At 37.3% G+C, this 72,089-nt stretch overlaps 1 protein-coding gene across 1 annotated transcript; it reads right to left on the bottom strand.

Annotated features, from left to right (window-relative positions):
• Nucleotides 1–34,012: 34,012 nt before the first annotated feature.
• Nucleotides 34,013–63,980, bottom strand: LOC121412896 (RING finger protein 17-like). Its single transcript, XM_041605659.1, has 16 exons — nucleotides 63,759–63,980; nucleotides 61,466–61,575; nucleotides 60,701–60,810; nucleotides 59,386–59,447; nucleotides 57,510–57,660; nucleotides 56,477–56,612; nucleotides 55,652–55,732; nucleotides 55,128–55,228; nucleotides 52,758–52,873; nucleotides 43,980–44,181; nucleotides 43,083–43,204; nucleotides 41,893–42,060; nucleotides 40,808–40,969; nucleotides 39,729–39,921; nucleotides 38,247–38,331; nucleotides 34,013–34,105 (listed from the first exon to the last, which is right to left on the bottom strand). The coding sequence occupies exons 1-16, from the start codon at nucleotides 63,817–63,819 to the stop codon at nucleotides 34,013–34,015; spliced, it is 1,953 nt and encodes a 650-aa protein (XP_041461593.1). The 5' UTR covers nucleotides 63,820–63,980.
• Between the last annotated feature and the right edge of the window lie 8,109 nt (nucleotides 63,981–72,089).

Below are 72,089 nucleotides of genomic sequence, written 5' to 3'. Positions count from 1 at the left end.
TATGGCAGATACATGTAAGGGAAACTTAAAGTATACACACAAAGAAAATTCACGAAAGTGATGATTATAGACAAATTATATATGAATGGAAAGGTCTTGTCTTTTTATACACAAATATGTCACTAAAAAGTCTTACAGATGTCGTGGAAATGCAAGAAATGAAATTAATAGAGACCCTTCTCAGCCCCCCAGCCGCCCCCAGGCAGACATTCACGCGATCGAAAACAGTCGCGAATAATGACGTCACATGATCGACTTCACACTATCTCTCTGTGCATAATACACTGATACACCTTCCTGGTCTCTATTTTTCTTCGAATTTACCGTTTTCTTCATGTGTTGTGATATCCGATTTCGACATCTTCAGACTATAAGAGAACCAGAACTGTGTTACTTTGTCCATTTTTCATTGAATTGTGAACTGGAAAGACCGATTTTGTCCACTCGACAGTCTTCGTTGTGTTGCTCTGAATATTGAAAAACTCCAAGCTGTACGGTCCCATTCACTTGCTGCCGATGCAGGTTACGCTGTTTGATCCAGTCAAAAGTCAAGGTAAGCATGTTTGAAAACTGTAGTCTGTACTTGTTCTGACGATGCATTCAGGTCAGATGACAGATACAGATCTGATATAATTTTAGAATCATGCATTTTGGCATGACTACTACTAAAATTAAAAAGCCTTTATTTTAGAAATAATGTTTTTGCACAATTCCAGCAGATTTTTCTTCACAAAGACTTCACTGTCTTCAGTCAGATTTCTATTCACTGGTCAGGACTCAGGCGATTAAATTTATTTAGGAGCACTGGCATGGACCATGGCTGAAAATATGTTTCAGAGGAATGTTTGGCATTATCGTAGTTTTTGTCACCAGTCCATTCACTGCCGTTTATTTCGTCAACGGCGGTGATCCACTCCCATTGACTTTGTACACAACGAACGCACAAACACCAAATTTCACGATAAGGCCAAAGGCAAATGTTTAAGTTTTTATTATACACAGGTCTAGTACCCAATGCGTTTATGCTCAGGAGGGCCCTGTATCGTATACATCCAGAAACACAGAATTATATCACCATAATGCCGATGTCATGAAGCAAGACAAATTTTCAGCAGTGGTTACCCTGATCATGCTGATTCCTGGCCAAAACTAGAGTCTGGTGTTTCTTTGTGATTAGAGTGCTTCTACATATGAATGCGTAGTGCCTTCAACATAAAACAATGAAGATAAATGCACTCTTTGTAATGACACAGAGTACCGTACCTCAAGTGATTCACTACCGCTAAGCGGTAAGTAGAGTGGGGCCTATACACAAACATCACTGAGCGTTGAGGTAGAGCACCAGTGTTCTGAGTGGAATTTTTCAGATGTCTAAACCTACTATTATTTGTTGTTGACCGGGAATTACATGCCACCGCACGTCATCAATCATCAAGATAATGAAATTCATACTTTGATTTGATTATTTAAATTATTTCTTTATTTTTTCTCTCTTCTACACACAGATCTGCACACTTGCTGACTCTGGTGACTTCTGGTCTCTGCTCGCTACTTCAATCTGGGAGATTCCATCATGTCCTCTTACTGATTTGGATATAGCCATTTTTTTCATCACTCTTTCCAGGAGCTACGGTGCAAGTTTTGGACTGATAATGATGCAACAGAAAATTTATCTTTATCGATCTTGGAAACAATTTTGAGCACAGTTTTGGAGAGAACTAAAAAAATTGACTTGGACAGGAATACAGCTTGTCGAAAATAAGAACACACAACTTAAAACGAAAAAACAATTTTAATGTTATTAGGGCATTTTGCAAGAAATTTTCTAATCAATCACACGTCCCAAATCAAGGGTAAGTCCTTTGATTAAAGACAAACATGTGTAGTTGAACTGCTATTGCAACTCGACCTTATTACGCTTGAATTTGAATTTAAGACTTACGCTTGATTTGCAATGGAACATAAGTTTCTTGCAGTGCCCCATAATTGTGTTTTGTTATCAGATATCTAACGTGCTGATTTTTCTCGAAAGGTATAATATATTTGTCCTTTTAAACGGTATTTGAATATGGGTACGCCTTTTATTTGTTTTCCACAATATTTATTGCATGTACATGTATGAACAGAAGTGAAATATTTATTGTGAAGCACTGAATGTTGTGTGCTGTTGTGTGATGGTTCATCATTTTTTTTTGTTCTAAGACTGTAAGCCTGGTGGGTGTGAGGAAGTGGCCTGGATGAAAGAAAAGTGAACATGTGCCCAATTACAGATTTGCATATTCTAAGACAATTTTGTTTCTGGATAAATATTGCTATGCATTCCCTACATTAAGAGTAAAGGAGAAGTCCACACAATCAAAAATCCATTTGAATTTAAAGAAAAATAAGATATTGCAGGAAATTTCATAAAAACTTTGATTCAAATTTATATAATTACTATTCTAACATTGAGAAATTTTGCCTAATTTATAAAACGATGATATGCTCATCTGTGTCGATGTGCAAATTACACTAACCGATTATGTCACACGCACTAAGTTCTTTTGTATTTTGTTGTTTGATATATTTACATGACATGTAGATTAGATATTTAATTTTCTAATTATTTTCTGAAAAATTTTCGGAGGGATTTTAATTCCTCCAAACAACATTTAGAGTTACAGTTCCGTAAATGTAACCTATTGTGTTCGGATGAAGAAATTCCTATACTCAAATCTGCAAAGAATTAAAAAACAAAATGCCACAAAAAAATTAGAAACGAATGTGATGTGAGTGACAACACTAATTTGCATATCATTGTTTTGTGACTGTTTTGAGTAAAAACAGCAAGGGAAATTACTCTATTCAAATAATTTTTAGTTGATGTGGACTTGACTTTTAGTTTTAACTCATCCTGTACCCCTCCCATCCCAAATAAGAGTAGAATCTAATCAAGAACTTGAAAATCAAAAGCAGCAATTAAGTAAGATTTAATAAATACAGGTCTGAATAGGATTTCACAAGAAAAAAAGAGAAAAAAAGCTGGGTAGGGACGAGAAGGAATAAAAAAAAATACTCAAATTAATCCGAGTTTTGAACCAGGGTCCTCGCACACGACAAAACGATGGCCAACACGTTTGGCCACAGACCATTTCCTTCCATACGGTGGGCTTTTAAGATATATAAAACAAAGTCCGCTCGCCGCTGTGGGCTAATCATGTTTCGGCAATTCAACTGCAATTTCAATCATTTCGCGATGGATATTGCCGTGTTATTTTGTGGTTCCTGACTTTGTTACGTAATGAAATTTCATATTTTTTTTCAGTCGTGACGAAGAATGTCTATGCTTTATATTGATTATAATATTAATTTGTCGCAAGTGTGATTTCTAAGTGAAAATATGCTTTGTTTATTCAAATATATTTCTTGAAAAAAAAATAATTTTTTCTAAGCTAAATATCGGTTACCAAAATACGTTAAATGTGCACTTTATTTCACTGTTCAGTAAATTCAAACTTTTATCTAGATATAACAAGACCAATCTTGTGAGGAATAAACAATTCTAAGAGCAAAAAACGCTGATTGGAAAGATCGTCTTCAATGGGCTGCTGTCAGCTCAGCTGCTCACGCTCATTGTGTGACGTCACTCAGCTGGAGCTCGCAAGACGACCGATGGAAGGCAGAAATATGGCATGAAAATAAATCATTTTTGAGAGCTGATTTCTGCAAACTCTAATCACTATTTTGAAAAGTGAAGTTATATATCTGATTAGTAATACTTCCCCTTTACAATGATGACCACAAAAAGGCATTATAAAATACTTTGGATTCTTCGGGTGTCTACTTTAATGCTTAAAACTGTGACTTATGGGACATCAAACATACATACATTGAAATGTATTTTGTGATTCACTGTTTCACTGCAGCATGTAAAACAATACAGCTAATGGTAAATTATTGCTTGGAGGTCACATGGACAGTGGAATTTTTCATCAGCACCCTTTGCTTGCCAGGAGCCAGGGATGGGTGAAAGTTGTACACTTACTATGAAATCTTAGTACCAAAATGCAACAGAGTGCGCATTGTTTATTTTATGAATGAATGAGGGTATAGTACATATAAGTGTGCTTTTGTAAACCTTGAACTGTATACTTATAAACAGTATAAACAAAATTGCTTAGAGAAGAATTTTTTTAAAATGGAAAAATGCAACATTTGGCTGGAATTGACCATCTGGCAACATTGTGCATGTATTCACTCATAATATTTTACATATTATCATGTCCAAGAACCGTGGTTGTATTTGCTGCCCCACGGAAAGTCACAATTTTAGCGACCATCCCACAGTCTATATCCATGCATTGACCAACATGACATATGACAAGGCCTGTATATAAACTATAGTGTCATAGAAATAAGCTCCTTATTTTTAAGGTTTAAAATTAGATTGTGAGTTGTGAATTTGATTGCTTGTCAGCTGATGTACATGATGACACCAGCAACGTAAATTGCACATATGAAAATATCACATATACATCATATACGTATACGTATATATATTACATATATAGCCATATTTTCTTCATTTGGAGACTTTTTTACCTGGTTGTGGTGTTTAACTGGCCTATGTTTATGGGGTCAGGTAACTATCATGGTAATGTTGATCAACAGCCAAACAGAACCATGACGAAAACCTCCATTTGAGAACACTTTACCCCAATTTCCCTCAATCAGTTCTCTTCTCCAAGTACGACAAACCCACTGCCCAAAGCAAGCAATAATATTTAAGTATCAAAACACCTGTTTCTTGACCTCGGTCCGAAGATAACACAACACCCCGAGCCCGGTCCCTGCAAAGCATGCTGTCATTTTTTTACTTACTTTCCTTATTTTGAGGTTGATTTTCTTCATTCGAAATTGAAAATGGACTAACATAGGATTTCTGAATACAATATGCCTTTGAAAACGTGATTAAATATCGAATACAATAATTTGATTCCGAAGGTTGTACTACAGGCAGAGCAGTCTTACTTAATACTGTAAACGCTGTTATTTTCGCGGGATTAATTTTTCGCGCTTGGCGGCTTCAAACATATTCGCGAGTTTTTAAATTCGCGCTGCACACTCCATGATCACAAAGTCACTTCCTTCTTGCCATCCGTGAATGGTTTTAATTAAAATTTCAGCAACAAAATTGTATTTTCTGATCATAACTTTAGCTGTAGCAGGGATTCGATTTTAAGGCGCGCGAGAGCGATCGCGCGCTACATGCGCGCCTTAATCCATTTTTGGTAGCGCGATTAATAGCGCGCCTCGCGATCGTTGACCTGCGCGGAAATGCCTAAAGTCGCCCTCGAAATCACCCAAAATCATGCTTATTGCCGAGTGAATAACAACTCAATATGCTCGAGCTCCGCTAACCATTTAAAAATAATCCAAAAACCAACACTCAAAGTCATGAATAATCCTTAAAAATAGCGCGAGTAGCGCAGTTTCAAATGCCGACGTTGCGTTATTTTTTCTGTACCACGTATTTCCACACACATGGTACCAACTACGGAAAAAAAAAATCAATGCAATGGTCGGGAAACAGTTGCATGTATAGGGGTCCATTATGACTACCACCATGTGCAATTTCGAATGCACATGTTTCCCCTACAGATATCACGATTCTGTGATTAAATAATTCGAATTACACAGGAAATAAATCCCTGAGACTTGTAACCTAGCATTGGTGAGTTGTCATTCAGCTTTGCATTTCAAAACGGCTTAGGCCTATTAACTTCCAAAATAAGTTACCTTATTTATTAATTATGACTAAAATATCATTTATTTTCTTTTCTAGGGGATGAGGTATTATATCAGACAATAAATCATCAAACAAAGCTCCATCTATTTTTTTACAAGGCTGGCGGCAGGCTCACGCATTGGCGCTTTTACTAGCTAGCCAATTAGAGCTCTGTCTCTGCCAGAGCTCTGGGGGACAATTCACTCAGTAAAGGCCTCAATGATGGTGATTTTCTGTTTCAGACAGAGTTTACATTTCATGAATATTATTCAAAACTGCCAATAAAGTTTGATGATTTCTTCATTGTCATGTATATTTAAGTTCTTAATGAATACATTCTCACCGAATTTAGACTCCCCAATAGAGAAATGAAATTTTCATGGAGATCTGCGTTTTCAAAGAACTTCAGGAAAAGTTAGGGGATGTGGGCCTTTATTACATGTACATGGCTGAGTACAAGGTATTGTACTGGAATAGATGGAGTAGAAATTAGATATTGAATTCATTTATATCCAAGTCCAACTCACAGTCACACACACACGCACTCACCCACACACACACACACCCACATCCAAGATTCTAAGCATGAAAAATAACTTTAAAAATCATACAATATTGAACAAAAAGTAATAATTCATTAACAAGTGAACAGGTATATCCAAGTCACACACACACGCACTCAACCACACACATCCACCCACACACACCCACATCCAAGATTCTAAGCATGAAAAATAACTCTAAAAATCATACAATATTGAACAAAAAGTAATAATTCATTAATAAGTGAACAGGTATATCCAAGTCCAACTCACAGTCACACACACACGCACTCACCCACACACACCCACATCCAAGATTCTAAGCATGAAAAATAACTTTAAAAATCATACAATATTGAACAAAAAGTAATAATTCATTAATAAGTGAACAGGTATATCCAAGTCCAACTCACAGTCACACACACACGCACTCACCCACACACACCCACATCCAAGATTCTAAGCATGAAAAATAACTTTAAAAATCATACAATATTGAACAAAAAGTAATAATTCATTAATAAGTGAACAGGTATTCCTCAAAATACAAAAAAGTAGCATTTAAAAAGAGCCCCCCAAATGCAAAAGGAGCCCCCGAAATTTATCCAAAAAAATTAAAATGGAGCCCCTGAAAAAAAAATTGTTAGTTACTTAATTTTAAGCCAAAGTCAAACCTAACTCAAACTGGTTTTGATAACACACAATCTAATTACAAAACATTGTTAAACGATTACAAATACTTCCTTTGGTTGTTGATTGTAACTTTATAGTACATACATTTCCTCCATCTGTTAATTGATTGGACAAAAAGCTCCCCTTGTATGTTGAAGAAGAGCTTTTTGCAGTGCTCCTCTACCGCTCTCCTTAAAAGATCTAGGAGAGCTATTTATTGCTCCCCTCATAATTATAAAACTGAGTCCCTGCTGTAGGGTGGCATAATTCAGCATTGTTTTTATCTAATCATGAGCTTTTGTGACATTTAGTGCAACTTTTCTTTGCGGGGCGGACATCGGGAAAGACAAAACGGAGTTGCTGTTGGGCTGCTCGCCTGGTATGGACGGCCGAGCACCGGGTAAGGATCGGGGGATTACGGTTATTCAAAGTGCATGGGATCAATCAACAAACACGGGCGATCGACCCAACGTCTTCTCAAAAACTAAATAGATCTAAAAACTCACCAATCAAACAGCAAAAGCAATTTATACTTCAACCAAAATCATAATTTAAATACCGATCTGCGACTGTTAAAAAAAATGATCGCATTGCTTTTAGGCAGCTTGTCAAAGGTGTGCGTGCGTCTTTACCTTTATATTCCACGGCGAACCCGCTCAGCGTTCCATTTTTCTTTCCTACGGGTCAGTGCTCTTGCCATTCAAGACCCATCGTGCCCTTTTGCAGCGAAAACGGAAGCGTGCGCTTTTATCTTTTCTTTTGACAACCACCGGTTGGCTCTCCGATAAGATGTTTCTGCATGAGCGCCCTCTATGTCCACGATATCGACGTTTTAGGCAAACTATTAAACGCCCGATCTCTAGTCACTGATCTGAATATCGTTGTGTCCTTGCATGTGCGTAGTCCAGTGGGGTATATATTTTCAAAAGTTACGCTTTCACATTTTTTGGATAATTTTTCGTTTCGGGTTTCAGTATATGACTAAATTCAATTAGATTTAGATTTCATTTCATTAATAGAACAATGAAGCTTTAGCCCTTCAGCACGAGCATGTTGTTTTATTGTGAAGAACATACCGTTAAGATATTGAATTTCTGAAAGTATGTGTTCAGGCGAGGGTAAGATTCTTTTTTCATCACAATGAGTCGACACAGTCAGCATTGTCGGGTGAAAAGGAAAAATATGGAAATGTCCTTAACATCTTTGCAAACGAAATGCAAAAACCCACGCAAAAGATGCAATATAAATCATACCTGGGTCGAAAAATGATGGCATTTAAAGTAATACATTGAAACGCTACTGTGACAAAAAATAACAATAAATACATAAAATGCAAACTTTTTTGTGGAAAAAAGGCTGAAAACTAAGGGCAGCGTTGAAATTCAAATTTGAGCTTAACATAGGCCTATGTTTAATTTAGCCCTCTTACTATACGTATATGTTCACTAGCGTAACTACGGGGGGGGGGGGCAGACTCCCCCCTGATGAGTCACAACCCATGCAAGGGACCTATCCCTGCCCCCCCCCTTGACAAGAAGTTGAAGACCTTTTTGCTTGTCAATCTGTTTTTGCTGTGAAATGTCTTTTATATCCTGTTGAGGAATCTTTTTAGGCGATTTCCCCCCCCCCCCCTTGTCATGCTTGTGGAAAATCCTAGGTACACCACTGCATTTGTTTGAACATTTAAAATCTAGTAACTTATATATTCACACATAATACAGATGCCGTGTAAAACAAGTACAATGATTTTATGCATGATGACCCCACCCCTTCAAACCAGTCCGCGGGGGGGGCGTAATTATTTCTTTCAATTTTCCTGTTCTACTTACAATTTTTAATTTTGTCAACTTCATTCTGATGGTTCCTTTTTTCATCTAACTTCATTTCTTCCTTTGAATTTTTCTAAAACTTTTCTATACCTATTCTTTTTTTAACCTTCGAGTTTGACTTGAATAATACGTGCATATTGCCGTTGATTTCTTCTTCCTATCAAATATCTGAATTAATCTGCAATGTTTGTGTGTGTCAAATTCTTGCAAATTAGATTCCCAGTGTCTAAGGTAAACATAATTTACCGAGTAATAATAATTTGGCCTAGTTTCCCTTCCAACTTTGTTCTTCGCCTCTTAATCGTATAGCTGCATTCTGTATAGCTTGCATATTTAAATAAATTAACGTACAGAAAATGGTAATGCCTCGGTCACATTTGCTCTACGGCGGCCATACAGCGAGTCGAAAACAGCCGTTTTATTCATTTAATTCAAACCTCTTATATTTAGCTGGTACAAAAACTGTTAAAATGACTGTTTTCAACTCGCCTTAGAACAAATGTGACCGAGGTATTTAGCATACGAGATCAACAAGGATGGAGTGCATGCTGGTGCGGATCCAATAAGCGCTGTATTTATTTTGAACAATAGTTGAGCTCTCAAAAGTATTGTGGTCTATTTTGTGACCTCTAATAAAAGAAGTCAGTCTGTGGGTCTATACGGGGGTCTATATTCTGCACATGGAGGGTACAGTTATGTAGTGAATCCCCGGGGGGGTGGGAGCATTCTGCCCGTGTGCCCCCGCCCCCCCTTGAGCGCCATTATCAATTTTGTTAATGTAAATATGCCATTTTTACACAAGTGTGCCCCCAAATGAAACTCACAACATGTTTTTAATGAGAATATGTCGTTCATACACACATGAGGACATTCGCTTAAGCCTGGTAAACACCCCTTTTCAAAATATATTTGGTTATTAAAATGCACAGAGAGATGGTAGGCAATAAATTTAACTCGAATGTTCACATTAAGAGTAGACCTATAAAGAGGGAAGTTACATGGTTAATTGAAAATGTGTTGTTAAAATATCAGTCGAACGTAATGTTATAATCTGCTTCGCCAAACAGGTTTTATGTAATATTGCTCTTTATAAAGGCAAGCATAAAACTACATTAAATGTCGAAATGTTGAGAAATATAATGGAAACCATATCAAAATGCACATTACGAAAAGAAACAAAATCAAGGTTATAGTATGGGGACAAAACGAGAACAAGAAAAGTACTCATTTGATGCTCATTTTAATTCCCCGAAAGCCGGACGTTGAAAATGACATGGGCCAGCGCATTGCAAGCTGTATTTAACGGCTTACCCCATTGTCAAGGTAGATTTAAATTACCCCATTCTTGATTGGGGAGATTACCCTATATTCTTGAACATAGAGGTAGTCTGACTGGTGGCGGATTTCAATAGAAAGATACCTCTTGATTGGTAGGGGTATGTCAAGGGGAGATTATCACTTTATCAGTGCGGGTGACTCCCCGATGTGCCTTCTATTCGAAAACCTATTTGTACCTAATCCCAATTATCAGCCTATTTGTCATCAAAATGAAAGCCTAACTGCACCCTTTTCATAGATTTCGTTTGAAAATAAAATACTTACGTTTAAGGTAAAATTGGAATATGAGAAGGCGCTTTATAATATGTAAACCAAATATTGTCACTTTTAAGCTTTATTCTTTTAAATCAAATGTAAAAATAAATGTAAAATAATCTCACAAGCCTAATCTAAATGGCGCGAGCGCTAAGCGCGCGCTAATTTTAAATTTTCATTTCATGTATTTTGTCCTAAAATAGCATTCTGGCCATGCTTGTGATCCTAAACGAGATGAATGAATTTAGTACGCATTGATCGTTCTGGTAAAAAAGAATCAGTTAACGACTGCTTATAATTATCTGTAAATGAAAACGTTACATATTTCAACAATTAAATAATGCGAGCGCGATGCATGAGCTGAAAATATTTACTTTTCTACCTGAAGAATGGAAGTTCTAAGCAATTTTTGTAATCATGAAAAAGGTAAATACATAATTAAGCAATCGATGCGAGTGCGAAGCGCAAGCGGAAAATTTGAGATTTGTGAGTTGATATGGATCGCAGTTAAAAAGGAACATATATGATTCATTATTATTACTTGGGGTTTGGCATAGTTTTGGCATAGGGCCGGGAAATTCTAAGAACAATATTCCATCATATGAAAATTATGACCGTCTTCCTATTTCTCTTATCAAATTGCGAGATGAAACTTTTCGATATTCCATTCTGAAAAGGGACAATTTATCATTAAATTAATTATTAATCTAATAAGCCTAATCAGAGCGCGAAATCTGTCAATATTATATATTTAAAGCACTTTTGTAATCATGAATAAGATGCATGAGTTGATATATTTTCAACAATCAATGTGTGCCCAAATCGCCAGCCGAAAATTGTTGATAAACTGTCATAAAATGGAGATTTTAGTTTGTAATATAATTAATATTGAAATTTTCATAACTCACCAATCAAAATGCGAGCGTGCAATGCTAGCTAATATGTTTTTACAATCTGACATGAATAGGGATATTTTGATAACTAAAATGAAATACAGGAAAATAATAGGTACCTGACAAATCAAATTTTGTGAGTGAGCAGAAAATGTTAATATTCAGACAATAAAAAAGAAATTTTTACAGGACACTTTTTTAAAATGAAAGTTCGATTTCCGAGTTGAAATATGTTATGTATATTGACTTCAAAATTTGATATTTTAAGTTCCATATGTGTAAATCACCTAAAAGGCAATGCGAGCGCGAAGTATGAGCGAAAATTTTATATAATGACATGAAAGAATTTTTTAATTTTTTTCCCTCATCTTATTTATTCAATCGTTTTCCTCCTCTCTTTTCCTTTTTTTGGTCTTTCTTTCCCCCTTTTTTGCTCCGTCAATAGAGGGAGGAGGGAGGGGCAGGTCCCTTGCCCCCCCCCCCCAGATCCACCTCTGGAACAATCTAACAGAAAGTATTAAAGAAGCAGATTCAAGAGAGAAATTCAAATCCATGTTAAATCCATGTTTTTTTTTTTTTTTGGGGGGGGTTAACTAGCCTTTCCCGCCGCATGTGAATTCCCCCTATCATTTACAGCCTACTGTGAACTGTGCAACTACTTTAATTTTTGGTGAAATTCATTCTTTCTTTCTATTTGTTCCGTAGCATTTAGATACATATTTTGTGCTTCACTTGTAAGTGGTATACAAATAATGTAAATTACTATCAATGGCGTGCGTTTCCCGATCTCCTTATCGAAATCAATATTAATGAGAGAGCACAATATTGTTCTCGCTCTAATGGAGGGGGAGGGGGGGGTCAGTGTTCTATCAAGCAAAAGACGTAGGCCTATATGTGCACAAGTTCATATCATTGGTGTAATGATAAAGAACCTGAAGAATTCTGTTTTTGTATATCGACGTTATTATAAAGTTAATACAAATGACAATCAATATGATTCAGGCGTACACCGCTTTAACTGATATAACATGCATCCAGAAATCGAAATATCCGATGAATTCAAAACGTACGTAGCAGGAATGGCATGACGTTCGGATGTTACAGCACTCTAAAATTAAAATAATCTCGTATTACAAATGTCAATTTTGCTAAAAATGCACACAAACTCATAACTTGATAGACTCTGGGGATGATATCGTTGACATAAAAATCGCATCGACCTCGATATGCAATCATTTTTTATACTGCATCGGACTTGACATCCTGCAAAATCTTTTCCATAATTAGATGGCCATCCATTCTCTTTCTTTTTTAATCTAAATATAATCTATGTCTTTCAGGATCATGATATGAAAACCTTTTTATAACAAACAAGATAAAGGAAAAACGCGTCTGAAGTTATACATGGTTCGTTGCCGCAAATATACCAATCATCTTCGTTTGTTAATGTTAAATCATCAACATTATCACTGATAGTATTATTCGTATTATCATGTCCATTAATATCACTTCAAAGTTCTAATTATCACCATCATCAGCACTGTTATCATCATCATTCATTCATTATCTATTTCCAATCGTTCTCCAGTATCAATTTTATAGTTTATATAATCAAAAATATGAAAGATAATGGTAATGATTATGGTGATGTTGGTAATCATGAACATTAGATCCGTTATGTGAGATAATTTATGCGATTTTACACGCTAATCGCTACTCGATGATGGTGAAAGAAATCTTTTAAATAGCACAACAGAAGTCGGGACGGTAGTTACTGCATACACGTACTTTAATACACTATATTATTACAAAAGATTCCCCATCGGGCGGGCCAACGGTCTTTTGAAGTATGTTTATCTATTGAAATTACGACAATAATCACGACAGCGGATATGTGAAGCGTCTAGCTCTCCCATTGTTTTCTGTGGCGAACCCTCTGAGCATGCTCTTGTCAATGATTCTCTACTATACGGGTGGGTGATCTTGCTTTTCATGATCATAGGCCTGGGCAATGACTAAGAACAGTTCGATGAGTATCAATGCCAAGCAATCCTGAAAGGTCAATAATGTTCAATTCTCTTGATGGAGAAGCTTATATCATGGCCCTATTTGCTTTTGCTTTTTGGCCAGCAAATGTACGAACTAATATTAATAATAAATAATCACATTCCATCTATTTTAGAGTAATGATTTAATGCTAATATCACTCTACATATCTCCCTGCAGCTTACGGCCCCATATCTTCACCCGTGAAGTACTGAATTTTGAAGGTTAAATTATTGAACATAATGCCATCCTAGTATTGTAATGATGTAATCACTGCAATATACATATAGATAAAAACATTAATTTAATTCTACTCACATTGATTTTACTTTAGAACAAACTCACCCCCTCTTCTATTTCTTCTGTTTCTCCGTCGTTATTGTTCTTTTCCACCTTATTATTCTTCTTGTTCTCATCATTCGCCCCTTTCTTCATCTACTCTTCTTACTCCTCCTTTTCTTTATCTTTTTTTTTCCTTCTTTATATCCTTTGTCGTTTTTCATTATTCTTTTTTTCTCCACCTCATCCTTTTCTGCTGCTTCTTTCTTTTCCTTCCTCCCCCTTTTCTACGTCTCCTCTCTTCTTGTTCTTCTGCCCACCTGCCCTTCTTATACGTCTCCTACTGCTTTTCCTTCGTTCTTCTTCTTTTTCTTCTTGCATCTCTTTTTTTTCTCTATCTTCCTTTTTCCTCTCCGTATCCTTCCTCATCTCTCATATTCTCATCCCTTTTTACTGCTCCCCCATTCTACATGAACATCTGCTTCTCCTTGGTAATTCTTCTCCTCCTTCTCCCACCCCATCGACTTATGAAGATAAAATTATAATGAAATAATAATAGAAATGTTAACGAAGATAATACTTATAATAGAGAAATGAAGATGATTGCGATAGTAACAGCGGTGATGACGATATCGATAACTATGGGAGGTTATAGACCATGTACAGCACAACGTATCAGGCGCAATTTCAAATATGATTACATGACGATTTCGATACAAAATTTTCATCGTAAATCTAGATCTAGTACATTAATATACACTTATCTTTGTACAATAATGAAATCGCCGCTTAATATCGATAATTCTGATGATCACTAAAACAGAAAAGCATACATGGGACAGTGTATTATAATTTTGCCTCGAAAAATACCTGACATTTTATGGAATTCTGCGCTTATATCGCTAATTTCTCAGCACATTTACGATTTTCTTTCACAGGGCTATTTGGCAAATATTTTTCATTTATACAAACAAGCACTTCGTTGGTAAATTTCATTGGATTGTGATCGAACTAATTTTTAGATCGTTACCACAATTGGTATTTATCTTCAATTCCGAACATTACGTTTAATGCGTTCAACCAATTAAATGAAGTTATACTTTAGTCTGTTATATGTTGTTTTTTATGTTGTACTCTCATACCCCGAGAGGGGATCGATAGGGTGGATAAAATGTAAATCTAAATCAGGGGTGGATCCAGCCTCCACCAATAGGGGGGGGTGATTTTTTTTCACCCATATTTTCCCCGATCGGCCGCCCAAGGTTGATACATGTATTTGTTTATTTCTTTGAATTGGTTGTCCCAGTGGCGTAATGATTATTCAAGTTGTTTTCTAAGTCTTCGCCTCATCTTATTCCCTCGCCTTCCTCCTCTTATGTTTCCCGCTTCTTTTTTCTCCTCTCTTTCTTTCGTTTTTTTGCTCCGCCAATGGGGGGGGCCCTTTGTAAATGTAAATCCAACCAAGAATTGAGTCTATACAACATAATGTCTAAGAGTCAGGGGCGGATCCATGACAGGGGTAAAAGAGTTTCGCTTTCAAGGGGGGGGCACTCTTCTGTTTTGGCTGCATTTTGCATTACAAATTTTAATTGTGCCTCTCATAATGGGGGGGGGGGGCAAGGGGCGGCTGCCCCTGAATCCCCCAGTGATAGAAGGGTACCGGAAATTTGAGGATGCTGATTCATTCATGGCATACAATTTTCAAAATAGACGACCACAATTTCATAAATATCCAGTCCACGCGCATGCGTACTCTCATTCCGAAGACACAAGTCATGAATTTTGGAGAAAAAAAATAATTTCACCCCCTCCCCCACCTAATCACGGCCTCTGCGAGAACACAACTCTGCTTTCTCATGAATATTGATTTCGATGCAGAGGCAGAAATCGGGATGCGCACGCATTTGGTCAAACAACAAAAAAAAAGATTAATATTAATCGATGACAGTCGTTTTTAACACAATCGGACATTGACGTCGAGGGACATGGAATCGCTCATCTGGAGAACCCCTCTCAAATTTCCGAGTTTTTCCACTCTTTCAACTGTATTTCCTCCATTTTTTTCACCCTTCCTCTTATTCCATCCCAATACTATTTTTTCATTTCTCTCTGTTTCCCCTTCTTTTTTTCTCCCTTTGACTTCTTAGTTTTCTTTTTTCCTCTTTTCACAATCCCTTTTGGTCCCGCTTCTTTTAAACATGGAGATAAAGAAAATTAAGAGACAATATGTTATCCTGGGGAAATGGTTGCCCGTCAAAAATTTGAACAAACTATTTAAAACAGTTTCTAATAAATCTTTGTAAATCTTTGATCTATCTATGCCTAATAGTGTCAAGCTGTTCCGGTCATATTTATTTTATCATTCTATTTCCTTCTGTTTTTTTTTGGGGGGGGGCTGTCGACACTTGTTTGAGATGCGAGTAATAATTAATATTCCAAGTCGACATGAATTCTACGAATGGCTTGGGCTTACGAAACGAAAATATGTGGAATCTTATTTTCCCACCTAAAACATCATGAATTGACTCTCTTCCAATTGCAAAAAAGAGGTTTTCATGGTTATTGCAGCAAATTCGAAAGATCAGTAACGATTTATGATGCGTGCATGATTTTTTATTAAGCTACTGTGGCTTTATGAATGCACCCGATAGATGCGAACCACAGTTCAGAACATTAACCCGAACTCTCGATCCGAAAGTCAATATGAACATGATGAAGACACACATTTGTTTTGATCGTAGAGGGAGCTATTTAGAAAAGATTCTTCGGCCTTTCGACAGAAATTAAGACTTGCAGGAAAGATGAACAAAAGAACGGTGGCGTTAAAGGGCCTTTGATGGCGGCCTTTCCTTTGAAGACAAGGGAACGTTGGGCGGGAAAGCCGAAGCGAAAACCCGGATGTGGGAAGAACGATGAAGAACGGTGCATGGACTTTTGACAAGCTCCCTTAGAACAAATTCTCGCGGTGCACATGATCAATATTGGAGCTGAAGCTTGCTTGCGTAAATGCCGCCCTCTTTAGGTCAAATTATGCAATCTCTTTCCCAAAACGACACATGCAATCGAACGCGGTTCAAAACTTGCATTAAAATAGATGCTCATAAATTCGCGCTCGCCGATCTTGCCGCGAAATGCGCGAAAATTTCCACACTGCGAATATTTCCACTTACAGTAGCCAAGGCTCGACATTAGCGGTGGCCCTGGGCCACCAGAAATTCACCTCGTGCAACCATTATTGAAAAAATGTTAAGTTTTGGTTGCCCGATTCGGGCAACCAAAACTTAACTTATAATAATTTTCAAAGTAGCGCATTTTTTCTCCCGATTTTGCACGCATTTATCAACTTTCTACAGTTCAAGTTGCAAGCCAATTCGTCATGCGCCCTTTTTGGTATTCTACACACAAATATTACATATATATATAGTCATGAAAGCATGTAGGCCTACCGCTATAGCATACAGTAACTATTATCTAGCTGGCCAAACCGGCCGTTTAAGCTTTGCATGCATGAAACCACTGCAGCTAGCTAGCTGTGCGCTAGCAGATTATTCAGACTCGGGGAGCTGCGATACGAAATGTTGCTGCTAAGAAATCTTCCACAGAACTTAGAATTTCTACGTCAAAGTCACATTTTACATCAATGAAATGCCCTTCTACAGTCCATATTACTAGTATCTGGTGTAACCTAATTATTTACAAGCATTACAAAGAAGAATTATGACCTCTCTTTTGACTCAAAAAAGACCGATTTCCAAATGCATTAATGCACATAAAACACATAGGCGAGTGCATCACAGTCCCACGTGTGCATTTGTATGTATGTTGATTCTTTCTTTCGAAGCTGTGTCTTTTCTAGCCAAAAATAAACGGACAGTTTCTTTCTTTCTTGTTTATAAATGACTTCTTAAACCACTCTTGAAGTAAATACTTTGTGAAGGCATTTCATGATATGAAATGAGAATTTTTCCAGCATTTTGGCAAATACAGGGAAGAACTTTTCTCAAACTGTTTTTTCCAGATATAACTTTTGCCGTTTTCTTATATTTTTCTTTCATTTTTTTTAATAGTGGTTAAACCATTTACATGTATACCCCTTCCCATGGAATATGCCTGATTGAAGAATATGTTTCTCCTGAAAAATAATATTTTCCCCATTTTTATTACTTTTGTTTTATTCATTATTCTTTCATTTTTTTCTCTAATTTTTTTTCTTTTTTTCCTGTTGTTTTTTCTTTCATTTTCTTTCTTCTGTTTTATTTCACTTATTTATTTTATTATTTTTGTTTTCTTTTTTAAATAAACTATTCTAAAAATCATTTTTTCCCCCTTTTATGCATTGTTCTAATTTTGCAGCATATTTTTCTGTGATTTTCTCCTGCTATAATATGCTGGAAAAGAGAAAATGAACTGGATTTGGAGCCTGCATGGTTTTAGGATTCAAAAAGCAAGAAAGGAAAAATTGTTGTTTTGTATATCTATCTGAGTTGCTATGCACTACCGGTATTTATTTACTTTACCATCATGGGTGTGTGTCTACACAGAGATTTTTAAAAAAAGTCCACACAACATGGGAACAAGACAATTCTTTTATTCTCTTTCAATCATATTTACAATGGTAGAACAATTTATATATTACTACAAATCAATTAGCAAAGTAAAATAACAACAAGATTTACATACAAGATATACAAAGTGAAAGTAACTTAGTGGTAGTGGATGCAGAATTAATATTTCAGAAGTTTGTCTTATTCACTTTTAATTAATGTTTTTCTTATATATTTCTCGGGCCACCACCAAAAAAGTTAATGTGGAGACTTGTAATAGCACAGCTGTTGTTTATCATTTCGTCCTTGGCTCAACGCTCATTTACTGGCCTGTGGAGGTGAAATTGAGACAATGGAGATTACAGAATCGTGCCGCTCGTTTAATTTTTGGCTTTGGATTCCGAACTCATACTACACCCCTACTTAAGGAACTCCACTGGTTACCTCTATCCCAACGCATTCAGTTTAAAGTCTGTTTATATGTATACAAAACTCTAAATCAATTAGCACCTGAATATCTTAATAATACCATCAAATTATACACACCCTCTCGTAATCTTCGTTCAATCACTGACACATGTAGACTTTGCATTCCCTTGTCAAAACTCTCCTCTGCCGAAAAACGGTTTGCCTAGCAGCTGCCAAGACTTGGAAATGCTATCACTCTTTCAATAAGAAATGTTTCCAGTGTTCTTGGCTTCAAATCATCCCTTAAGACATACCTTTTTCCTCAATAATTAATATTTTCCTTTTTATCTTGAATATTGTATAGTAATCATTGCAAATATTAAATGTTTCCTGCTTTTGTACGCGCTATGGTACTTTTTGTTTTTAGTGCCTCTAAATACCCATTATTATTATTTATCATTATTACCTGGCCAAGAAGGATTAATCGGGGTTTGGAAATGTTGAGATTTTCAAATGAAAATTGGGGTCTAGAACCGCAGTTTGCAATCTGAACTGCGGTCTTTCTCCAAACGGGGGTTTGACGTAATGTAAGGATTCCATGCAAGTTAACATAATGGTAAAATTTTATGCAACGGGGCACAGAATAGCTATGTACAGTGTAACTGCCATGATGTGGAGTTAATTCCCTTTCTCCACCACCCCCCCCCCCCCCCCCCGAATTAACATATTTGACAAAACATGTCCTCAGTTACTGAGACAAAACATATCTTCAATTTCTGAGGCATCTAATTCTAAACCTAAGAGCTCATTTCTACATGTATAACACTATAGTTTATACAGGCCTTGTCATGGTGGCCAATGCAGTGCAGTATGTACAGTACATTGTATACTGTATAGCCCCTATGGATAAATAATATTTTATTTAAGATATATTTCACAAATATCCGTAAAAGCCATAGTAGAGGAATAAAAGCAATATAGCTCTTTGAAGCTGCTTGCTATTGTTGACCTCGTACCATCTAATATCCAAGAACCCCAGGACGATAAAACTTACTTTTTGGGTGAAAATAGGCTATAAAAATTGGAAAAGTTAGGTATAATCGCCTTTTAACTCTACAAATAATGGTTTAAAAGTACTAATTATAGGAAGAACAAATTGCCTGCCCCTAAACACATATGAATAGACACCAAAACCAAAGAAAAAGACCCCCAAATAAAGAAGTTGTGGCCAAGACTGTGATTTGGGGGTTTTGGCGGCCATTTTGAATTTTGGCCCGGCACACTTTTTTCTCGGACCCGAGACAAAAAATAATGCCATTTTATTTTGAGTTACATTACAAGGAATAAAAAAATTGTTCCCATATTGAAATTACAAAAAAAGTATTTTTGACCCATGTATAGCCAACTCCTATTACTATTTAAGCTTACTAAGGTAATTGTTAAGAGCATTTTTGCTTTGTTCATAAAATATTTGGTAAATTTCAATGTTTCATGTTCGTAATAATGTTAATCCAGGGTGAATCTAATGACACAGACACTACTTTGGTCAAAATATTAATACAATTCAATCATATTGGTGGTTTAGAACTACATTATACTGTACCTTAGACCCTAATGTACAGAAAGAAGAACGTACACCCAAATGGTGAAGGGGTGTTTAAAGGGATATTCACTTCAGGACTCACGTTGAATATAAATATAAAATATGTTTTCATTCAGTAACTTGTTCAAACTTTAAAAATGTGTTTGGTGGGGCAGGCATGACAAAAAGTGCTCAGAATGTTCAATTTCTAGGTCTAAATATTACATCAAATATTACAACAAAAAACATCTGCTTGAAAGTAAATATTATTTTTAACTGTTTTAAATTGAATATTTTATCATGCGACTGACATCTTAGGTTGTTCACATTCACTGAATAGTTAATCTGATGTATTATCAGGAACAGCCACTTGTATTGACATTGATAAAGATAATGTAGGCAAACAACGATCATTTGTCCTCCTTTAGTAACAAAAGCTTTGAATTAAAAGCTTACTAAGGTAAGGTAGTTAAGAGCATTTTTGCTTTGTTCATAAAATATTTGGTAAATTTAAATGTTTCATGTTCGTAATAATGTTAATCCAGGGTATATCTAATGACACAGACACTACTTTGGTCAAAATATCAATTCAATCATATTGGTGGTTTAGAACTACATTATACTGTACCTTAGACCCTAATGTACACAAAGCAGAACGTAGACTCAAATAATGAAGGGGCGTTTAAAGGGATATTCACTTCACTCAAGTTAAATATAAATATACAATATGTTTTCACTCAGTAATTCGTGCATACTCTGTCATATTCAAAAATGTGTTTGGTGGGGCAGGCATGACAAAAAGGGCTCAGAATGTTCAATTTCTAGGTCTAAATAATACATCAAATATAAAAAAAACAAATTCCGCCCAAGGGCTTTAGCGAAATCCCGCTACATAAACTGTAATAGAAAAACGTCCAGGCGTACTTGAAACTAGAGATGCTCGGCGGGGAGCGCAGCCGAGCACATGTATCCCCCGAACCCACCGCGTCATCCTTCATTGCGATAAATAGAGCTTACACAGAAAATTTGAGAAAAAAAAATACAATTACCCTTACAATTATACAATACAATGACCCTTGCATGCAGGTCCCCCAAGTCCATCTACCATCTAAGTGTGGTTGAAAAGTGACTTATGGTTGTGGAGAAAGAGAGTCTCGCATGTTAACTTCAACGTTGACCTGAAAATGACCTTTGACTTACAATGTGACCTCTGACAGCAGCATAACATGCAGGTCCCCGAATACCATTCAAATTTGGTTGAAAAGTGACTCACAGTTGCAAAGTTAGGTGTCATAAGAGAGTCTTACATGTAAACTTTAACGTTGACCTGAAAATGACCTTTGACCTTACCATGTGACCTCCGACTGCAGCATAACATGCAGGTACCCCAAATCCATCTACCATCCAAGTTTGGTTGAAAAGTGACTTACAGTTGCAGAGTTAGGTGTCATAAGAGAGTCTTACATGTAAACTTAAACGTTGACCTGAAAATGACCTTTGACCTTTTACCATGTGACCTCCGACTGCAGCATAACATGTAGGTACCCCAAATCCATCTACCATCCAAGTTTGGTTGAAAAGTGACTTATGGTTGCAGAGTTAGATGTCATTAGAGTCTTGCATGTAAACTATAAAGTTGACCTGAAAATGACCTTTGACCGTACCATGTGACCTCTGACAGCAGCATAACATGCAGGTCCCCCAAGTCCATCTATCATTCAAGTTTGGTTGAAAAGTGACTTACGGTTGCGGAGTTAGGTGTCATAAGAGAGTCTTGCATGTAAACTTTAATGTTGACCTGAAAATGACCTTTGACTTTATCATGTGACCTCTGACTGCAATATAGCATGCAGGTCCCCCAAGTCAATCTATCATCCAAGTTTGGTTGAAAAGTGACTTACAGTTACGGAGTTAGGTGTCATAAGAGAGTTTTGCATGTAAACTTTAATGTTGACCTGAAAAAGACCTTTGACCTTACCATGTGACCTCCGCCCACACCAAAATCAAATAGGCTTCTTCGCTATACCATACTCAACCTTCATGCCAAATTTGAAGACGATTGGAGAAGAAATGCAGCTGATAGAGCGCTCACAAGGAAATCTCTGCAGCGGACGCGGCGCGACGAGGCCAAAACCATAGCATCCTCCGAACTCTGTTTGGGGATACAATTATTTCACTGACAGTACAATCCAAGTAACAAGACAAAATATAATTTCTTTGTTAAAATGTCATGAACAGCAAGGAAATATCGATAAATTTTTTTAAAGTCCATCCCTCTAATAATGAATTCAATACTGGACCCTCCCTGCATCCGTGCCTGCCCCACCAAACACACTTTTAAAAACTTTTAGAACATGTTACTGAGTGAAAACATAAACCTTATCTGTAACTCGAGTCCTGAAGAAAATACCGCTAAATGCGTTAAGGCTTGTGACGTTATGCATGAACAGAAAAGCTATGACATTATGCGTACATGTAGATGTGACATTTTGTGAAGCTGCGACATTGTCGAATGTATGCCAATAATTAGAAATAGAATAGCTAATTTACTATCCTTCCTAGCAATAGAAAGACCCAGTTTACATGTAGGTTATTTTACAACCACCTGACTTACAAAGCAGTGAGAAAATGATATGGCCAATGTCAATACAAAATAAAATCAATTTCCAATTCAAACTTGATATCAAGAGATTCTTTTTTAAATTGGTTGAAATTTACTTGCTTTATCTTTAATAATTTTTTTTTCAAATAACCCAGCAAACAATTTCATAAGACCCAGTCTCACTGGCCAATGGACACAAAACATACATGTATGCATAAAAGACATACAGACAAGCAAAATTTTTGAGGTGGCTCCTTTGCCCATGCTGCCCCTTCACTTTGGAATACCACCCCATCACATGTAAAGAACTTTTCTCCACCCAAGTTTAAATCCACTTTGAAGACATATTTATTCAAAAAGACTTTTAAATGAGTTAGTGCCACAATTTCCAGCAAATTCCTCATCTTTTCTTTGCCTTTTCTGTCTCCTTCAACAGCGCATAGGGAAGCATTTGGCAGTGATATGCGCTATATAAGCATGTTGGTATTATTATTGTTATAACATGTTTTCATCCGCTCCAGAAATGGACAAAACTGGCAAAAACTTGTGAAAACAGAATGGAAAAAAACTGACGTATTTTTAAATTTTGCATCTGGAAGTGCAGAGGGACTGAGTCTTTGACATAAATATTTGTGATGTGAAGCTTAGAACTGCAGATTCTATGAAAATGTCAAACTACAATTTTCAACAAGGCAAACGCCAAGCATTGTCTCACCTGCACATTGCAGTCATGAAGAGACTGCATGTCAAAACTATAGGTCATGTCATTAATGGAACAAACAGATAAGGTCATGCCATTAGTGGAACAAACAGATGCAAAAAGCATCCGAACATACAGTACCAGTCAGATATCTTTAATACCTGTTTCGAAGCTATAGAAAGTTATTGTGTGTACAACACAGCACAGTGCCAGTCATGGAAAGTTCACTGACCTTTGACCTTAATCAAATTCAACTCACATTCGAACTTGACCTGCACCTTCAAAAGATGGACCTCTTGTATGAATTTGGCACTCCTACCTCAAAGATATAGAAAGTTATTGGGTGTACAACACAGCACAGTGCCAGTCATGGAAAGTTCATTGACCTTTGACCTTATTCAAATTCGACTCATATTCAAACTTGAACTGTGCCTTCAGGAGATGGACCTCTGGTATGAATTTGGTGATCCCACCTCGAAGATATAGAAAGTTATTGGGTGTACAACATAGCACAGTGCCAGTCATGGAAAGTTCATTGACCTTTGACCTTATTCAAATTCGACTCATATTCGAACTTGACCTGTGCCTTCAGGAGATGGACCTCTGGTATGAATTTGGTGATCCCACCTCGAAGCTATAGAAAGTTATTGGGTGTACAACACAATTGTTGACGACGACAACGACGACGACGCCGCCAACGCTGGAAATAGTGATACCCAGGTCTCACTCCGCTACGCAGGCAGACAAAAATGTGTAATTATCCTTTTCTCTCTTCATTTTTTTTTGTCTTGAATCCAGAAGCACCAGATGCCTATGTACAACATTTCCAATGAATTTCTGCTGACAGAGAAGTACCTACAGCTCAAATAGATTCTGTGTTGCGATCAAATCCACAGAGTACTTGCAGATATATATCTCATATCTGCTTATACTGTATGTACTGGAGAGAAAAAATATCAACTGAAAAATTCTTTCAATGATAAAAGTGCTTTATACAAAAGAAGTGGTAAACATATCTTCATCTGCAAATATTTCAGCTTTCACCACATAATTTTTGAGGTACAAAATATTAAGACAGTATTGTACCCCAACCAGAATCAAGAATGAGTATGAACAAACTCAAACTTCTTGCAGCAATTGCCATGGTAATCATATTGATCCAATGTGAAGCTGAGATATCGAGATTGATCGAAGGGGAGGAAGCTCGTCTGGATTTCCAGTATCCATGTTCCAGCACAAAAATAACCCTACAGATGGGAAACCGAGTCCCATTTTACAGCTTAAATGCAGAGACAAGTTCCATGCCCAAGCGGTACAGTGTTGAGATTCTTAATGCCAATGAAAGCGGAATGTGCGGGATACGACTATTGATAGATCCCATCACGCGTGAAGAAGAAGGTACTTGCATCCTTCTCGTATATAAAGGGGACAGGATCCTTGGTGAATACACCGAAAGAATCGGTTTACAAGTACGATATCCCCCAGGAAAAGCATCATGCATATTGAATGAAGAATACACAGTGGGCGACTGGCAATCATTGCACTGTTCTGCTTCCTCAGGAACTCTGATGGGTAAGATTGAATGCTACCAACGAGGAATAAAGTCACCACCTGTGGCCGAAGGCACCACAAATTACAAGACACTGGAGCAGGAGTTTTGGTTTATTGGACACTCTTTTCCCATATCTTGTTGCTCTGTTGCAGTTGATCATCCAAAAGGCATGTGTGACTGCAATGACTTTGTACTAGATTTGTCCAAAAAATATCCTAACATTACCAGAGAAAATTGTCCTCTGAAATGGTCTGGACCTGCTGGAATTCAAATAAATGCTACCAACAACTTTCTAAATGAGTCTATTTCTCCTAATTCCAATACTGTAACAACACCATCAGTGTTTCCTAAAGATAATTGCAATTTGATGGATAGGGTATGCAGTACGTATACCCACACGCTTGTTGTAAATGTGATACTGTTAGTTCTATCAATAGTAGTTCTAACAATATTAGTAGTTGACATTTATTTCAGGTATAAAAGGGTTAATCAGGAGACCCCACAAGGACATAATCCTCCAGACCAAGAAGAATCAAATCAAATGCCACTAACAGGGAGCGATAACCTATAGAAATCCTGCAAAATTTGTTCTGCCATTGAAGTAGGCTTAAAGTGAATGGGTGCAATGGAGTAAGGATAAAATAAGCAGGGATGTCACTAGGTGTCCTCCAAAAATGCTTATCGCGGTTAGGGACAGTGTCCAAAACAGTGAATTGGGGCATTGGCGGCAGAAGCCAAAAAAATTATGGGGGGGTCCACCTGAAATTTTGGAATGGACACAAGCAAAAAAAAGTTATCAACAGAAATTTTAGGGGGGTCCGTCCCCCCAACCTCAAATTTAGGGGGGACAGGACCAAGTGGCTTCTTACCTTGTTGTGATTAATGACTTTGAAGTCAAGGTTTGAAAACTGACGGTACTTGTTGTGTGTTGCTTCGAGAACGCTAGACCAAGAGCTTCAGTCTCTGTATTTTGGTTGTTCCGCTGAACCGCGTTGGCTCCACTCACCAATACATAGACTGAAAAGTTTTTGGTCCATACATAAAGACAACGTTTCAGCAGATATATTCGGCGGAAACCCGATTTTCTGATGATTTTTGTACATAAAATGTCATATAAAAAAATAATTACATCCAAATTTACGAGAAAATATATAAAATTCAGAAACATCGTAACTTAGACCACAGTTACCGCTAATTCCTTTCAAATGATGATAAAAACATAGTCATCCTCGATCCTTTTGTTGGTCATCGTAAGAAGTTGCCATCTTGGATGACATCATCATCCTTACAGATGTATTTACCAGTCGCTATATCGCGATTCGTGCCGCTGCTTTGCGCTTGTCTATGTGCGTGCTTTCGGAACTTGTCGCTCGCATTGATTGGCCAGGATATCGAGAATTCTTATCGGAAGCCTTGATAAAAGCATAACTCAATGAACGTAGTGGGTAGTGTGCGCATTTATAAATTATGTACTGTACAATAGCAAATATCTTGTGAAATATCTGTCAGGTACTCAGTCCATTTTTTTTTAATACATAGAAAATAGGAAAAGTCAGAAATACGGAAATAAGACAGAGAGCAGGGAAAAAGCCGGAATTCCGTATAAAGACAGAAAAGTGGCATCCCTGAATAAGGTGGTGCTAGATGAGACCAAAATCACTATCGTTGTGCATAATTTGAAGAAACCTAACCATTAATTGGTTGAATTTTGACCATCTTTGTGGGTTAGATGCATGCTTACCAGCACATGGGTTGTTATGACCAATCCTTTTGTAACATCCAGACATTTTGATACTTGCTTGTAATTTGTATGAAGCTCCAACTGCTTACAGTGAATTGTAATGATACATGTAAACTCCTTGTGCAATATCCAGAGCTGCCAACCTTGTGCATGCAAAAAAAGGAATCATTATGGCAAAAAAAGGAATGTGTTAAAACGATCCTCAAAACCACACGCGACAAACATCCGATGCAAAAAGTATGTACATGTATGCAGTGAACAATTTAAAAAAATCTCTAGGCCTAGTCTGGGATAAGTAACCGAGTAAAGCAAATTGGGCCTGTTTGAGATAATCTACCAACTTTAATTAAGTCAGAAGCAGGGCTCGAATTAAGAATTGAGAGGGGCAAGGCCATTTCTAAAAGTGACTTTCAGCTTGGGGCAACCGGCAAAGTGGCCTTGGATGCCCCAAAATTTCAAGGGGCATCAAGGCCATTCTAAAAGGAGCATGAAGGCCACCTTTATTCTATTCAAAAGGGCACCAAGGCAAATTTTTCTAAAAATGACAAGTAGGCCTTTGCAGTGCAACCTACTCCGGCACTTCCTTATCAGAGTGAAGATCTGTCGAGAAAAATTTCTTTCAGGGGCACCAAAATCAGTTCTGGTGAACACTTTTAGGGCTTTATTTTTCTGGGGCTTCCTTTTCACTTCTAAAATAATTCATTGTATTATGTTGAGTTTCCTGACAAAACTACCAAATTGTAGACTAAGAGGAAAAAAAAGTTCACATCAATTCAGACTTCTCTTCCCAAGACCCAAGTGACATTTTTTTTGCCAAACACTGAAAAACAGTACCCTTTAAAATTAAAGTTTCATAAAATTGAAGTACATGTAACATTCCACAAATATCAAAATTATTCACAAATCAATCTAATCTAAAATTCAAATAGATCTACAGATAATAGAGGTAAAATCATTCCACAAAAGTCCCATCGTAGATCACTTCCCGATGTGCACAGCTCAGCCTCAATCACACTGCATGCACACTCAGTCATCCACAGCAGTGACAGCACTATAGAGCAGATATCTAGGCTGCTGGAACCAGGGAAGAAATCTTCTTATTCCTGTTAAGCTGAATGCTACAGTGCCAAATTGTTTAATGAATTCCAAAAGCAAAAGGACATCTCTCTAGTATAAATCATGTGAAACTATCAATAAATGTTGAATATCCGCCAGAATTATTACCTAAGGGGACAATGAAGAGCTTTCTAGGTCTTTTTCAAAGCCGAATTTCATTGTATTTGTTTGATACCAGTTGATGAATATTAACCAGACAGTACCATTATCCGAAGGGAATTTATATAATTCAAGAAAATAGCCATAACCCTATCTACATGTAGGCCGGGGTATTTTGGGAGTTCATATGGCCGGTTAAGATCTCGGCCGTCGACCGCGCGATCGTGCGGAAAATTGGCACGCGGGTTCTGGGACATAATCTACAAGATTGTAAACTTGTAATTATTTCTTGCGAATTGCTAGTAAGTGATTATGCTAATTTATGCGTAATTCAGGGATGCCACTAGGTGTCCTCCAAAAATACTGAAACTTATCGCGGGCCGGGACAGTGGTCAAGAAAAAAAATTAAAGGGGGGTCCACCTTAAATTTTGGGATGGACACGGGTAAAATATTGGACAAGCAAAAAAAAAAAATTTTTTGGGGGGGGGGGTCCGCCCCCACCTCTAATTTAGGAGGGGAAGACCAAATGACTTCTTACCTGTTTGTGATCGATGACCTTCAAGTCGAGGTTTGAAAAACTGACGGTAGTTAGTTCTTGTGTGTTTCTCATAGAACGCTAGACCAAAAGCTTCAGTCTCTGTATTTTGGTTGTTCAGCTGAACTGCGTTGGCTCACGAATCAATACATGGACTGAAGAGTTGTTGGCCCGTACGTAAAGACAACGTATCAGCTAACCCAGGGAGCTCCGGCTCGCAAAGCGGGACGGAGCTCCCTGGGCCATGGCTAGCTGATACGGGTACGTAACCCAAGGAGCTCCAGCCCGCTTCCCGGGCCGGAGCTCCCTGGGTTCCGTATCAGCATGCAGCAGTAACGTTAACTAGATCTAACATTCAGCGGAAACCCGATTTTCAGATCGTTTTTTTGGTACATAAAATGTCACATTATAAAAAAATAATTACATCCAAACTTACGAGAAAATATATAAAATTCAGAAACATCGTACCTTAGACCGCAGTTACCGCTAATTCCTTTCAAATTATGATCAAAACTTAGTCATCCTCGATTTTTCTGTTGGTAATAGTAAGTTGCCATCATGGGTGACGTCATCATCTTTACAGACGTATTTACCAGTCGCTATTATATCAGGATTTGTGCCGCTGCTTTTGCTTGTCTATGTGCGTGTGCGTTTGGAAGGATATCGAGAATTCGAATAAAAAAGCCTTGATAAAAGCATAAGTCAATGAACGTAGTGGGCAGTGCGCGCGTTTATAAATTATGTATGTACTGCATAAAAAGCAATATCTCGGGGAAATATCTCTCACTCGGTCGATCGACATGCATCGCAATCGAGAGAGATAGGGGGAAAAAAGGAGGACTTTCCGATATTTTTTGAATATGTACACAAAAACAGGAAAAGTCGGAAATACGGAAATAAGACGGATAGCAGGAAAAAAGCCGGAATTCCGTATAAATACGGAAAAGTGGCATCCCTGGTAATTAGTATGCGAAATCATACTTTTTCCTCTAACTCCCTAAATAAAGCTCCAAATGTACTAATTTCTGGTATAGAAACTCTTTGTGGTGTTCTTAGCAAGTGTTCATGAAAAAAATTGCTATATCAAATCATTGTCTTATGTATTATATTGTTTTTGCAATTTCTTACATGTATGTATTTCTTTGTTTTTTGACCTTTTGTTTTTCATTGTTTTTTCAATGAAATTTAATGGGGGCTCTTCTGTGATCATAAAAAGCATGAAATAAATACATTTACATGTAGACCAGCAAAACTAAAAATAATCATGCATTTATAAATTTTGGTTGAAAACACAATTTGCATTGACTTTGTACACGAAATCACGTTTTTGAGCAATTTTTGGTCTGACATGCACTTACATAATGTTGCGTAATTTCGGAACCACGTACCCGGGTGACACAAAATTGGTCTCAAAAGTTGCGCAAGACTTGAAAGTAAAAAGTCAGCGAGCGGCGCAGTCAAGAAATTTTGCGCGGCAAAAGCCCCCCCCCCCCGGCCTAGATAGGGTTAAAAATTAATTTCTTTATCACCACAATTAATTTTAAAGTATGTAAATATCTTTTGATGATTCAATCTTTAATATATGTGGTATTTTTGTATAATTTTGCAAATGGAATAATGATTTCCTTCAAACCTCCAAATCCCCCTCCATTATAAATGGACTCTTCTCTTCACTACATTTGGGGAATTACCCTATCCAATTCATCGAACCACTCACTCTGCACTGCAGAACGTTGGCTCCACTCACCAATACATAGACTGAAGCATTTGGCCCGTGCGTAAAGACAACGTATTAGCAGTAACGTTAGACCTAACATTCGGCGGAAATCTGATATTTGGATTGCTTTTTTGTACATAAAATGTCACTTTATAGGAAAGAAAATACATGCAAATTTACGAGAAAATATATAAAATTCAGAAATATTGTACCTTAGACCGCAGCTTCTGCTAATTCTTTCTAAATAACGATCAAAACATAGCCATCCTCGATCCTTTTGTTGGTCATCGTAAGTTGCCATCTTGGATGACGTCTTCATCTTTACAGACATATTTACCAGTCGCTATGGATCGCAATTCGTGCCATGCATGCTGCTTGCATACTCAACTAACATGTATGTATGCGCGCAGTATCAAAGTGCGTTGGAAAGCTGGCCGGGTTGGTGACAAGTACGCGCGCAAGGACCAGGCTCATCTCGGGCTCAACACGCACTACACATTATCAAAATTGTCAAAAAACATAATTGGAAAAGAAAAACCATAATGCCGTAATTATGGTGTTGAAATCTGGTGTTAGTGTTAAGACAACACCAACACCAGCCACAACACCGTACTTGAAATGAGGCTGGTGTTGGGATTGACCTCAGAAAATATGACGTATTTCCGGCAGCTCGTGTTGAAGGCTGGTGTTGAATTGTCTGCTGCACCCAGCACTGGGGCTGGTGTTGACGATTTATGTGCAATTTCCCCATTCACCAACACCAACTCCCAGGGATTGGGAAAATCATGATTTCAAAGTTCGGTGTTGGTGTTGACAATCTCAAGCTCGCAGACATTTGTAGACAAATTTTCAGATTTTCCCCTTTATTTTACATATTTCGCAATATCTCCTCCTACCTTGACATATGTGGTGTGATTTACATATTCCCATGACATGTTGTGCTCAGAAGGAGGCAAGATGCAATTTGTTCCCGAAATAAGGAAACTTAAAAGAGAATGAAAATGACGCATGCACTGGCGAGCAGAGTTTGCAGGAATCACTAAGCTGCGTATGCAAGAAAGAAAAAAAAGGAAGGTAAATAGATAGGAAGCCGCAGGAAGAAAGAAAGAACGAATCAAAGAAAAAAAAGGAAGGTAAAGAAGGAAAAATAAAGAGGAATGGAAAGAATAGAAACATAGAATGAGAGAGCGCATGCGCGATAGAATCTTTAGGAAATGTAGAAAAGGGGGAAAGAGGCAGACAAAAGAAATAGGAAAGAAATAAAAAAAGAAAGACAAAAAGGAAAGAAAGCAGAAGGAAGGTAGATAGATACATGCATCAAGTTTGTATACAACAACGCATTGCGTGTGGCCTCCTGGGGGGCGTTTCATGAAAGGACTTGTCGGACGTTTTATCTGACAAGTCCCATTTTATCCGACAGTTACAATAGTAACAGTACCTCTCAGCCAATCAACGTCAGAGAAAGATGTCGGATCTGACAACTTGTCGGATGAAAATGTTGATGAAACACTCCCCTGCTGTGCACTGTGAGTTCTCTGACATTAAAGAGCAAGAAACATAAATTTAGAATCTCAAATAGCTGGTATGAGGGATTTCAGTTTATCACGTTTCAAAGAGAGAATTGAAAATTGGGTATATACCTGTACGTCCTCAAACACATATTTTTTTGTCATGACCTTTTTATATGACATTCATCATATTTAACATGCCACTGAATATTTGCCAATTTTCAATTGTTTCAACTGAAACCAATCAACCAAAACAGTACTATGTTGTTTGCTTTTCTCATGTTGTTACAAAAGATAATATGCCTTTTAGGAACCCTATTATCAATTTACATGTAACTAAAATTTCACCCCCTCCCTTATTTTCAAGTGTGAATTTTGTGTGTATATAATGTGTACTTACATGTATATATATTATGATGTATGTCTGATTTGTATTTATTTGTAATGTTATTGATGGAAATGAAAATAAAACTTGAACTTGAGAAAACGTGAAGTGCAATATAATATCTTGCCACTTATACTATTTCATCTGTAGATACATGTATATATGTATATTTATTTATTAATTCATACTATTCATACAATCTCCCCTATTATTTTGATAGCTGTTATTTGAATACTTGTTATTTCACAAGCAAAAATTCATTTCATCTTTTTCTTCAATACATTTTAAGCTTTGTATGTATGAGTCTCCAGACTCTTTTACAATGTCTTGTATACAACGAACCAGACTGAATTGAATGACAAATTTGATAGAAAATACCTGTGGTAATAACTCTGCAATTCCTCCAAAGTCAGGTCACCAAAAATTAAATCAAATGACATGCCAGATGAGTAAAAGAGACCAATTAATCCAGTAGGGCAATAATGTCAGATTCAAAGTCTTCACTGGGTTATCCATTACAAAGCTTGAGCAAAAAGCATATAGTATACAAGTTGAATGTGAATGAAAAGTCAAAGCTGGCTTCATTCCTCCTTTTAATGGGTGCTTCTGTCAGCTTTTCCAAACATCCATTTATTTTACCAGTTATCAGCTATATATCCTTTATATAAATGGAGTCTTTGTCTATCAAGCAAACATGTAATATCACAGCTGCTCATAATCACTTGTAAATATAGCCATAATCAGTAATAGGTTGATCTTTTGTTTACATATTTCACCAGCACATAATTTTGTTGGGCAAATAAAAGATCTTCTTGCAAAGCGAAGTTATCTCTCTGTAAAGTCAATATTGATTTACATGTACTGTAAATAGAAATAAATTTCAAAATAAAATAAAAATTAAACAAAATTTGAAGGTCTTACAAAGGTTGAATAAAAGAAAGGATTCAAGATTTTATTTGACATGATTTTGTTTTCCAGGCTGCTTGGAAGTTTTATTGAGATCGCACATCAAGCAATCTTATGATTGAGTGAACCCAAACTTCACACATTATTTTCTCCATACATGTATTTGGAAGCTCATGTTGAATTTCTTCTCTGCTTTCAATCAACTACTTGTGACGGTTATTGGTGATAAATTTTGACAGGTTCAGGGTGCTACATAACTTTTTTATAAGCCCTTGCCCAGCAGGGCAAGTATAGTTTTAAAAAGTTCGAATATACTTGCCCAAAAAAAATCATTGAAAAAAAAGTTTTACCTCTACAAAAAATAGTTTTGCGGTTTTATAAACCATTGACCCTTTCCTCTCTTTTGACATGAACTGATCTTTGTTATTGCATTTCTTTTTCCAAAGTGATTTTATGTTGTCTGCCATGACCAAAATTAGGGTTAATAACATATCATATCCACCCTTATTTTGATCTTTCTACTGTGAGAATCTTGCTTGCCCAATTTGGGCAAGTAGTTTTGGTCTTTACTTAAAAACACTTGCCTGACTCTTACTTTTACTTGCCCTGGGCAATCAGGCAAGTGCTTATGAAGTTACATTTCATTTAAAAGGTTAGGATGTACTTTTTCATGTTCGATGAAAGTCTCAAAATTCATTTGTGGCAACTTATTGTTGTTGGCACAACTGTCATTAAAAAGTAATTCGCAGATGTTTTAAATTTAGTAAATCTTATACTCAAATTATTCGAATTGTAGTCTACCTTTTCTTCATTCAAGCAATAGGCAAACAAAATTGGAGGACTTCTTAATATTGGTTTCAACAACGCATATTCCATCCATGGACGACTACCCACAAAAACATTGCAGTGTGTAAGTGATTGGTGGACTTCCATTTATAACTTTGACAATTACAATCAATTAAGTTACAGAATAACATTTAGAATGTTGGTGCATGCTAAAAATGAAAACTTACGCTCATGAGTACGGCTTCTTGGCCCTCTACCATGGCTTGGAAAGCTTCAGAGGCTTCTCTTGGCCATCTACCATCCTAGAACAATAAATTGAAGTACAGAATTAGTATTACGAAAGTAGATTGAAATCTTTGAATTATCATGATGAAATGATAAATTAAAATTCACATGATTGGTAAAAAGTTGTATCCAATGTTTATTTATTAGTCATACCTGTTAGTTACTATATTAAATTCATGTACATTTATATATCAACTGATTATTAAATATGTAATCATTATTATTTTTATCTGCAAGTAGTGTGATAAATGTTGGAAGCAGTTTGATAAGTGTTGGAAGCAAGTGTTTTTGTGCTAGCTGTATTCAGATTGTTGTCTTTATGAAATGTAACTGGCATAGAGAATATGAACCATGAGATGAACTTGATGTTTTTGCTGTATATGAAATCACGTTAAATCTAGATTTAACAGTCTGGCTTTGTTCATCCCACCACATTTGCACTGGCATCTGTACCTAATTTGGGCTGATTTGAAAATATAGTAGGACATTGTTCACATTTGACCTACAATGACCCTACAGAGCCTGTAAACTTATCATATTTTCTTTATCATACAATTTCACAAGGAAGATATGATTTCACAGTGTTCTTACTGGCATCGCAGCCTCTACAATTTGATAAGTGTACAATTTGTTAAGTGTACAATTAAAATGTAAATTTGTCGCATATTTCAAAACTGTAAGCTTCTAGCTTGATGTTTTAATATAGTCGTACTGTGTTGTAAATGTTGTGATTATTGGGTATACTTCACTGTCAATCTTAGTTATACATGCTTGCTTATGCTCAAATGCACTGTAATAAAATACAACTCCGCAGAAGGGTTGAAGCAAAAACTCAAACTTTAAGGCTTCAGATGTTTCTCTAGACCACTAGGCCTAAAAAAAATAAGTTGAAGAATTGGTATTAAGAGAGTACATTGAAATCTTTGAATAATCATGATGAAATGATAAAATCAGAATTCACACGTTTGGTAAGAATTTGTATCCAATGCTTATTCATTACTCATACCTGTTACTCTCTTCAATTCATGTACATTTTATATGTCAATTAATTAATATGTAATCATTTTTTTTCTGAAAGTACTTATAGATTGATAAATGTTGGATTGATGTTTTTGTGCCAACTGTATTCAGATTGTTGTCTTTATGAAATGTAACTAGCATACGGAATATGAACCATGAGATGAACTTGATGCTTTTGTTGAATATGAAATCACTTTAACTAGATTTAACAGTCTGGCTTTGTTTATCCCACCACATTGGCCCAATTTACTAAGGCGGTTATGAAAACCTACGCTTGAATCCATGGTTGTATAAATTGCACCAAGCCTTGAAATAAGCACCTGTGAGCCGGGGCAATTTTTTTTTTAAATTGCCCCCGGCTCACGGGCTTTTTACAGGAACCGGGGGTAATTTTCTGGAACCAGGGGCAATTAAAAAATATATATATATAACGGTGAACCACACCGCAAATTTGTTTATAGTAAGCGCAGCTCCTGCAATTTTTTAATTAGTAAATGAATAGCATATGCTAAGTATTAGGCTTATTCAAACATTTAAGAAATCAGATTTAAATGTTTAAGTGTTTTGACACCCTCACTCCACATCCCCTTTACAACCACACACACATGGGCTTATTTATTTTTCGTCTTTAATGAACCATGATCAATGAACCCCCCCCAAAAAAAAAAATCTAAATAAATGAATAAAATAAAAATTTAAAAAAAGAGAGAGATGGAGAAAGAGAGAATTCAGATCAAATAATAAATTTAGAAAAAAAAAATAATTTTTAAGGTTTTTTTATGGTTTGAATCATGGGAGTGGGTGAGTGTTTGTGTGTGATTGTGGCTGTGAGGTGCACTTGGATTGCATATAAATTATGTTAAAGAAATTAAGAAACGAAATCAATAAATAACTCAGTCTATTCAAATTCCAGCACATAGCCACAGGCTATGTACATGTATTGTAGGTTCACGTACCTTAAGTTTTTCACAAGTTATTTGAAAACGCAGATCTCCACAGAAAATGCCTTTCATTCTGGGAGAGTCTGAATTCGGTGAAAATGTATTCATTAATAACTTAAATATTCATCACAATGAAGAAATCATAAAGTTTTTTGACAGTTTTCAAAAATTAACATGAAATCTAAACTCTATCTCAAATGGAAAATCACCATCACTTAGGCCATTACTGATAGAATTCTCACCCAGAGCTCTGGCAGACATGAGCTCAAAACTGGCTTGCTAACACCACACTCAAGTGCACGCGGCGTCCTCCTATTTTTCTTTTTAGATGGAGCCTTGTTAGATTATTTATTGTCTGATATTTACCCCTCTCCAGGAAAGAAATTAAAAAGCTACAATTCACAACTATAAGCTAAGTTATTTTGGATTATTAAGGCTCCGTTTTGACAAGCAAGGTCGGCGACTGTGAGGATAAAAGACTTGCACATCTTATGTGCTGTGAACAGGGATTTATCTCCTGTGCAATTCGAATTACTATATCACAGAATTGTGATATCCCGACTGGAAATGTGTGCATTAGAAATTGCACATGGTGAAGTATGGAAAAACCGCTACCGGAAGAACGCGCGCACATGTATTACAGGAAAAAAAAGACAGACGTAGCTCACTTTTTATGGTACAGAAAAAAAGACGCACTTGGCAATTTTAAACTGTGTTTATCGTAAATTGAAAGTTATTTGATTTTGGCTTTACAGATATTTAAATTACATGTATGATATGGCTTCACTGCTCACTCACGGCGGGCGCAATTACCTGGAAAATATTTGCGCCCGGTCGTCAAAATTTTGATGATTTTGGGGCTTCATGGGCGCAATTGATGGCGTTATGAGCGCGAATTTGCGCTCAGCGCCCACTTATTTCAAGGCTTGAATTGCATTTAATTTAGCGTGTATTGGGCGCATGTATAAACAATGTCCAATGCTGATGCACGCTTTTGTCACAGTTTGCCAAATTGATGCCTGTTACCATGGTTAGATGCGCTTTTTTATTCATGAGTCCACTGTTTGAAGAGTGGAATCATTAATTCAAAACAGTGGACTCATGAATAAATTAGCGTGGATAACCAAGGCAACAGGTGTCAATTTGGCGCACTGTGACAAAAGCGTGCAACAGCATTAGACATTTTCCAATATACGCGGTAAAATAAGCAGAATTTATACAGGAAATCTGCATAAACCATGGACTCAACCGTGGGTTTTCAAAACCACCTTTGTGAATTTGGGCCATTGGGACTGGTGTCTGTACATAATACATGTATGGCCTGGTTTGAAAATAAAGCAGCGGGAACATTATTCATTTTTTACCTACAATGACCCATAAGAGCTTGTAAGCTCTTCATACCTTCTTTATCCTACAATTTCACAAGGGAGATCATACTGTACAATTATCAGACAATTTCACAGTCTCCTTAAATCCAGCGCACACTATGCGATTCATTGTGATCCAAATTTCAAAGATATTGTAATAACATCTGATATGAACATTCCAACCAATAGAATCTTAGCGTTCAGAGATCAGAATAGGGGTGGGACTAACTGAAATTGAAATTCAGTCAAATTAGAGCCCACTTCTAGGAATAAAAGCAAATTCAATTTAAAATTGTAATGACATGATCATCGACTGCGACTTGAAGCCGATTATGACATTTCTCCGACCACAAGGGATGCCGCAAAGTAAAATCGTGATTCTATTATTCTTAACATAAGGCCAAACTTCCAATAAAATAATTTGAATTCTTGGAATTTTCATATCTAATGCAAAATGTAAAAGATTGTGTCCTATCGAACTGCATAGTGTGTGAAGGGCTTTACAGGCATCAGGGCCTCTACAATATTGTTAAAGTGCTAAATTTGTGAAGTGCACATTGTTTTGAACTGTAAATTTGACAAATTTACAAAACTGTAAGCTTGCAGCATGATGATTCTTCAATATAGCTGTTAGTATTACCAATGATGTGATGACTGAGTGAATATACATGTATGTACTTCTTTATATTTAAAATGTATTGCATGCTTGCTTTGCTCCATTGTAGTGAAATAAATTACACTCCCAATTAGAGGGTGAAACCAAAACTAATGTTAAATGTGTAGATCATTGATCCATATTTAAATTTATTGAGTAAAAAGTGAATGATTACCTTCTGTGTTGAAACAATGTCCACTAACGAACAACATAAAGCCATGTCTGGTTCCCGCTCATACTTGGCACGGATCTTACATAAGCTGCAATGAGAGTGAAAAGAAATGGTATGATGAATAAGAGAATTGTGAAATTCAGAGTTGCTATTCCTGAACAAGAACATTTCAGTATTTTAAAAGCTGAAAATCAGTATTTTGGTATGCAAAATAAACAAAACATCATAGAACACATGAAATTGGAAATTTAGAAATCTGTATATTGCATGAAACTATCAGCATTCTTCTCATTTTTTTCAGTACCAATTTATACTGAAAATCATTACTAGTTGGCAGCTGTGAGTATCCCATTCCTTACAACTCTGTTTCAATGGTACTATTTTAAATGTTACATAAGGCACCAAATGAGGATGAGAGTGGAAATAAGGTACATGTACATTGCCGAAAAGTCTACACCCACCTTTGGTCTTTCATTTCCTTTTTGGTTTCGCCTCACATGGCCTAATCCTAGTTTGTCTACAACCATTTCTTCTCTGCACCATTTGATCAATTTGCCATTAAGCCCATTTACCATTTCATGCAATTTCCAGTCAGGCTATGCCTATTTCATCTAATATCAACTTGATCCAACACCACTTGGTCTATATGATTAGATGAATTGTTTTTTAACCATATTTTCATTGATAGAATGCACAATAATAAGAAGAGGAAGTGGAATCAGACTAAAGATGACAGGTTCAGACCACGATAATGAAAGTTCATCTGTGTTGGTAAAAGATAACGATTTTGTTGAACTTTGGTTCACAACACAAAAAACAGAAAATAACAGAGAGTTACCTCGAAATTTTCGGCTGCTATGCTATGCTCCGAAAATTTTGAGGTAACTCTTCTTTATTTTCTGTTTTTTGTGTTGTGAACCAAAGTTCAACAAAATCGTTAGGTTCAGACCAAGTGAGTCCAAGTGAAGGTCAGACCAAATTTATAGTAAGACCAAGTAAATTTAGTCACTGTGTAAGATAATGTGAGATGGCCCTCTGCTAGTTGACCAAGTGGACTCAAATCAGAATAATGAAAAAAGGGGTGTGAGTGGTCTGAAAAAAGCTGAAGAGTATTGAATAAGTCTGAAATAGAAAGAGCTCCCATACTTTTTGTACAGAGGAAAGCCAAATATAAGCTGAAATTCAGCTGAAAAAAAACAATGAAGCTATATACTCAGTTACCTTTGAAGGTTTCCATGGTGAAGAATTAGAGTAAAGGCTTCATGGTACACCAAGTTTTCTTCTTATTTTCCTGTCTTCTGAAGACAGCAAGACCACATCTGTTGAAACGTTGAGTTTGGGTCGTCCTTTTTTAGAACCAACACATGCTCCCCCACAAAAAAGAGAAGACGTATTGTATCGTGAAGCCTCTATACTGATACTAAATACACAGTCAACATAATTTCTAGTCGGAGAATCCTGTCTGAGTGTGAATGGACCTCTTACCTTGAAACAGGCACCCATTCTGTATTGCCATAATCAATGTAGGTGACCTCGACCTTGGGCTCTTTCTCCTCGTCACCCATATCATCAGGGTCAAGGGTGCTCTGTCCCCCACACTGTAGATGGTCGGGGAGGGTCTTGATGATTGCACGGTACCATTGCTTGTCAACGGAGAACTTACAGCAGCAACGAAGACCTGGAAGTGACAAAGTAATCAATTTAGTATAGCTGTTGACTATTGGAACTTGGTGGTCATTCTACAAAGCATATAGCGGAGTTTAGTATTTAACCAGTAAAAACACTAATCAAATTTTGTCAATTAGATTTGCAATTCCAAAGGGAATCGGGGAGGGTCTTCATGGATGCACTGTGCCATTGCTTGTCAACGGAGACATTACAGCACCAGCAAAGCCAGAGGGGAAGAAGCAAGTATTGGTGTCTGTTTTTATTCATCCATATAGGGAGTGGAGAATGTGCACACATCGTGTGTGGGAATGACTGATTGAATCCTATGACAATGGTAATAATATATCTGTAAAGCGCTTGGACACATCGTTCCAATGTTTTATGAAAGTGGATTATTATTATTAATATAATTTGATAGTCGTTGGAAAGAGGAATAAATACATGTAAGGTGTACCTACCAATCGGGGTCAACAGGAATGGGAGAATGGTGTAGAGAACCTGTTAAACTCAAAATTAAATTTCATCAACTTTGATCAACAATATTATTTGATAATGGTGACAGATTCAGATCAATGTGGCAGATCAATGGCAATGGAAAAATTATGTATAAAAACCTGTTAAGAAAAAATTTCATTTGATCATCTACACATTCTGAAAATGGTTGGAGGGTGGGATGTTTGTGGCCATCTAAAGTCAATATTAAGAATCACTCTCAATGGAGTGTGGTGGAAGCCACACAACCTCTTTCAGATGTACAATTCCACAGACATCATGATAACATTTTCTGCCACCATTCATTACAAAGTCACATTAACCAAGGCGCCTTAACAAAATTCTGAGCTATTTTTGGCTACTACCTTCCACTATCCATTTCCAAGCTTATTCAAATGACTTACCAACTACAAGTGGGTCTGGGATCCTCTTCTTCTTGTCCTCACTCTCACACACCTTGTACAAGGTCTTCATCATCCTCGCCAAGCGAGGGCGGTCTGATTTCCGCTGGATGTAGAAGCGGGCCGGTGATCGGATGTGGACCACATAAACTAGGTTTTGAGCAGCTGATGGGAAGGGTGCAAAAATATTTTATATATAAATACTTTGAGCATTAGTCATCGCTAAATTATGGCATTAAGCCGCCCCCCCCCACCCTCCTAGAAGTAAAGGGAGAGAAAACTTGTTGGAATTTCAACCATTAACCCCTAACCAACCTGGAAAACATTTAGATGCATATTGAGAGTGAATTATTGAGGTTGTATGCTTTCAATCAAAAGACCATGCTTGCACTGTACGAGTATATTTTCCATCAAAATTCATAAATTTCAATTGACAAGGATCCATATTTTATAGGTAATTAGGTATCATATAATCCAAATAATGAATGTTTTTGTTCGTGCAATGGACATAATACTTCATTCATTTCATCTTTCACCTCATGAAGTATTCTGTCCATTGCACTCATAAACATTCATAATCAGGCCTACCAACCAGTAACATACAAAACAGGAGTTGTTCATTTAAAAAATAGGAGTCACAGCATATTTCCCATAGATGACTGTACAAAATATCTGGACAAAAAAGGACTTTTCTTTCCCTAGATGATATACACTGTAATGTATGTTAAAATTTATATAAAATTAAATACAATTAAATTGGAAGGAGAGACATCAGTGCGGGTCACAGTTCTGTGTGCACGCCCTTCTTGGCGACCCAGGTTGGCTGACTCCTCCAAAAATGCACCTTTGAATGTCTTTGACAGATATATGGTGCTATACAAATGCTGTGCATCATCATCAGCAAAATTTCCCCCAAAAGAGTAACTCCTTTTAAGCAGTAGTTGGCAGGCCTGAATTATTTGTATAACGTAAAATCAAAACATGATCATGCAACTTGGATAACACTGGCTATTGGCTGCGTCATTCAACCCATTTTAGAACTTTAACAATTATTTAGAGACATAATGACCCATCCCCATGCAACCAACCTGCTGAACAAGAAGCCATGATCTTGGATGCAGCCTGTGATGGTGTCCTCCTGGTTGCTGTTGTACTGGTCTGAAGCTGTGATGGAGATGTGGTCCCATTCTGAGATGCTATATGGTTCTTGGTTTTGGGTGCTTTCTTCTGCTCTCCCTTACCCTTGGCACTGGTAGCTTCAAAATCAAATAGAGATAAAGAGAGAGAGGGGGGTAGAAAGAGTTTAACTGTTGATCCCCTATTACAATATACATGTACATGTATCTGTGTGTATAAAAATTGAGGGATATTTCCCCATTTAAACATTCAACATGCTTCTTTCATTGCCCTATTAAAAAATACTTGTGTAAAAAATCAGATTTTTTTTCTCAATAAACCTTTAATACAGTTCTCACAATATCTTATTTTTTGTTGAAACTGACGTTACATCAGGGTGGAACAACTGTTTGCAAAGGTTCCTTGAACCATGGTCTAGAGAATCAAGTTAGTAATTAAAGATTGAGCTAAGGAACAGTATCTTCAAAATCAAAATTACATCAGGGTGGAACAACCGTTTGCATAGGCTCCTTGAACCATGGTCTAAGTCTAGAATAAACTTGTGGAAAACTACAACCAAATATTGGTTTTTACAATATTATGATTGTGCTTACTGAGCTATATTCCCATGATTCAATGAAAATGTTGAATTTATCATTTCTACAGAGTTTGTAATTGATCATAAAATTTGGCTACCAATACTTGAACTGCACCTAAGTGGAAGCGTCGTGGTGTAGTGGTTCTGACTCTTGCCTTGTAAACAGAGGGTTGTGTGTTCCAATCCCACCACGGTCTAGTGTCCTTCGGCAAGGTGTTAATCCACACTTTGCCACTCTTGACCCAGGTGCTAAATGGACACCCAGTAAGATGCGAAAAGTTATTGTGATGAATTTGCCAGCGCCATTATAAGGCTGCGATGAATGCAAGGAATGGCCCCCAGGAATTAAAAAATTTGTGCCGGATTGAAATGAATCCGATGACCGGGTAATAATATGCTGTTAAGCATAGGAAAAGCGCTACAAAGGAACTAGCTATTATTATTATTATTATGTTTAAGTAGAGCTACAGGTAAGCCAGAGTTCAAAATGAATTTAAAGAACATTATCAATTGCTAACTTGAACAATGAAAGGTGTACATCACTAAAATAAATCAAATACTTACTTTTTAATTCACTTTTTCCAGCAGAGGAGATGGAGAAAAGCTTTGAGTTGTTAAGGATTGCATCTGCAATCTTTGGTTGCACGTAATCAGCAGGTAGCTCATCTTGTGTCTTCAGATCCCAGCTAAGGATTATACATCAGAAAAGAAAATGAAGTTAGTATTAAAGATCTAGCTATGGAACAGTATCTTCAAAATCAAAATAGATTTTTTTTAAAGAAAATCAAGGTATTTCAGAAATGGTAAACGAGAGCCAGGTGTCAATGCTGCAGGCTGTAACCTAATAATTGAGAGTTCATAGAGAAATCATTTGTAAAGCCATGTATGCATTCCTTAACAGGTTTATCATGCGGTTAAATGACATTTGTTCCGACGACAATGATTGCTCAGGGCTTTATTTGGTCCAAGATATAGGGTTTTATGTTAGGTTTACGAGTATCTTTAGGCTACATACAAGATATAGTGTTAAATCCGGGTGGGTGTTTCATAAAGCTGTTCGTAAGTTAAGAGCGACATTAAGAACGACTGGTGATCCTTTCTTGTGGTAAATATGCACCATTCAATGTTCACTGGTGATAGCTTAGCGCATAAGAAAGGTTCACCAGTCGTTCTTAAAGTCGCTCTTAACTTACGAACAGCTTTATGAAACACCCTCCAGGGTTGAAGTTATTCAATTAGTGTGCGGAATTTACAGCAGAGCAACTCTCGCTGGAGAAAATGTCACAGAAACCTTTTCATTGCAGCTTTCCCTCACTACCCACTACTGCCTCTATGAGAAACATGTTGATTGGTAATGAAAAGCTGCTTGTAGGTTTCCTGCATGAAAGATGTGGCTCTGACAATATACCTTAACGGGTAACGTCTTAAAAAAGATATTGTAAGAGATACCAACTAACATACCTTGTTCTGCCTGTAGTATCAATTGAACCATGTGTCATGACGTGCTGGACAATCTCATTACCGGACTTGAATCCGATCGGTTCGTCCTGGCCGCCATCTTGAATCACATGACAAGGCAGCTCCGAGGCCGAGTTGAGGATACTGATCATCTCTGTCAGGTTTGGGGATGTATCCGATGAATCTTGCAGTGAATTGGCTACATCTAATCACAAAGAAAAATTAATTATCATTTCAAATTCATAATTATGACAGTGATGGCGTTTGACAATAGAGTCCATCAAATAATAAGCTTATTCAAATCACATACAATATTGAATTTGAACAAAATTTTAGATCAAAAGAATGATATTTATGATGAGGATGATGTTTAGCCCCCCACTCCCTGACCAACAGCCCCAAAAAGTCCAGCCTGGTTAGGGTTAGTGTGATGTATGGAATTGAAGACTAACCACGCAAGCTTGATGTGCAGCGTTGTAAGCATGCGCGAGAGAGAGCAAGATGGCGTAACATTAAATGACAGACACTACTCTACCTCGCTGTGCTATTATCTCATTATTATGTATCCCTTTAAGAACCACAACACAGAACATAACAATTTGGCGACGAGGATGCAGGGATAAAGATGAGATTGTACATTGGACTTGTTTTCAAGTAAGTGACATGCATTCCGAATTTCCGTATAAGTTTTGGAAATTGGCCGCGGACATTGTCATTGATGATACACTGCAGTGCAAGCCAGCATAGTGTGATCGCCGATCGGACAATCGCAGCCGAGCCGTAATTTTGATGACGGATGTAAGTGGCTTAATTGTTGAAATGGACGTTTTGCAGAAGCCTCACACCGCTCATGCCAGCCTATGTTGAGACCGAGTTATGTAGTGTCTGCAGCCCTTAGCCATACCATATAGGCATAACTGTTGTAAATCATGCCTAGCCCAGACTAGATTACATTTTGACTGTTGTCTTGTTGACATAGCAAATTGGAGCCAACTTCAAGCCCGAAGTCTAAAGCAGCCCAGCCCATGCAGCAGCAAGCAACAGAGCCCAAGCCAAGGACCAAGCCGAGACCTCTTTTGTCAGGTTCAGCCCAGACGGTGTTGCAGTCAAGTCCAGCCAAGCAAGTTTTGAGTCTGCAAGCAAGGACAAAGTTGTCGTGCCAAGAACTGTCTTAAGACTTGATAAAATATTTCAAGCCAAGCTGCATATGTATTTGAATCAAACAGAAACAAAACATCAAAGACTTTAAGACTTTTTGATGGACTTATTATGAATAATAAACACAGCATTTATTTATTGTTAACTGAAGCTTAATCTAAGACTAAAGGTAAGACTAAGTCTAAGACAAATTGGTCCAGGTCCAAAAATACATTATGGTTGTAATTGCAACGTTGTGGACTAACGAAGTAAAGAATTAGTCGAAACATAGATCTGGTCTAATGTAACAAAGTACCGTACATGCCCTGGTGAGTTGTTACACTGGTTTTAGTATTTAGATTTAGGTCATTAAAATAGCAATTATAGATCTAGGTCTAGAATCAACAGGACCAAGCCCAAGACTGAATTGAGGTCTGATGTTAATACAGTAAATAACTATAAACTAAGCTAAGTTTATGCCGTAGTCGTATAGCAAGTCAGTCCAATCAGCTGGTCTAAGACTATGCAAGTAAGACCAGGCCTATGAAATTTAGGACCAACAACAAGGTCCAGGTATTTGTTATTCCATTGAATAACTGCAGCCCCACCACACAAGAGGGTAGTCCCACATATTCCAGTTGTGTGTAGTGATATAGTATGGTCAATTGTTGACTATAGCTCAATTGTTTCAGGTATACATTAATAATGCTTTGTTTGCATTAAGTACTAAGAAAATAAGCTTTGCTTACGTACACGCAATTGCAAGATCAAAATCGTATTTATGATCAATAAGTCTAGATACTTGGTAATACAGCTACCTATTGTCTAGTTACAATCAAGTTAACAGCTGGATTTTGTACAAGACAAAATTATGGCAAGCCAACATATAGGTAGTGTGCCCAAACTGAGTGATGGGTACAATTTTGACGAATGGCTTGAACTCCTAGAAGCATGGTTTGATGCTAACAATATACAGGAAGATGGGAAAAGAAGGGCAATATTTCTGACAAATCTTGGTAGCAAGAGCTATCACATTCTCAGAGCTCTCTTGCAGCCTAGTAAACCAATAGATCAAACATACACAGTATGCAAAAACACGCTTCAGTCACACTTCGTACCAAAGCCTACCGAAATTGTTCAGCGCTATAGGTTTTACACTTTTGTGCAAAAGCAAGATGAGTCCATACCGCAATTTGTGGCAAATTTGCGCCAATTAAGCGAAGGCTGTAATTTCAAAGAATTAGATAACATGATTAGGGACCGCTTAGTAGTGGGATGCCGGGATTTTGCAATTCAACGCAAGCTGTTAAGTGAGTCATCCCTACCCTTACAACATGCACTTCAGACCGCCACAACTATGGAGGTAGCCGACAGAGATGTCGAAAAGCTCAAGGTATTGAGTAAAGGTTCCGAGTCACCTACAGTTCAGAAGATGCAGGGCAGAAGCCAGCGTAAACCATTTGTGTCCTCATCGCATAAAAATACACTTCAAAGACAGAAGCAGGAAGTGCAGGAAAAGCCTCAAAAGCCAAGTCAAAAGAAACAGGAAAAACCTGCCTCAAAATGTTGGAGATGTGGTTCAGGTGATCATGTCCAGTCAGCATGTAGATTTAAGGATGAGAAATGCTATCAGTGTTCTCAAGTGGGTCACACCCGCAGCCAGTGTGAGAAGATCAAGCAATACAGATCTAGAAAGAAATCTTCAAACCACTTGGATGGTGAGGAAGGTGCAGAACTGACAGAAAACATGCCCGGTGTAGAACTCAGACACCTTAGGGTGGAATGGTAAATAAGATGGCAAAGTACAATGAACCGTTCCAGACTAGCCTAAGCCTAAATGGGATCGAAGTTAACTTAGAAATAGACACAGGAAGCCCCTGGACGATGATGTCGCAGCAGGATTTCCATAAACTGGGACATCTAGCTGATGTAAAGCAAACAAATGTTTCCCTAAAAACATACACAGAGTCATCAGTACCAATCATCGGTGAGGCAATGGTAGAAGTCAAGTTTGATGCCAGCCAACCACCAAAGAAGTTGACACTTCTGGTAGTTGAGAAAGGTGTTGCGTTACTGGGCCGAGACTGGATGCAAGCGGCACCAGGAGGAATCTACAGATTCCTACAGAATTGCCTCAACCTTCAAACAAATGTTTCTAACAATCCAGAAACCGTGCATAAGATACAAACTACCCTACAAGACATGTTAGTGAAGCACAAGCAAGTGTTTGACTGTTCAAAAGTTGGTAAACTTGAAGGCTACCAGGCAAAGGTGCATCCACAAGACGATGGAGATAAAGCCAGGTTCTACAAAGCTGCACCAGTCCCATATGCAATGCGCCAGAAAATTGACGAAGCCATTGATGAGCTACAGGACCAAGGTGTGATTGAGCCGGTGAAGTTTGCTGATTACGCATGTCCCATTGTAGTGGTGAAGAAACCAAATGGTAAAGTCCGCATCTGTGGCAACTATAAGTTGACAGCAAATAAAGTTCTAAGGGTGGAACGGTACCCAATTCCTTCGCTCCAGGATATGCTCCAGGACTTAGGTGGAGGTAAACAGTTCAGCAAGCTTGACCTTTCACATGCATACCACCAGATAGAACTTGATGAACAAGCAAGGAAGTACACCACAGTAAATACACACAGAGGACTGTTTCAGTACACTAGGTTACCCTTTGGTATAGCCACAGCCCCTGCGCTCTTCCAAAGAGCAATGGAGTCACTCTTAGCCGACACACCAATGTGTCGCCCATACCTAGATGATATTATAGTTAGCGGGAAGACAGATGAAGAGCACATCGCCAACTTGCAAGCTGTACTGCATTGCCTAGAGAGTAATGGACTTCGACTGAAAAGGGAAAAGTGTGAGTTCATGATGGACTCTGTGGAGTTCCTTGGCCACAAGCTGGATCAGCATGGAGTTAGCCCACTCCCAGACAAGATAGAAGCCATAAAGAAGACTCCAAGACCACAGAACCAGAGTCAGCTGCAGGCATATCTAGGACTTCTGGGATACTATCGGAAGTTTATACCGAATTTGACCAAAGAGATAGCCCCACTAATAACACTGTTGAAGGCAGAGTATGCTTCAGTGCCAAAGAAGCGAGGCGACCGGAACAAAGCAGATCCAAACCTGAAGTGGGGATGAGACCAAGAAAGAGCCTTCCAGAAATCAAAGGAACTGGTTCAGAGTGACACAGTGTTGACACACTACGACCCCAGTAAGCCTTTGTTGTTGCAATGTGATGCAAGCCCCTATGGTCTAGGTGTAGTCCTCAGCCATGTAGGAACAGACGGTCTAGAGCAGCCCATTTCATTTGCATCGCGCACGCTCACCAGAAGTGAAGCAAATTACGCCCAATGTGAAAAGGAAGGACTCTCTGTGATTTTTGGTGTAAAGAAATTTCACAAGTACCTGTACGGAAGACGATTTACAATCGTCACAGACCACAAGCCGCTGTTAGGAATATTCGGTGACACCAAACCTGCAAGCCCCATGGCCTCAGCACGGTTAGCCAGGTGGCACATGATCCTCTCAGCCTATGACATCATACACAAGGAAGGCAAACAGCACCAGAATGCATATGCCCTTTCACGCCTACCCTTGGCAGATGATCAAACAGTGTGGTCGCACCAGAGTCTTGCAGAGATGGATGAGGAGCCTCCAGTTCAAATCAACATGCTGGATATTGACACAAGGCCAGTAGAAGCCGATGAAGTCAGAAGAATCACCAAGGATCCTGTTCTCCCAAGAGTGACAGCCTATGTGATGAATGGATGGCCAAACCCCAAGAACGTTCCACCAGAGCTCAAAGTCTTTGCGCAGAAGAAGGAAGAACTCTCGATTGAGGACGACATCATATTATGGGGACATGGAGTGGTCATTCCAGACAACAAGCAGATGAGACAAAGGATCCTTGATGAACTCCATGGGACTCATCCAGGCATAGTCAAGATGAAAGCACTTGCACGATCCTTTGTATGGTGGCCAGGCATTGACAAAAGTTTGGAAGAGAAGGTGAAGACCTGTACAACTTGTCAGGAGCACCAGCGAAGCCCACCACCTGCCCCTCTCCACCCATGGGAGTTCCCAGAACGACCCTGGAGTAGGATCCACATCGATTACGCCTACATCGATAACCAGAACGTGCTGATTGTTGTTGACGCCTACACCAAGTGGATTGAAGCTATTAGAGTAGCACACGCCACTGCAGCAGCTACAGTCACTGCCATGCGACGCCTATTTGCAACGTATGGTATTCCAGAAACAGTCGTAAGTGACAACGGCATCCAGTTTGTCTCTGAAGACTTTTCGAACTTCCTGTTCAACAACAATGTAGAACATGTTCAGACAACCCCGAAACACCCTTCCAGCAATGGCCTTGCGGAAAGGGCTGTGCAAACCTTGAAAAGTGGAGTGAAGAAAACCAGTGGAACATCATTGGAGATGCGCATCCAAGTATTCCTGATGACCTATCGGATAACTCCGCAAGGAACTACCATGAAAACACCAAGTGAACTAATGTTCAAAAGCAGAATCAGAAGTAGAATGGATCAGGTTCGTCCAAACCTGCACAAGTCCGTTCAGAAGCAGCAATCTGCAATGAAACAGGCGGCAGACAAGCGCTCAAAGATGAGACAGTTCAAGTTGAATGATACTGTCCTGGTGAAGAACTTTGCAGCCGGACCAACTTGGCTCATATGAATAGTAATCGAAACACTCAATGAAGTCATGTACGTGATAGAGTTACAGGATGGTAGAGGTACGCCGCCATGTGGATCACATTAGACTTTACACTCTATCGCATGAAAATGATCATGACAAGGAAGAAATGCCTGATCAGTACACCAATCTGCAACCAGAGATTCTGATTCGACAGTCACAGTATCCAAGCCAGACGACAGAGAATCCCAATATGGCACCTAGTACTAGCGAATCCTTAATTTCAAACACTGAACAGAGTAACGCTGATGCTACAGCCATGCCACAGCAGGTCCAAACAGAGTCTCTAAGTGATTCTGATGGAGCTGTCATGCCAAACATGCCAAATTCTCAGGACATGTCAGAAAGACGAATGTCCACCCGGAAATCAAAGACACCCTCAAAGTTAAGAGATTTCATTGTATATCATTAAATCTATACACGTTAGCAGCTAAAAAATAATTAAAAAAAAAAGGAAGAATTGAAAAAAAAGTTATTAACTTGATTGTAAATAGTTGTTGGATATACAGTAAAGAGAAACAATTATAGCCAAGTTAGAAGGCTTCTAGTTGGTATTGATACTAATTTGTAAAGAAAAGAGGTATGTTTTAAATTGGTAATTCAATTTGACAGTTGAATGATTTTTGTTAAAAAAAAGAGGGTGAAGAGATAAGAATGAAGTTCTATAGGTAGATAGAAATAGTGTTACCTCTAAATTTGATATGGATGAAAATAATGACAATCACAAGTGTGGTATTTTTTAAAGTTGTTTATTGGAAAAATATGAACAGCACATAATTCGCATTGTAGGGGAAGGCGGGGTAAGTTGTGACAGTTTTTGCTTTTTGCATGTTAGAATTGATATGATTAATAATCTTGTCGAAATAAGTACCTTGCCTTGAAATTTAATTCTTCTGAAATATTTTCCACCTATATATAACTTTCTATCCCCACACTGAAAGTCATCGTGACCTTTGAAAAAAAACGATGTCAAATGGCTCAAATTGCCCCATATATGGGGTAAGTTTGAGCCACCTTCTGGGGTAAGTTGAGCCACAAAAACTATGTACAAAATGTATGAGGGGAGAACCAGCACGTCAATTTTTTGTTCAAAGTCTTTTCACTTGCTAATTCTCTATAAATACTAACATCCTTTAAAAGGAAAAGAGCAGTCATGTAAATTTGCTCCTTTCAGCCAGCATTTCAATCGATTTTTATGGTTTGTTTGTTTTTTAAGATACATTACCATAGGATTTACCATGGCTCAACTTGCCCCATGCTGTTTGGCTCAACTTACCCCAGTCCGAACTAAGTGCAATAATTTTGTATCCACACATTTATTATGCATCCATCATATAAAAGACTATGACAAGAATGAAGATCCATATCTGGACTAATAATGTTGTTATCATGTCTTTATTATATTTAAAGACGTGTGTGTTCATAAAAAAAAAATTCACACTCTTTTTTACTTTTTTGGCTGAAATTCATATTTTTCCCTCTAAAAAACTACTTTTTGTTTCAAAGTTGAAAACAATGTGGTGGGGTTAGGGGTTATGCTATGGGTCATCAATACATGACACCACCACAATGTTTGACTCATTCATTATTGGCCTGGGGCTGGTGGCTCAACTTGCCCCTATGCTCAACTTACCCCGCCTTCCCCTATATAACTAGTCAGACTTAAATAAAACAATATGTCATAGATTTTAGCCGTCATATGATTTGTGAACATTGTATTTGGAGTAATTCACGGGACATTATTCATTGATGCAAACACATTTATGCAAACTAATTGAAAAGGTTAGTATGATACAGTTTTAAGGATTACATTATTATATTCTGTTTCATGTGATAATAGTCACACAGTTTATGCTAGTGAGCAATTAACAGATAACAAAATGAAGTAATATGCCACATGTAGCTATTTCTTTACAAAGTGAGATTTGGGATGAAGTATATTTAAAGGGGTTAGTTTCAAATAGCCATGTGTGTTTAATTGATTATGGTTAATTGTTGAGTAAGCAAAGTATTATGGCGAAGTTTAGCCTAGCATGCCTAGTTTAATATTACTGTTATCTGGTTACAAGTTATACAGTGTTACTTGTTTTATCTAGTGTTATACATGGGTAGTGAATGTATTACATTAGCCGATTGAAATGAAGCAGGATATGCTCCCAATTAAAAGGGGAGGAATGTGATGTATGGAAATGAAGACTAACAGCGTGTAAGCATGCGCGACAGAGAGCAAGATGGCGTAACATTAAATGACAGACACTACTCTACTTCGCTGTGCTATTATCTCATTATTATGTTTCCCTTTAAGAACCACAACACAAGAACATAACAGTTAGGATCTTTTTATTTTTACATCTTTTGTGACTAAGAAAAATGTGATAACACAAGAGTTCATAATTAAAGGGAAATAAAGTAACTAAGGCAATGAACATACAAGATTACAGAAGGACAATAATAATATATCATGGAAGCCCACTGCAGGTACATGTATGTAAAACAGTTCCTTTAATGATGCGGCAATCCTGGGTAAATAAAAGAAAGCTATATCATTATGTCTTTTAAAGATGTAATGATCAAAGTTATCATCATCATAATCATCACAATCATCGTCACCATCACAATCATCATCATCACCATAATCGTCATCCATATAACCTTTATCATCAGTGCCATCATCACCATCACCATCATCATCATCACCAAAAATTATCTTCATCATCATTACAATCATCATCATAATCATCATCACCACCACCATCATCATCATCATCATCATCATCACCATCATCATCATCACCATCATCATCATCATCATCACCATCATCATCATCATCATCATCACCACCACCATCATCATCATCATCATCACCACCATCACCACCACCACCACAATCATCATCATCATCATCACCATCATATTACCTGACATGACTGTTTCCAGTCTGCTGATGTTGTTTTTCAGACTTCGTTCCATCTGACCAAGATGGTGAAGTCTATCAGCCTCGCTGTCACTCAGTTCTTGAAGAAGCATGGTTTCTCTGCAGATTGGTAAAGAAACACAACGTAAATTATGGACTGCTGTGAATGGTAAAGTTACCAGTTACTGTATGCTTGAACATACACAAATCAACTATGGACTAAGAGGAGCGAACTGGCCAATGCTGTGTATGGCCCCTCAATGATGGTGTGTTATTATTAGCGAGTCTTGAAGGACAAGTCCACCCAAACAAAAACTTGATTTGAATAAAAAGAGAAAAATTCAACACGCATAACACTAAAAATTTCATCAAAATCGGATGTAAAATAAGAAAGTTATGACATTTCAAAATTTCGCTTCATTTCACAAAAACAGTTGTATGAACGAGCCAGCTATAAATCCAAATGAGAGAGTCGATGATGTCATTCACTCACTATTTCTTTTTTTTTTTATTGTTTTACAGTTTTTCAGAAAACTTTTATTAGCCAACAATTTCATTTCCATGGAGAAACTAAAATGTTTTTGAGAGAAATTTGCTTATTTTGCTACTAACATAATTATTGCAGCATATGACTGTATTGCATAGTGAATTAGTATGTTATAATTAAAGTACGCCTATATTACAAGACTACACTGGTCTTAATGATGCATTTTGGGTCAGAAACCTGGCTATATTTGAGTAGTTGAAGACATGAGATGGTGCCATTAAGGCCAATTATACATACATGTATTTGCTTTAAAACATCAGCTTGCCAATGTTATCAAGCTTATTTTTTTCACTACACCAATCCCAGGTTTGTTACTGTCCAATAAGTCTGGATTTTAGTGACCGTCAAATAGGAAATTATTTACTTCTTTTTTTTCCAACAACATACGCTTTTTATGGACCCCAAAAAACAATTTGTCAATGATATCATTGTAAATGGTGATTAAAGTCTCCCAAAATACTGAGGCAATATTTTGGTCTTGTGAATGTATTAAGCAGCTTCTTATAAACATTAAGGCGCAGAGAAAGGAAGGGTGTTATTAAGGAGATGGATGTCTTTATTGTAATGACTTCCTGTTTCAACAATCAAGCACACAGGGCTATAAACTGTCCCATTGTCTTTGCTTCATGGAACTTTTCATTGACTAGACCTTGATTAAAATTATGAAGTGGCAAGTTGTTTAGAATGTTAAACTACACCCAAATAGTAGCATGAAAACTATGTTAGGGGCAAAATTTGTATTAAAGTATTCTTTGTAGATCTAAATGTATGAAGATGGCTATTTCATTCCAAAGCCAACATGAATGGTTTCTTTCTCAAGAAAAGCTTTGTGAAACACCATCATTCAGCATGGAGCAAACCTTCATTAAGAAATTACACAACACAACTGCAGTGTACTTGTATATGCAAAATATGTTCCAAGACTCATGTGTATGGATGCTAACAAATTATTCTTCTTTTTTTTTTTTAGAGATATGGCTTTTTCTGATGGATGTCTCTCTGCTACCAACATTATAGCTGACAGGGACTTGGACATGACAGTATTTAAAATCGATCTTGACTATCAAAAGCAATCAATGCCAACATTTTTCCTCTCGAGTGTCTAAATCTAATTATCTGACTCATACATGCATGATATGTCCTTATCTATATGAGAAAGCACAATACACATGCCAAATAGATGATAAATTATGATATCTATGGCTTTCCATAGTCAAGACTCGCTTGAATTTATGAAACATTTGAAAGCATGGGCCTAAAAATCAAATGGAGTACTTGAGGCTCCTTCCAACTTCAAATGTGTTGGAAAGGTTTTGTCTATGCCTTGGAGTTTTTCAAGCCAGAGCCAATTCTAGTTACAGAAAAGCCTGTCAATACACCACAAAGTAAGCCGAAGCCGATTCAAACTCTGGTTTAAAATTGCAGTTTAACTTTGGATAGCCACAGGTTCAATTCATCAGCTCAACTGACACTCGAATAATTCAAAACAATCAGGAAGTAGTAACTAAAAAGCTTTCTTCATTATCAACATATGACGAATGACCACAGCATTGGAAATATACAATGTCAACCATTTTTTGATATTTTTGGTTTCCAATTATATTAGCACAGTGCTAGACCAGGTTCCCTAACACAAAGAAAAGCAATTAATCAAACGCTTGTTTTTCATGATTGATTGTGCATTGTAGTCAATGCAATCAATCGTAGCAAAATCTTCTACGATCATTGCTAAGCTTTGTGTTATGGGCCCTAGATCTTAGAACATGGCCTTAGTGATTAAGCCAACTGATCAATGCACTTAAAAACAGTATCACATTGCAATTTTACCTTCTTTGGAGCAGGGCGTGGAGGTTTAAGAACCTTGATCTTATTTCCTCGGATGCAGGACTGGATTCCCTCTTCACTTTGGTAATTGCCTTGTCAATGGACTGTTTAAAAAAAGGGGGAAATATCTCAATTACAAGTAAGTTACAAAATACATGAACATCCATAAAGCAGACTTCTATTTCAATTTTCTCAATCTTTGACATATCCAGGGGAGTTGTATTACAACTCAACCATATCAATACCATCATTGTTTTTAATTTCATTTTCTAATAAAGATGCACCAGCAGAAGTCAATCAACTTAGAGAGCTCAAAATGCACCAAACAATAAATACAAAAAGATAACAATCAGTTTATCTCATAGAGCTTTGAAATGAAGTCAAGAAGTGTCTTGCTAATGATTTAAAATGTAGAATGCTATTTAATCCTTACATCTGATTGGCTAAAACAAATTTTGCAGCTGAAAATCACAAACTGCTTCATGAAATGCTTCCTAGGAGTAAATTATCCAAGAATGTCTACTTACCACATTAGAGTAATACAATTTCTTGAGGACATCCTTTGCTATATCAAATGCCGGCTTCAAAAGGTCTTGTACGTTGGCATTCTGTAATAGGAAAAAAAATCGATACCACTCAAGTAACTTGAAGGATATGTCATCAATATAAAAAAAATCTGCAATAATCTATACACAATGGCAAATCCCATTTTTTCTGTACAAGAAGAAATTTCTTTCCAACAAGGCTTGCAGTACAATTGATTTCCAGAATGCAGGAAGTATGTAAAGTATCAGTTCTTAAGATCCGAGCTGTAAACGTAGTCTTGATGATAACCTCAATCTGCTTTAAGATGGATCAGTTGAAGAGGTTCAATTTATAGTCAGGATTCTTGAAAGAAAATATACTTACTAATGAATATTGAGTTCATTTGATTTGGAGAAATGAGCTGGTATTTCATTTACTTGAATCATAAGCATTATTCAACATCTTGTACGGCATTTCTAAAAGAATCAATTTCTGTTGCTGACTCAGGATCCTTCAAAGGAATGTTGCATCCTGGGTCCTGTGACACAACGGTTAGCAATTGATCGCACACTTGATTTTCAGGATTGATTGTACATTGTAGTCTATGCAATCAATCATAGAAAATGTTCCATGATCATTGCTAATCTTTGTGTTACAGGCCCCTGACGACACTAGTGTTTTGATTCACCGATTTTCTATAAAAGCCATAACCGTGAATATTTATATTTTACTCAAACCAGAGAATTCATCACACTCCACACAGAGTTAAAGTAGGAAAGTTGGTAAACGCAGGATTTGACAAAGCTCTGGTACCATTTTAATCCTACCTGGTCTCCTATTGATATGATTTGATGTCCTTTATGCTCTCCCGTCAAGCCACAGTACGCACAGATCGGCTTGTCGTCATCTTTACAGTAGAACTCTCTGGGCATGTTGTCATGCTCTTCACATCCATACACTCCTCTGTTAATAAAAAAGGAGAGGAATTTATCATTTTTTACTCATAAAATGCATATTGGACCACATAATGTCAGTCCACTGTTAATGTAAATTGCATGAATACAAAGGCTTACAGTAATCCTTTCTTATTGTGTGAGCTAATTAAAATGGGTCAATTTATCATGGATGTAGCTCGATATATTGGCATTCTGTTAGTATCCATCAAGTACATACATGATTATAAATGTCAACTTAAGGAAGAGGAAACATTTCTTTAAATGACCAAAGTGGGCATCACATAAGTAAACAAATAAATATATGAAGAAACAAATATAACACTGAAATAAACCATAAATACACACAATAAATATATAAGCTAGGGTTTACATAAAAATGAATAAATTACTAATTAAATATACAAAAATATGCACATCTAAATTCATGATCAATTACTTAATCCATTTTCTGATCAAATAAATGAATGTATGTACCAATGGAAAGGACAGAAGTCAAGATTATAATACTAGTTTGGCTCCAGGCTGATTAGGCTCCCTTTTGGGATGACAACCCTAGTTAGCATTCATACAGGCTGTGAAGGGGTAGTCCTGTTTAAGATCCAGGAGCCAAAGGCTCTGGTCCCTGGTTATAATTGGTCTGGGCTGACTACCCATTCAATCTTTTTCTTACTGTCTTAGTAAATAAAGGCCACTTTCCATCATGACATCAGCCCCCCCCAAAAAAAAAAAAAAAAATAATAAATAAATAAATTTAAAAAAATAAAACAACAAAAAACAATAAATTTCAAAAAATGAATAAATAAATAAATAAGTAAATAAATAAATACAGATAAATAAACAAAATGTATTAATTACTTAATTCTAGATAAATAAACAAATAAATATATTTTATTGAAATAATTACATCTGTATCTGGATCCTGTGATGAGGGTTCTTGCTCTTTGAGTTGTTCTTGTGTAGCTTGCTCCAGCATTTATCACAGAGCTCCTCGTCACACTGCTCACATTGACAGGAAGCAGATTCCTGGCTGCATTCTTCACAAAGGGCTCGGCCTCCTAAAGAGAAACAGGTAGAGAAGAGGGAGATATTATTTTATACTGAAAGGCATTTTGAAAGTTTTCAAAGAAGTTTTTTTTGTATCTGTGGTTTCACTAACGGCCGTAACAGGGTCTCGTTATTGAAAAATTACACAAATAAACTTAAAAGGGATGGTCCGGGCTTAAAGTATGTGTAGCCTAATAAATAGAGTAGAATTCACTAAGCCCACCTAATGAATATTCATGACGACTGTTTTCACAAAATATCGCTAAACTTTAAACTTCAATAACTTTATTATATGTTATCTGATTTTGATGAAATTTTCGCCATTTTGCTCAGTGAATTCTATTCTATAATTAAGATATATTTTCAGCCCGAACCATCCCTTTAAATCCAGTTTCTCCTCCTCCTCCTCTCCTCTTTCACTGACAAAAACGGCTCATTCCTTCTTCTCCTTTTCCCTTGTCTTGTTCATCCTTTTCATATACGAGTCATATCAAATAGAATATCAAGGAATATTGGTGTCATCAGCAAACTGCGCCATTTCTTGCCACAGTATATTTTGATTTTACTGTACAACTCGATGATTTTGCCTTATTTAATGTATTGTAACACTGTCTGGGCGAACACATATCCCACCAGGCTCATTGGGTTGTTCAAATTGCAAAAGAAGATTGTTAGAATATGTTGCATGTCTGATTTTAATGCTCCCTCAAAACCACTTTTTAAAAAACTTAATTTTCTGAATGTATATCAATTGAATCAATATTGTGTAGCATTAATGGTTTTTAAACATAAACAAAATAAAGTGCCGTGTAATCTTGCCTCAATGATCAAAAGTAAAATATTGATGCACAGTTATAACACCAGAAATCCTGAAAATTATTATGTTGAAGAATGTAAAAATGCAGCATCTTCCTTTTCTTTTAAATTCAAAGGACCTTGCATTTGGAATTCTCTTCCCCGTAATATCAAACAAATCTCATACTTAAATTCTTTTAAATCCAAGTTGAAAAACTTTCTTTTCAACCATCAAACATCTTAATTTAATTTATCCCATCATATTTCCATTTCCTAATTATTATATGTTTATTTTATCAGTACAAGTCTTGAATTTTATATTTTACGGTCCATAGGGACTGCCTCGACAGAACATTTGATTTGTTCTTTTGCAGTTTCCCATTTCATGTTCATTTTTTATACATGTACTGTAATTATCCCTATACAATCTTAGCCCTTTTTAAAATCTATCTTGCATCTTGCTATGTGTCTTTGTTTCCTTGTTTTTTATGTTTTTTTGTATGATCAATGTATTTTAATGGACGTGAATAAATAAATTAAAAAAAAAAAAAAAAAATTTTCTTACTTTTTCCCTTCCCTTATCCTCCCAAACCTCCCCTCCCTCCCTCTCCGTTTTTCTCTTCCTTCTTTCTCTCCCTCATCTCCTCTTCAAAATAAATCCGCCGTACTTTGGCAAAAGGAAGCAAGTTACAAAAGTATCATTTGTTCTAAATGAGCAATGTGTGTTCATCATTTACATAGCCATCAATGTAATTTTACAGCATATTTTCTCCAATATCTTTACATAGAACAATTGTCTTCCCCAAATTTTCCCTGAACGTGCAACACACAAAGGATGTTTCAGAAACAATAACTTAAATTTGATTGATGTGTCTCTTGCTTCCATTTGCCAAAGTTGGGCAGAAATGCACAGAAGAATGAAGTGTACAAAGAGGAGGTACCTTTCAGTGCCTTTCCCTGAAACTTTTTCTCTTGTCTGGTCTGGAACTCAACCTTGTGTGCACTTGAAACAAGAAGAATGAGTAAGTTAAAAGAAAGTATCAAAAGAGAAAATAAGATGTAGCTGGTAAAAAATATGAAATAATGAGCGAGGCAAGGCATAACATACTTTGACAAACAAGGTACACATATTCTATGCATTATACTGCCATTGGAACCATTGTATTGATTTACCTCTTGCCCATTGATATTTGGAAAAGAGTTTGACTACTAATCTTCTACTACCATCCGCTGAATGACTGAGGAAATGCTTGCTTAACCCTATCTAGGCCGGGGGGGGGGGCCTCGGAGGCCCCCCCCTCAACGAATCGCGCGATATTTTCGCCGTGCAAAATTTTTTGACTGCGCCGCTCGCTGAGTTTTTACATTCAAGTCTTGCGCAACTTTTGAGACCAATTTTGCGTCACCCGGGTACGTGGTTTCGAAATTACCCAACATTATGTAAGTGCATGTCAGACCAAAAATTGCTCAAAAACGTGATTTCCTGTACAAAGTCAATGCAAATTGTGTTTTCAACCAAAATTCATAAATGTATGATTATTTTTAGTTTTGCTGGTCTAAATGTATTCATTTTATGCTTTTTATGATCACAGAAGAGTCCCCAACAAATTTCATTGAAAAAACAATGAAAAACAAAAGGTCAAAAAACAAAGAAATACTTAAGAAATTGCAAAAAACAATACATAAGAAAATGATTTGATATCACAATTTTTTTCATGTACTCTTGCTTAGGACTCCACAAAGAGTTTCTATACCAAAAATTAGTACATTTGGAGCTTTATTTAGGGAGTTAGAGGAAAAAGTATGATTTTGCATACTAATTACGCATAAATTAGCATAATCACTTCATAGCGTTTCGCATGAAATAAATTACTATACAATCTTGTAGATTATGTCCCAGGCAACCCATGAGCCAATTTTCGGCGCGATCGCGCGGTCGACGGCCGAGATCTTGGGGGGCCCGGGAGGCCCCCCCCCCCCGGCCATAGGAACTTCCAAAATACCCCTGCCTAGATAGGGTTATAGAGAATTGAATATTCATCATGGTTTGCAAAAATAGCACACAAAACTGAACACACAATAAAGCCAAGACCAATGTACATCCCCATTAAAATCAAAGTTTCTTCCTACATTTTTGTTGATTGAGTAAGAAATACATCACGTAACACTGGTAATTCCCGTCATTCACTCAAAATATATTTGCGATGGACTTAGGCATCATAATTGATAAAGAATACCCAAAACTAGAGTACTCACAAGAAATCTGGTGTTTTGTTGTTGTACGTCCAAGCTGCTTGACCCAATGCATAGAAATCAGGTGGTAGTTCCTTGAAGCTGACCTCGCCCGCTGGTAAAGGAGTGGATACCTGGAGAGAGGATGAAGGCGCAATGTCAGAGGAATGGAATAATCATAATAATAGCAATAACCATTATTTACCCAAGATGGCCAATTAAAACAATCATCTCATTTTACACGCAGCCCAGCATAACATAATATGTTATTATCAACATTCTAAAATACCGTCCAAATCTCTGGAAGTTAATAGTCAAATCATTATTTTGCTCTCTGCAATATGCAGGGGTGTGAGTGGCCACAAATAAAAAGATCTGAAAAAGTCTGAAATGGAAATAGTTCCCATACTTTATGTACAGAGGAAAGCCAAATATAAGTTGAAATTAAGTTGAAATTAAGCTGAAATTCAAAACAAAACAAAATCTGAAATCAGCTAAAAATCTGAACTCTCACACCCCTGAATGTGAAATATTGGGCTGCTGCCTTATATTCATAGTTGATACTACCAACCATAGAGCAATATTTTACTACAGGAATCCAATGTAAATCAAAGTTAAAAATCAATGAAGCAAATTGTTTTCTATTAGGATCAAAGTGTGTTAGTGGTTCATGCAATGGAATCTATCTATAGGCATTATTTTGTTTACTCACTTTTAACAATGACCTTAACACAAGAGAGCAAGTTCTGGTGATGGGGGGTCACCTTTACTATGGAAAGTGATACTAACCTTACACTGTGGACAGACCAGTTCATGCTTTAGGTATTTGTAGATCCTGGCAAGGCAAGCCTGACAAAACGTATGTCCACACTTCAGAATCAGGGGCTGAAAGCTCCCACCTGAAGAGACAATCCAAAAACATCAAACAAAACTCAAAATTAAAATAAAAAGAAAAAAAAATTATGGTAAAAAAATTAAACAACTTGAATGAATTCATTTTTTTCCTGGGAGGGGGGGGGCAACATTAAAAATCAACATCCAAAAAATTTACAATTGCAGAGATACAAAATAAAAATACTGAGCCACCTCCTGTAAAAAAAAAAATGAGCAACATAAGTTAACCCCCTAATGGTGGCTGCACAATCGCGGTCCATCTGTGTATGAGGAAAATTTTTTAAATATAAAAAAATTTAAAAACTCCTCGAAAGAGAGGGCTGCCAGTTGTCTAATAGTACTCAATCTGCTACGGCTATGAGTGCAGTGACAGTCTTGCAGGTGAGACAAAAATCAGGGTGCTACATAAGTACTTGCCCGATTGCCCGGGGCAAGTGTTTTGAAAAAAAGGCCAAAACTACTTGCCCGGATTGGGCAAGCAAAATTCTCACAGTAGAATGACCGAAATGAGGGTCGATATTATATTGACCCTGATTTTGGTCATCGCAAGCAAGAGAAAATCACTCTGGAAAAAAGAAATGCAATAACGAGAGAAAAAGGCTGATGGTTTATAAAACTGTAAAACTTTCTTTTAAGGATTTTTTTGGGGGGCAAGTGAAATAGATTTGTGGGCAATTATTATATTCCAACTTATTAAAAATTTACCGGCCCGACATGTACATGTAGCACCCTTCAAAATGATATAAATATCATCACAGAGTCGAGTCCTCAAATCAAGGCTAAGCCGATTGCACGAAGGGGTCTTTCCAAAGACCGTCTTTCGTGTCGCCCATTATGATGTTCATTCTAACCTTGTTCTCTGTTACTCCTACTCCCAGCTCCTCCTTGTGTGGTGAAATAAGGTTGGCAATGTTTGGCTTATTTTCTTTTGGACAAATGCTTGATTTTTTTACACTTTCAGACACCATTACAGCTATTCATCATATAATTTATCTCTTAAGTAAATTTGATTCTTTAAAGTATTTTTCTTAATGAAAAATAGAGATTGAAAATCTACAATTGTCTAGCCATATTATTACTTTCCACCAATAGAGGGCGTACACAAAAATATGCCCAATTTTTTTAGCGCTCTGGTGAATACAAAAATTGCCCCCAACTAGGCCTAGTTACTATTAATGAAAAATAAATTGCAACTGTATTGAAATTAGTATTTTTTGTCACAAAAGTGATATTTCAATGATTTTTTTTTTTTAATTGTGTGCGGTGTACAGCATTGACATACCCATAATCCTACGCCTAAGTACCTGTGACTGTAGATTCCCCACAGGCAGGATGGTAATGAACCCTTTTGATGCACCATGTCTGACATCTAACATACTACGTAGAACGCGTTTCAATAAATTGTCGATTAAAAAAGTAAACAAAATCAAAATCATCGTTTATGCCATTATGGAATATCAGTAGAGGCGCTGGTCAGAAATTTGGGATCGTCCCAGTTTACAGGGACCGTCTCAGTTTATAAGGATTTCTTCACACAAGAAATCTAGGAATGTTCATTCACCTGTCAAGTGCCGACACCAATCAAGTGTGGTAGTCAATGTAAACATAACAGGTTTCATAACAAGATTATTGGAAGACGGTAAGTCATGAAAAATAGACGGTGAACTGGGGGGAATTGAGGTCACTGAATCTATTTTTAGCTATCTCAATTTCCGTAATTGCTGTCTTTGTCCCGTAGGGGGAATTAAAAAAAAAACGTCCCCATATGGCATAAACAAGGACAGTCTCAATTTATCAAGACATGATTTGTCTTGGTTTATGAGGATATCCTTGTTTTCTGGGACAATCCCAATTTTTGGACCAGCGCCTCTAGTAGTACTGAATATGGTTTCATGACTGATGAAATTGTATGAAAATTGATTTTAAATAAATAAAGGTAGATAACAACATTATTTGTTTATCATAAATTTCAGAAACATCCCACATACAGCGCATCATAGAAGATGGGCGACACGAAAGACGGTCCTGGGTCGGAAACACCCTTTCGACTCGACGTGCAATCGACCCCTGGAATTGGCCCTGGCCTGAACACATATCTACACAGAGCGACAGAGCTGCGGGGGAGCTCCGCGCTCCCCGTACCTTGCGGCGCGGTGATAGGACGAAAGCGGTGAAGTCCATACATTACCTTGCACATGGGGTCCGGCATAATTTCGACGGCAATTCGGGCATTTTGGAGCTCGATACATTGTGTCAAAATGTAAGGGTCTTTATATAAGCTACTGATTTAGCTTAGATGTTGCCTCATACAGATATAGTCCGCATTAAAGCCCACCGTTTGGTCAACGAATATGGTTAAAAGCAACGACTCGACGATAAAACTATTGGACTAATCACGTTGACGAAAATTTGACAGCAGTGTAGATGTATGGGACGCGAAGGGGGGGGGGGCCGGGGGGCGATTAAGTACTCGGGTGTATACTGTATTTTCCAAATGAAATGCCATGAAAATGGCTTCAATTTCAACCAGTGTTTCAACAGATCCAAAACAAATTTCCCGAAACTGAATCCCAATTCAGAATATTTGTTGAAGTCTTCAACAAATATCCTGAATAAATTCATTTGGGAAACGGATATTAGTGCTGAGGGTGAGGGATGAATGAATGAGGGGGTCATCATTTTGAGAAAAATACCTATCGAGTCCAGGCTAAGATTTTGAAGAACCCCGGTATTATTCACGAAACTGTTTTCTTAGATCCCATTATTCCTACACGGAGAAAAGGGGGTTGGGGACAGGAGTCGTCAAAGCACGTAGGCCTAATTTTTTTTCAAAGCTCTATCTTGTTTGAGTTGTTTATTTGTCTCCATGTTTTTTTTTCCTTTATAGGGCATGTACGGTACGTAGCGTGCACCCCTTGAATTTCTAATATTTAGTCTAAAGAGAGTCTATAGGTCGTCATCCTAAAACGCTGGACCTATAGAGCCTATTATACAGGACATTTATAAATCTACTTTTTCTTCTTAGAGGGGGAATACATTTAACAAAAATGATATGAACGATAGAAAATATAACATTAATAATAATGATGATGATTATGATGATAATAATGATGACGCCATGAAGATTTCATTTCATTTATTTCTGCATTCACATTAGTATCAGAATAGATAAATGTAATAATAGTAGTATAGTTAAATATTGTAAATATATCAACAAGATGTATTATACATTTTTCAAAACAAGATTATTAAAAGGGGTGCTGGAGACCGCCATGATAATGAGTGACGATCTCACGATGGTGATGATGATGATGCCCGGAGGGGCCACTTACATTGACGAGTGGATACCATGCGCGACCAAAAAAACACGTAAAAAGGATGTCTTTTTCACGATAGGGCACGTTACGTACGTAACGTGATAAGGGTGTCAAAAGCACAAAAATAATGAAAAAAGGGTATCTATTTCGCTAGGAAAATTACGTGTTTAGGGTCGAATTTGCGGGGATGATAAAACAAAATTAAAATGTTTTATAAAGGATATGTCCTTTTTGCCCCAACACTTCGTGTTTAGAGTCCGATTTGCGCGAGGTGTAGAAGATGGGGTCGTACTAAACCAAATAAGGTAAACCCGACGACCGAAGGACCCGTAACAATAAAACATTCCTGTACTTGTTTAGGGGTTCATTTCAGGGAATATTTGCCAAGAGTATATCGTTTTGTTTCCAATACTTGTTAAGGGTAGGGTTTCACACGCCAATACTTGTTAAGGGGTGCATTTTCAGAATATGGAAATTACGTGTTTAGGGTGCTTTTCGAGACCCCATGGTCGCGCATGGTATCCACTTGTGAATGGAAGTGCCCCCCCCCCCCGGGTAATGATGATGATAGCGTGTGCCCGCGCCAATGAATGGGAAGTATTAGAAAAAGTAATTCCCTCACTATTTAATGTGATACAAAATTTCGTTCAAGATGATTAAATTGGCCACCAGTCTTCAGGTGAATATAAACCAATTACTTTTCCTCGCGATTCCAGGTTTTATCATTTTATCAAGATCCGAAAAAAAATCCTGACTTTTGATGCCGTATATATATTGTGTTTTATTGTTCAGATATGGGCAAAAACAAAAGGAGAGATGAAAAAAAAAAATCTAGAGGCACTTCAGTGATTGAAAAGTCATAGGGAGTCGAGGCTCTCCCGTGACTCTAGGGGGCGCAGAAACGGAAAACGGTGTGCAAAAAAGTAAAATTACCATCTGATTATGAATTTTACATGGTCAGCCCTCCCTCACATTCGACTCACTCACCCCCCCCCCTTCAAAACCGTCGGAGGCCCCTGCAGTGCTCGATAACTGAAAGTATCAGCCTGCCATAGATTTTTTTACTCTCAATGTGCCATTCACTGTAGAGTGTAATTTTTTTCAAAGACTGAGTTTATATTTATTTGTTTCATTTATTAAAAAAGGGAGGAATCATTCCTGAGACAATGTTAAATCTCTTGACCATTATGCTATATAAACTAAACGATGTTCATGGCACGTTAAGACGTTGATTACGTTGAGTAGGCACGGAAAATTTGTGCACCAGCAAATTGTTGCAGTGGCGTAGCTAGGATTTTTTTCCCGGGGGGCACTGGGGGGTCCTTGCTTTTTCAGGGGGGGCACCGGCCATTTTTCCGGTGTGTGTGTATGTGTCCACAAGGGCGGATCCGACTTTCGCCAATAGGGGACGGGGCCCGAAATTATCTTCACCTATATCAGTCACTTCTTAGTTTTATTCTTATAAAACAACATAAACATAAAATAATCTCATAAGCCTTATAAAAAGTGCGATCGCGAAGCGCGAGCGATTTTTTTTTAACTTTAATGTATTTTTTCCTGAAAATTTAATTTTCTGCGCAATGTTATGTGTGATCCTGAACAAGATTCGTATGTACCCCCAAGCGCGAACAGAAAATTTTTATCAACTGTTCTAGCATTATCGAAAAGGGACCTGTTAAGGACTGCTTACAGTTACCCACGAAGACGGTATATATTTCAATAATGCGAGCGCGAAGCGAGAGAAAATTTTTTGAAATTCCGACCTAAAAAAATGGTCATTCTAAGCACTTTTTGTATTAATTAATGGGATAGGTATGTAACTAAATAATTGATGCGAGCGCGAAGTGCGAGAGCTAGAAGAAAATTGAGATTTTAGACCTAAAAGTGGGACACTCTGTTCATATTTCGTAAGTCATAAATAGGATATAGTCAATTGGGTATCATTAATAATGCGATCGTGAAGCGTGATATTCTGATGTAAAACTGGATTAAGTACATTTTGAATAAAGAACATGCAGGCTATCGCGCATGTTTTAGATTTAGAATCTGGGCATTCTGAATACATTTATTTAATTGAACATTATGGAATACACGTAGACAATATGAACTTGGCAAATCAAACAATGTGACCACGCAGCGTGAACTTAAAATGCTGATATGTAGACCATAAAACGAACATTTTACAGAGCACTTAAATTTGTAAATGAAAAAAAAATAATGAAAGCTCGATGTCCGAGCTAAAATATGTTTTGCATATTGACTTCAAAACTTGCTTCACATCAGTCTATTGAGCAAGATATGAATACCATCGAACAGGAAATTATGGCGCGAAGCGCCAGAAAAAAATTTATATAGTAACATGAAAAGATTTTTTTTTAATTGCAAGTCCTCTTATGTCATTCACTCGTCTTCCTCTTCTTTTTTCTTCTGTCTTTCTTCTTCTTTTCCTTTTTCTTTCTTCTTTCTCCCTTTTTTTTGCTCTGCCAATTTTTCTGGGGGGGGGGGGCACCTGGGGGGGGGCACACCAAATCTCAGGGGGGGGGGCACGTGCCCCCCCCCCAGGCCCCCCGTAGCTACGCCACTGAATTGTTGAACTCTATTTCAGACTAAAAAATACCAAAGAGATGACTTAAAAAAAATTGTGAAGTAACAATTTTTTTTATTGTAAGCATTTTTTCTTATTTCGCTATGAGCATGGTGAAAAACCTCCGCAACCCAAATTTGGCTGGAATCGGTACATTTAGGGCCCGAGACATGAACTCATGAATAGAAAATATACCCAATTTTACCTGGTTCATATAAATTCCAGTTTTTAATATTAATTTATACATATTCCGAATTTCATCATAAATCATTATAATAAGCCCTTGATACTGTTGTCAAACAATAAATCATTCAAGTAAACGAATGAATTGCTAATGCAGTCAAAATCGAATAAAAAATAACAAAATTAACGGCATTTAGTGCAAAATGAGACTCTGAACATGGATACAGTCTGTTGAACAAACTGAGGTTATAATTATAATCTCATTTTAAGAACTTCATTCTATTTTACTTATTCATTTTCACTGTTTAGATCTTTTATTTATTCATTATTTTCGACAAAGAATTAACGAAAGCATAGGTTAACACCCCGTATTGAATGTCTCCGAGTTATATACGACTCGGTGTGGGCACGACCGTGCACACTGGCGTAAATCCCGGGGGGGGGGAATGGGGGATATATCCCCCCACACTTTTCGAGGAGGGGGGGATGGCCTGTACAAACATCCCCCTCCCACTTTTTACGGAAGAAATGAAAAAAAATCACAAGAGATAATTGTTTTGTTGGTGAAAATTCTTCCTAAAATACCGCTTAACAAATAAAACAATAGGCCTAACATTGGATCATAAAATGCAAATAAAGAGCCAGTTCACCATTTGCAAAGGAAATACTTTTGTCCTAACATTGAAGATAAACCCCCGTTTCTTCCAATTCATCAGTGTTGGGGTTTTTTGGGGGACGGATTAAGATGGAATGTCAAAACATTTTGAATGTAATCTTTAATAAAACCATTAAACCATCATGGGGTAAAAAAGATAACAATATCGGAGGAGTATTTGCCATATGGACATACAGTGGCGTAACTACCGGGGGCATGGGGGGAACATGCCCCCCACCCCCCCCCCCCCCAAAAAAAAAAAAAAAAAAAAAACGGGGAGGAGAAATGAGGGAGAAAGGAAGAGAAACGTAGTGGGAAAGAAGAAAATATAATTCATTATGTTATATTATAATTATTTATGTTACATTACATAAGAAACATGTTTATCATAACTTTATGAAACATAATTTGCCCAGGGCCTACGTCTTCATTGTTCCTGGTGCTCGCATTGTCTGTTTAACAAGATATGTAATCCTGTTGTACTAAAACATCACGTTTTCAAGTCAATATAAACCAAATATATTTCCTTGCACTTGAGTTATCATATATTGACATATGCTTCTTTTACATGACTCAAAAAGTGATTGCCCCATGTTAAGGTCTCCGTATATAAACATTTCCTGTCCGTGATTACGTTCGCATTAGTGGATTGGTGAGATATGTCTGCTCTTCGTGAATTCCAAAAAATCAGTCCTTAAAAATGTCCCTTCTGATCTGAATATGAAAAATTTTCAGCTCGCGCTCGCATCATTTGGTTAGTGAAATACCTATATGGTCCTAGTTAATTCCTACAAAGAAACCTTAGAATGCCACACTTCAGGTCTGAATTATCTAAATTTTCAGCTCGCGCTTCGCGCTCGCAATATTTGATTGGTGAGATGCGTATGATAATCATGATTGCAATGACTACAAAGAGTGTTTCATGTGTTCAGATGTAATTCTAATAAAATCAGCAAGCGCTTGGCACTAGATGGTGAGATATGCATACTCTTAATGGATTCCTAAAATACATTCCTTAAAATCTCGCTGTTTGTGGTCAAAATGTACGAAAATTTCAGCTCGCGCTTCGCGCTCGCATTGTTTAGCAAGACAGGTACCTTTCATGATTACATAAATTTGATTATAATGTCCCTTTTTAGGTGTGAATATAAAAAAAAATCAGCTCGCGCTTCGCGCGCTCACTCAGTGATAAAAAAAATTGCTGGTGCCCCCACAATGCCGTGACCCACGGAACGCCAGTGTGGACATATCAATGACAATTCCTTGCATATCTAAAAACATGATTGCAAAACAAATGCCAAAATATTTCAGTCATCACCCCCCCCCCTCAACACGGATTTACGCCAGTGACCGTGCATGTAGCCCATAATACTAATTCTAATAATTGTGTCAAATACCTGCATGCTTTTCATTAATCCATGAAAATATGTGGTAAACATGAAGAGTAATCATTCTTTAATAGTGCTGAATATGCGACCAAAATATTGTAAATTTCAAAAGAATATATGCAACAATGAATAGATGAATTGCTCGACGCGGATCGATGAAAAGAGAGAGAGATAAAGAGGTGGAGAAAGAGGAAATTGTGGAGGTAAAAGAAGAGAGAAAAATGAGAAAAAAGAGAGTGGGATAAAATGGGGAAATTATTGAAAAATATTTGCAAGCGATCAATTCAATCTTTATTACGATCACGAAGATAGGAAGACACATCATTACAAACTGTGATTAAATATCTATCAGCAAGAAATGAAGCGACGATGAACTGCATATACGCGAGATTTAAATACATCTTTCGACGAAGGGATTTCAATCAACTTTTGTTAAACCACGTGTACACAGGAGAGTGGATCTGCCTGCATGCTCTAGCCCGATATGATTATGTAGACCTACCTATAATTATGTGAAACGGATTGCAAATGCAAGTTTATCTGGATGGATCACAATTATAGGCCCTATCTTGAAAAGCACCACAGCCATGAAAGCCGATTTTGCTTTTGATTGAAATTTCTGATAGAGACTTACATGCCCCAATAATTGCAGAACGTAATTAGATTTCTTTTAATGACCAATAGGCCTACATGTAGAGCATTAGAGCACTGAATCTGCAGTGACGGTATACCAGAAGAAGCATATCATTACGGTCTTCATCATCAAGGTCATCAGCATTTATCATCATTATCTTGATAGACTTCCGAACATAGGCACTGCATGTCGATTTGTCTTTTCAGAAAATATAAGAAAGTCACAGCATAGCGATTTGTTCTTTATTTGGGATATTAAGGCAATGTCGTTGTTGAAAGGAAATCTCTGCGTCATCGGAGCTTATACAATAGGCCTAATTAGCTTTTTTATTGCATCAGCAAAATGTGATATGTTTGTTAATACGATGGAGGGAGAAGGAGTTGAACTTCATTTTCCATATCCATGCAACAGTCCGTTTACATTGCAGTATGGAAATCGACGTCCGTTTTACAGGTCGGAGGACCCAGGCTCACTCGCACTGCATCCGGATCAGTCAGGAAGATTCACAGTTGAGAATAGGATCGAAGGAAAGCTGTGTTTTCTCCTGTTAGGTGTATACCCAGTTAAGAGGGGTGATGGAGGAACTTACATTCTCTTGACCGTCTCCGCAGACTACATCACGAGAATAGGTCTCACGATCGACTATGTTCCTGGGATTGCCCATTGTAGATTCGGTGGTACCCATTACGATGCGGGGAATTGGGAAAGGTTGCATTGCAAAGCTCAAGTTGGGACTATGCTTGGACAGATCCAGTGTTACCAAGGAGGTATAGGGATGCCACCTCTGGAAGCCCCGACAGAAAATGATCACATCATAAAACAGAATATTCTTGTACAACGGAACCATCATCTTGTATACTGTTGCTCGTCCCAGTTGTCTTACTCCAAAGAGAGATGTGATTGCAAAGATTTTGTTTGGGACCCTTTTGCCAGAGACAAGGTGAAGTCCCCCGGAGACCCTTGTGCAGTATCTACTCCTGCTCAAACATTCACGTCCAATTCCTTCCGTCAAATGCAATCCGCAACGGTAGAGAGTAGGCCTAGGCAGAGCACCGTTCTTGTAACATACATGACTACCAGTAGAGTAGGAAAACCAACAAAAAAGATAAGATATCGTGCATTCACATTAGTGCTGATAGTCATGTTCATTGCAGTGCTAGCAACGTTTCTTGCTTACTCATGTTGGATTACACGGCTTAAGCCAAAGTTGACTTATTCTTCCTTATAGAAGGTTCTGTTGGAGTAGGCTCATGTTACAGGATCTATAGGCCTACATCCAAATGCAAATTACAAGAAACTAGTGGGGGAGTCGTTGTCTAGTATATAGTTATGACTTTTTTCCGGCAATCTGAAGGATGTTGGTTCCATTTCAAACCATGGCGTGTTTTCCTTCAGCAAGAAATCTACCCACATTTTGATGTACTCAACCCAGGTGAGGTAATGGGTAGGGGAAGGCGGGATAAGTTGAGCATAGGGGCAAGTTGAGCAACCAGCCCCAGGCCAATAATGAATGAGTCAGACATTGTGGTGGTGTCATGTATTGATGACCCATAGCATAACCCCTAACCCCACCACATTGTTGTCAACTTTGAAACAAAAAGTATTTTTTTAGAGGGAAAAATATGAATTTCAGCCAAAAAAGTAAAAAAGAGTGTGAAATAGGTAAGTGCTTTATAAACACACATGTCTTTAAATATAATAAAGACATGATAACAACATTATTAGTCAAGGTATGGATCTTCATTCTTGTCATAGTCT

Source organism: Lytechinus variegatus, chromosome 4, assembly GCF_018143015.1.
Source record: "Lytechinus variegatus isolate NC3 chromosome 4, Lvar_3.0, whole genome shotgun sequence".
NCBI classification, from domain to species: domain Eukaryota; kingdom Metazoa; phylum Echinodermata; class Echinoidea; order Temnopleuroida; family Toxopneustidae; genus Lytechinus; species Lytechinus variegatus.
The sequence above is the reverse complement of the archived record's forward strand: the minus strand, read 5'-3'. Positions and strand labels throughout refer to the sequence as shown.

What these genes read in the sequence shown, in the direction of transcription:
- LOC121412896 (XM_041605659.1), bottom strand. Translation starts at nt 63,819, where the DNA reads ATGTATCGAGCTCCAAAATGCCCGAATTGCCGTCGAAATTATGCCGGA. An exon ending in TCATATCAATAGGAGACCAG is followed by an intron (nt 55,733 to 56,476) that starts GTAGGATTAAAA and finishes TTCCTATTACAG; the next exon opens with AATGCCAACGTACAAGACCT. An exon ending in CATGGCTTCTTGTTCAGCAG is followed by an intron (nt 40,970 to 41,892) that starts GTTGGTTGCATG and finishes CCTTCCCATCAG; the next exon opens with CTGCTCAAAACCTAGTTTAT.